Genomic DNA, 72,089 nt, shown 5'->3' with positions numbered 1-72,089 from the left:
TTTTCCTTGCCTCCTCTCAGCTTGTACTTTACAGATGGTTCCTGACTATGACTTTATAGTCAGCATGCTCTGCTTAGAAAAGTTAGAGAATTCATGGACTATACTTTCCTCAACCACCTGAAAAATAACCCATGCTTCAGCCTTTGCTTTGAATAAGAAGTCTCCAAGACTGAAGTTGCTCATACTGAAGGTAATTTGGTGAAGTAGTTTTGAATCCAGGCAGGGAACAGGATTGAGTGCTTTGCCTTTCCCTTTCTATTCTTGTATGTAGTCCTCCGTGTTTTTTCTCTTTCGCTTACATGGGTATTCTCTGCACCTTCTTAGTTGCTTAGATGTTACTTTCTCACTCAGAGCCTAAGTTTCAGTTTTCTGCTCTCCTTAGCATCAGGAAAAGTAAACATAGCTAACATTTATCAAGTATGTAGTGAATGCCAAGTACTGTGCCTGGCATGTATTAGTGCATTTAATTATAAGTCAATGAAGCTGGTATAACTATTCTGTTTAATTTTTAAAAACATTTATTTATTTTTGAGAGACAGAGACAGAGCACGAGTGGGGGAGGGGCAGAGAGAGAGGGAGACACAGAATCCGAAGCAGGCTCCAGGCTCCAACCTGTCAGCACAGAGCCCGATGTGGGGCTTGAACTCACTGACCATCAGATCATGACCTGAACCGAAGTCAGACGCTTAACCATCTGAGCCACCCAGGTGCCCCTCTTCCATTTTTTTAAGATAAGGAAATAAAACACAGAGAAATGCATTATATAATTTTTGTAAAGTTGCTTCCAAATTTTGACTTGGTACTTTGGGAAATGATTCATATAAAACTTAGAATGTGATCACTGCCTACAGAAGCTCTTCACCATAGGACTCACCCCAGTCCTATGAGATGCTCTGTGAAGTGTTAGATCATCAACAGAGCATGCTAAGTATATAGGAAATATGCACATGTGTGCACATAAAAGACTCGGAAAATAACTCCAGGAAAAAGACTTTCTTTAACTCATTATTTCCTAAACTAATAAGCCACAGAAACATTTTGCCCAACATCAGTGGACCTTATGTTCTACACTGTACATGATGGAGAAAGCTAATGTGACTGATATTTAAGCAAACACAACGAGATGTGAATCCAAATATATTCTGTCCCAGTTGGAAGAAGTCACCTTAGGAGACTGTTCATTCTGTAATGTGGTTCTAAATCTTAAAATGCTTCAGTGATTTTTGGAGACTTTTCTTTTGATGTTCCCTTAGTGCCAAAGTCACAGAGGAAAATCAATCTCATTACTTTGTAATCACACCTTGTGTCTGACCCCAAAGAGCGTCTCTGAACTTGGTCATCCAACTCATGCACCAGACATGGTACTGGATAAAATTGTTCTAAAAAATTATAAATAAAACTTCAAGGATGAAGAATTTCCAAGGGTGAAGATGCTCATATTGAAGGCAATTTAGCCTCCCGGCTACACTGAGGTGAAGGGTTTTTGAGCCAAGATGTTGCGTAGGATTGATTGCTTTGAGTCACCACCTCAAAAGTAGTCTTTATCCTTAGGTTCTCTGTCTCCTCAGCTGCCCTGGACAACTCCTTCCAGCAGTTTCCTGGTTCTTGGCTATAAATAGTTCTCAGCTTTGTCCCATGTTTGGTGTTGGTCTAGGCCATCCTCCTATGTTGGTGCAATCCCTTGGCTTCTGTCCTTTGCATGTATCTTACTTGCTTTCTTGTTCAGTTTTCTGCCTGGCAAAGTCAGAAGAAACTACTATTTCTGGGTTTCTATTCCTGAGTTGAAACTTCTCAGCTGTTTTCCCTGAGTGTCCTGACTCCTGGCTGAGTTCTGTTGTTACCTTGGTTGAACATCTCTAGTGCCTCCAATATGGCCACTCTCTATGTTCCCAAGTGGCACTAGTGTCACTTAAAAAACACTTAGCTTGGACTTGGAGATCCAGAATTTATTGATTTGGCATATCCGTGTTGAATGACTACTAGATGCCAGGTACTTTTACAGGTGTTAGGGATTAAAAAGTGATGCTAAGACAATGTTACTTTCTAGGTGCGATAAAGTAGATTAAATGAGGTAATACAAAACTATGTAAGTGGACTGGGGTTGGTGATGAAGGGTGGGATGGCTTGAATGTTTGTGTCTGCTCCAAAATACATGTATTGAAATCCTAACTCCCAATGTGATGATATTAGGAAGTGGGGCATTTGGGAGCTAACTGGTTCATGAGGGTAGGGCCCTCATGAATGGGATTAGTTCCTTATTAAAAGGGATCTCAGGGAGCTCTCTCAGCCTTGTCTTGCCATGTGAGGAGACAATAAGATAGCAGTATGCAGCCCTGAATAGGGTTCTCACCAGAACCCAAATGTGTTGGTACCCTGATCTCAGACCTCCAGCCTCTAGAACTGTGAGAAATAAATTTCTGGGGTGTGTGTGTGTGTGTGTGTGTGTGTGTACCCCATTTATGGTGTTTTATCATAGCAGCTGGAATTAAGACAAAGAGTAAAGGTATCATTGCAGAGAGACTAACATAGGCATGGAAGGAGGGCACGTTCAGGAAAAGGCAAGCTGTTCACTATAGCTGAAGTCATAGGGTATAAATGAAGGGCTTTAAGGTTTTATATATAGCAAGAGCCAGGATTGGAGAGGGAAATGAAAATAAGATTAAATCAGGTAAGGGAGTGTGCAGTTTGTGGGGAAAGGGAATTCTTCAAACCTTTAAGGCACTGAGGTGACCAATGGAACACTGCAAGTCTGACACCAGTGTGGAGGGCGGGCAGACAGCTGGCACGGAGGTGCGACATGTGACTAATGCAGATCCCAGATGATGAGCATCTGAACCAAATCAGGTCCAAATTCCAAGTGGGAATAAAAAGGAGGGTCTGGATGAGAAAGCTCAGTAATCAACAGATCAACAGTAATTAGCATTTCATGACATGACCATGGGGGAGGAGGAAGAAAATGTATATGACTTCCAAGTTTCTTTATCGGCAACCGGTTAAAAAATTTTGCTGAGACTGGGGACAAAGAAGGAGCAGAATATTCAAAGGACAGAGAAGCTTCAGTATCCATTAGGTGTAACCAGCTTAAGAATAATAATAACAATAACAATGCCAAAAAGAAATACTCCCAGTTGAGACACTATTCCAGTGAACTAGAATTTCATATATGCATATTTTATTCTTCAGTATATCTAATTTGAAATTTATATAAATGTGATCTACAGATAGATGAGCACAAGAAAGAGGGCAGGATCTAAAAGGCAGATCAAAAAAAATTTAAGTCGGGGCGCCTGGGTGGTGCAGTCGGTTAAGCGTCCGACTTCAGCCAGGTCACGATCTCGCGGTCCGTGAGTTTGAGCCCCACGTCGGGCTCTGGGCTGATGGCTCCGAGCCTGGAGCCTGTTTCCGATTCTGTGTCTCCCTCTCTCTCTGCCCCTCCCCCGTTCATGCTCTGTCTCTCTCTGTCCCAAAAATAAATAAAAAACGTTGAAAAAAAATTAAAAAAAAAATTTAAGTCAATTGCATCTGTGACCCAGTGTGTTAACATCTCTACCCAGTGACTCCCAAGACTGTGATTTGTGTTTTGCTTGGTGCATAAAGATATATAGTTGGGCAAGGCTGTAAAATTTTTTTTTGAGGAAAGTTACTACATTACAAGTCATAATAAACCTTTATTTTGGCAAGCAGAATGAACAAATTTGTCTACATGATTAGGAGAAAACTCTAGCAAATCATCAAGATATACAAGAGCTGGCAGCATGTGTATTTTTTTGGTTGTTTTTCAGAAACATACTTATTTCTCCTCAAAGGGGAAGAAAAATCTTAATGATAATATTGCTAAAAATGAGAGAAGGTTAGGTGCTTTCTCTGCCCACAGTGAAAATGACTTCCATCTGTATGTAACATGTTTCATATTCGGCTACAGAAAAACTGTTAATAAGTGGGAAAATGTGTGAAAGAAAAATTTCTTCCAAATTATGATTCACAGTTGGAAAGGATAAGCATTTAAATGTTAATGACAATAATACCATTACTGCTCTGCCTGAAAATAAATCTAGGTAGGAAGAGCTCCATCCGTGATTAATAAGAAATCAAGTTTATGTAAGAGTGTGTGTCAACTATACTCAAATAAAAAAAATAAAGAAAGAAAAATATTAAAAGAAAAATACATAAAACAACAGCAACCCAGAAGAAATTAGGTTTGCGTCAGAATTCTGCTTAGAATTCATGCTTCCTAAGACAGGTTAAGGTCACACACCAACTCTATTCTGTCATTAAAAGTGGCTTTCAACACAATCAGGTCAAGAATAGGACCATTTAACTTGGAGTGAACTGGAGGCTGACATTTCTTTTTTTCTTTGCTTTTTTTTAATGTTCATTTATTGTTGAGAGAGAGGGAGAGAGAGAGAAAATGAGCATGAGTGGGGGAGGGGCAGAGAGAGAGGGAGACACAGAATCCCAAGCAGGCTCCAGGCTCTGAGCTGTCAGCACAGAGCCTGACACGGGGCTGGGGCTCACAAACTATGACATCATGACCTGAGCTGAAGTCAGATGCTTAACTGACTGAGCCACCCAGGCACTCCTGGAGGTTGATGTTTCTATTCATATCAATTTTATGGGCTGTTTTAATTTTTTAAAAAATAGTTCAAACTTACAGAAAGATGCCCCTCGTTAAGATTCTCAACTGTTGCCATTTTTACCACTTTGCTTTATCATTCTTGCTCTACATACATACCATTACTACCCTTTTCCTTAAACCATTTGAAAGGATGCTGCCTGTTACGTCTAAATACTTCAGCGTATTTAGCGTGTATTTCCTACAAACAAAGACTGTCCATAGCACAGACATCAAAATTACCAGTTGCACTGATACATTGCTATTATCTAATTCACCAAACCCATTCAAAATTTTCCACTTGTCTTAATGATGTCCAGGATCCAATTTAGGATTACACATTCCATTTAGCTATAATGCCTCCTTAGTCTTCAGTTTGGAACAGCTCCATAGTCTTTTCTTATCTATCATGGTTTTGACTTTTTGGGTCAGTGACCTCATAGAATGTCCCTCATTTGGTTTTATCTGATATTTCCTCATGAGTGTGAGATTATGTGTTTTTGTCAGGAACAATTTAGATAGGATCTTGTATTCTGTACCATTTTAGGAGACAGGGTCTTTCAGGTTTCTCCACTGTAAAGTTCATTCATAAGCTGTACTTGTTAATAAGTGTTATTAATCCAGATTCTAATATCAGGGAGAACTATATCAATATATTTTTTATGACTTTCTATTTTATTCAACGTTTTATAATCTGTCACTATCATTATTTATTTTGATGCTTACATTATCCCGTATCTGGCTAGTGGGAGCTCCTTACAGGTGGGTTTCTGTCCTTTTGAGTGCTTCTTAAAATGCTTTCTTACTTTCTTTTACAAAAAGATGTTCCAGAAGCATCTTGTATTCTCCTAACTCAGACCTGGAGCCAGCCATTTCTTCAAGGAGCCCTGGTTCATTTTGCTGGAGAATGGTCTTTAAAACCAGGGTATCAGACACATGACATGCTTATTACTACTGGGATGTCACTCCTTGTTGTATTCTTAGAGGATGGAACTTGGAGATACATGTATATATATGCATACGCATCCTGTGTGTGTGTGTCTGTATGTGTGTGTGTATTCATTTGGTGGTTTTCAAAGTGTGGTTCCTAGACCAGCATGATCAGCATCACCTAGGAACTTGTTAGAGGTGCAAATTATCAGGCTCTACCCCAGCTCTACTGAAACAGAAACTCTGGTGGTAAGGCCGAGAAATTTGTGTTTTAACAAGCCACCTAGGTGATTTTGATGATATAGTACAGTTAAGTTTATAAACTACAGATCTACTGATAAATTATGTGTGTGTGTGTGTGTGTGTGTGTGTGTTGTGTGGATCAGTGGGTCAGTAGTTTTTAAACTAAGACATGCATCAGAATATGTCTATATATACATATATATAATATAAGAAATATATATATTTGCATCTATATTTATTTCTATATCTTTCCGTATATATATATTGAAAACCATGAGTTTGCTTTGATACTTCCAATTCTAATCCAATAACAGGGGGTTTATTCTAGACTATTCTTTTCCATATTTATAACTTCCCTATTTGACAGGGAAACACCTTACTCCCAGTTTTCTCAGCATATTCACTGTTTGGATCAATTCCCCTGCATGGAAACAAACTCTTGACCCTGGCAGGGATAATCACCTTCCCTGGCTGCCTTCCTTCCTTGGCTCCAAACCCTGCTGGCCACCTCCAACAAATATTAGAGAAAGGAAAGGAGGAAGCCATATTGATTTTTAGAAGGTGAAACACTATGAAAATAATTTTAAATCAATGTATGGGATGTCAATGTCAGTCAATTAATATTAATTAGAAGTTCACTTTTGATTAGCTGATAAATGTCAATAAGTTTTTCCATCTTTAGTTGGACACTGTTGTTTTCTCTAAACTCAGTCTCTTTTTCAGTCATTCATTTCCCCTTAATCTCACCTCATCATATTTATGATCAGCTTGTTGCTCTCATTAAATTGAGATATGTATACCTCCGTCAGTTTAGTGTACAATCCCTCTCTGCACCCAGAGATTTGCTTTAACAGTTGATTCTTGCAACTTGCTCTTTCTCCTGGGTTCATTTCTCCTGCATGGATAGAATTTTGTACAGGTATTGCCATTTTTGAGCATTCACTCAACAAACATTATTGAGAATGTATCATGTCTTCATTTTGAAAAAGTTGTCTGAGGTGCTTTTGAGACTCACGTGTGGCTGTCTGGTTGGCAGTTGGACATACAATATGGAATTCAGAGTAGTTTTCTGGGGGTGGAAAGAAAGAAAATAGTGAATCATCTGCATGCATACAGGTGGTCATTAAGGCCATGCACATGAATGAGATCACCCAGAGAGAAAATGTAGAGTGAAAGGGGAAGGCCTGGGAACTATCCTTCAAGAAATCTGTTACATATATATTTTTTGTTTATTTGTTTGTTTTGTTTTTTTGTTTTCTGTTTTTGTTTTGTGTTTTGGTCAGGGAGATAAGTCAGAATCTAAAAAGAAGATGGGGGTGAGTGGTACCTTGGTGACTCAGTCAGTTGAGTGTCAGACTCTTGATTTCTGCTCAGGTCATGATCTCATGGTTGGTGAGTTCCAGCCCTGTGTCAGGCTCTGCGCTGACATTGTGGAGCCTGCTTGAGGTTCTCTCTATCCCTCTCTTTGTGGTCCTTCCCCACTCTCTCTCTCTCTCTCAAAAGAAATAAATAAACTTAAAAAGAAGATGGAAAAGCCTGATCATAGTGTTAGGAGAAGAGCTACAAAAGAGTGTGTCATATTAGTCAAAAACGAAGTGTTTCAACCAAGAGGAAGTTCAGCCATGCTTGGAGGCCAGGGAGATAAGAACATTACATGGACTTTGTGTGGTCTTATTAAAGGATTCAATAAAAAGTTACATGTGGAACTGTTTCTGTGGTGTAATGGGAATAGAAGCTGGATGGGGTAGGTTGAGGAGTGGGTGGGAGATGATGAAATAGAGACAGATTATTTACAATTATTTTGGGAGAGTTTGGCTTTGAAGAGGAATAAAAAAATAAAATCTGGGGCTAGGGAGGAAGAATAATAGTCCAAGTGAGTTTTCTTCAATGGGAGAGAATAGAAAGTGTTTGAAAGCCATTGTGGGGGTGGAAATCTGGTTGGGGAGGAAGGAGGTTGAATATATAAAGGAGAAAACAGATTATTATGTGGAGTTCCTGAGAAAGTGGGAAGTGGGCATGGAATTAAGTTGATGCAGGGATAGGGGCTGGAAAAAGAATGATAGAATGAGGGCAGATGTAGCTGGTTTGTATATTTGCTATTGGGAGGATAGGATGAGTGAGTCCCTGCCTGGTGGCTTTTGATTTCTCTATAAAGTAAGAGAGTCAAATATTGAAAGTAGAGGGAGAGTTTGAGGAGAGAGATTCTAGAGGTTTGAGGTGAGCAAAGAAATAAAAAAGTGGATATATGAGAGCCAACTGGGTGACTCAGTCAGTTAAACGTCTGACTCTAGATTTCAGCTCAAGTTGTGATCTCACGGTTTAGGAATTAGAGCCCCACGTCTGGCTCTGTGCTGGCAGCAAGGAGCCTGCTTGGGATTCTCTCTCTCTCTCTCTCTCTCTCTCTCTCTCTCTGTCTCTCTCTCTCTCTGTCTCTCTCTCTCTGTCTCTGTCTCTCTCTTTCTCTCTCTGCCCCTCCCCTGCTTGCTCTGTCTCTCTGTCTCTCAAGCTGAATAAATAAACGTTAAAAAATTTGAAAAATAAAAATGGATATACGAAGTTTAGCATCATAGGGTTGGAGGGTAGAGCTGAGGTGGTTTTGAGTTGGGTGATTATGAATTAGTCCCCCTTGTCATAGAACTTGCCCAGCAGCATTCAGATGCTTGGGGCCAGGTGTAGGTAAAGTGGATAATTGTGTCCATCCAGGGTTGGAATTTGGTCAGATGAATGCAATGAAAAGACAGAGAACCAGAGTACTCAGGATCATCTTAAGGGTATTATCAAAGGGATGTGCAATGTAATCTAAACAAGGTAAGGAGGGAAGTGAAATAAAAAGAGGGTTTAGGGATTGGGAGAAGCAGAGGCATCAATGCCTTGGAGGTTGAAGTAGGAGCAACTACATGGGAAGAGGTGAGATCAGAGTGGTATATTCGAGTTAGTGATTTTGGAAGTGAAGCTATTATGGGGATGACCATGCAAATGGCTGAAGACCCATGAAGGAGGAGGTCCCTGGGGAACAAGAGGTTGTGTGACAATGAAGTCATGGGAGCTTCCATATGGACAATGAAATCATCCAGGATGATGGCTGGGCATGAGTTAAATACTTTAGCAAGGTATCAAAGTCTTCAATGAATGAGGAAGATGGCCATTGTTCTTTATTTGAGGATGCACACATTTTCACATTTTAATGTTTGTTAGGGACAGATGCAGCTTTTAGTTAGTTGTTGGTGAGTTTATTTATTGTGGTCATTTTTGTTGCCCTCCCCTTCTTCCTCCCGAGCATTTACTTAAAGGACTTGTGAAACTTGTAACTCTTCGCTTCTCTACATTGAGGAAGCATGATTGTATATACGTACAATAAAAATATGAATCTAGCTGTGTGCCTGACCAGGTTTACTTAAACCTTCAGAGGCTCAGTATCCTCATATGGAAAAAGAAGATAATGGTCCCTTCCTTCTTCTAGGGATGTTGTAAAGATTAAGGTAGTTAAATCCTATCAAACTCTTAGTACTTCCTTTGGCAAATAGTAAGTGCTTGATAAATAGTAGCTATTTTAATTTTTGCTTTAGAAACTTCAATGCTGCTGATAACAAGTGACATACTAATAGATATTATTGCTGTGGCTTGATAACTCCTGAAGCTGACCCTTCGCATGTTTAGTTTCTAGACACAGCTGTTTCAGCATACATTTGTCATCTTTTTTGTTTTTGTTTTTGTTTTCGAGAGAGAGTGCACACATGAGTGAGGGAAGGACAGAGGGAAATGGACAGAGAGAATCTTAAACTAGCTCCACACTCAGCATGGAGCCATATGAGGGGCTTGATCTCACAACCATGAGATTATGACCTGAGCCAAAATCAAGAGTTGGGTGCTTAATCAACTGAGCCACCCAGGCACCTGCATATGTTTGTCTTTGATAGAAAAAAAAATACAATAATTCCTGAATTGGCTGTTTGGGATTCATATTATCTCTCTGATTTTGTATTTTTGGTTAAGAAAGTTGTTAGACTACAGAGTTACTGTGTTATTGTAATACTTTAAAGTATTTAATTAATAAAGAAACTTTAAAAATAACTTCCTTTCTTTATAAAATTTTTTATGAAATACAATGGCTGAGAACTCAACCTTTGTTGTCAGGAAGTTCGGATTTACAGTCCTTGCTTTCTACCAGCCTAAGCTTCCCCTGAATTTATGCTTTACTTTGGCAATCATTCACAATTACCTGCAGAAGATCTATGGTATCTCTATGTGTACAAAGCACAGATATTTCTAAAACCACCCATAGAAGGGACAAAATATTTGAGTTCCAGGTGTTGTTGGCATTGTTGTCTAATCCTGAATTTCTTAACTCATTTACACTTTGCTTTTCACTGATAACTTCACGTTAATTTAAGGTTTTGTGCAGGATGCTTTTTAGGTCATTTTTATTAGTTGCAAACATGAATAGTGCTATAAATATTGTCGTGTTTGGAGGACAATAAGTTAGGCAGATTTGGCCTCTTCCATAAACAAATCTTACTTGCAAACTTTCTTGGCCACCACTTTGGTTCTTCTGTTTATCTCTATTTTTCTTCATAAATAAAAAGCCTTCTTAGGATTCCGAAGGTACAGAGTGCTAAACTCTAATTTAAATAGCCAACCTATTATAAATTCTGGAGTTTTATTTGCAGAGCTTTATATTTGGGTTGCAGATTGTTTGACATTTAAGATATCCCAGTTTTCAAATTTGTAATGAATGGTGTGGTATGAGAGATAGTATCAGAACTTTAAGGGTCAACCTCTTGGAATTTTGACATGGTCTCCATTTGTGCACGCAGTTGGCACTAGGCAGCTTGTGAAGCAGGTAACATTTGTCTTATTTATTCTTCCAGACTCTGCATTCTGAGTTGTTTTCCAGCTGTATTGGCTCCATCTCTCCCCTCTGTGTAGGAACACAGAGGCTCTGTACTTGCTCTCCTCTTTTCCCCCATCTATCCCCCAACTAGCAAGAATGGAACCATATTCCAATTACACCATGTTTTGTTTCTCAGAATGCAGTCCATAGCAATCTGCATTACAGTCATTTGAGAAGCTTGTTAAAAACATAGATTCCCATCCTCATTCCATCAGGATATCTTGGAAATTTCCCAGGTATATATAAAGCATGGTAAACTTTTTTTAAATGTTTGTTTATTTTTGAGACAGAATGAGAGACAGAGTGTAAGTCGGGGAGGGGCAGACAGAAGGAGACATAGAATCTGAAACAGGCTCTAGGCTCTAAGCTGTCAGCACAGAGCCCCACGAGGGGCTAGAACTCGTGAGATCATGACCTGAGCTGAAGTCGGACGCCAACCAATTGAGCCACTCAGGAATCCTAAGGCATGGTAAATTTTGAAACCACTAATTAAAAAAATTATATCTTTAAAGGCATTCACCTTTTAGGAATTAAAAAAAATTTTTTTTAAATTTATTATTTTTTTTTATTAAAAAAATTTTTTTTTCAATGTTTATTTATTTTTGGGACAGAGAGAGACAGAGCATGAACGGGGGAGGGGCAGAGAGAGAGGGAGACACAGAATCGGAAACAGGCTCCAGGCTCTGAGCCATCAGCCCAGAGCCCGACGCGGGGCTCGAACTCACGGACCGCGAGATCGTGACCTGGCTGAAGTCGGATGCTTAACCGACTGCGCCACCCAGGCGCCCCTAAATTTATTTTTTGAGATCGAGTGTGAGCGGGAGAGAAGCACAGACACACACACACACACACACACACACACAGAATCTGAAGCAGGCTCCAGGCTCAGAGCTGTCAACACAGAGCCTGATGCGGGGCTCAAACTCACGAACTGTGAGATCATGACCTGAGCCGAAGTCAGACACTTACCGACTAAACCACTCTGGCACCCCACTTTTTAGGAATTTCTTAAGCTGAAGAATACAACTGCAGTCATGCAGTTGAAGACATTTTTGTATCACTGTTTTTCTCTAGTACTCTAGAGATCAGACCATAGTAGATTGTATGGACATTTCTGCATAAAGAATTCTGGGAAAAAGTAGATATTTTTAGAATCTTGTGAAGTCAGCTTAAATTGAATATTTTACCTGTTATAAGTAACCGGAAAAGGCATCAATTGGCTACTTTCTTAGATATCTGATATTGTATAAAAAGTGATCCTTCCAGTAAAAGATGTTAGAAACAGCATTTCCTTGTTTTCCCACAGAGGGGATAAAATAGATCACAATAGGATGAATTCAAGCTGGATGTTAGGATGAACTTCTGCATTTTTTTTAAAACCAAAATGCATTTTTGAATAATCAGGATAATCTAAGCTTCAAAATCATTAACTTGAAATATCCAGAGAGTCATGTCAATAATTTCTAGGAAACTCATATTGTTCTGACAAACCACTTTGTGGCTTTATGGGGTTAAACTTAGTGACACAAGAACCTGAAATATATGTTTTAAGGAATTTATAGGATTTCTATTGCCTTCCTTGAAGTTTACCAAGAGTGCTTCTATGTATAAAATTAATGTGTCTAATTAATTTGTTAGAAGGTAGTTGAATTCAGTTGAGCGATTATTTATTTTGGGTGGCAGGTATGTCCTTTAGTATACCAAAAAATCAATTTTGTCAATTTTGCGGTTTTAGTTTTTAGTGAGTTGTTTTGGCATTGTGGTGTGCAGGCTTATGCATTCATTCAAGAAGAATAATTTTTCTGGACATCACTCAATACTCCATGATGCTGGGGCACCTGGGTGGCTCAGTCAGTTAAGCGTCCGACTTCGGCTCAGGTCATGATCTCACAGTTTGTGAGTTCGAGCCCTGCATCGGGCTTTGTGCTGACAGCTTGGAGCCTGGAGCCTACTTCAGATTCTGTGTCTCCCTCTCTCTCTACCCTTCCCCTGCTCACACTCTGTGTCTCTCTGTCTCTCAGTAATAAATAAACCTTAAGAAAAATTAAAAAAAGAATACTCCATGATACTAAATGGCTAGCTAGAGAGTCAACATGCTGATGCATCTCCTTCCTGATGAAACTTTTACTTTGGCAAGGTAAGAAATGTCACCTTGGGGAAGCCCCAGGTTTTATCTAACTCAGATTCTGCCTCAGGCAATGGAAATAAGAGATTGATTTAGAGAGAGCATGGGGAATTTTTTCTAAGTCTGTTATGTTTTAACCAGACAATTAGCCTTACATTTTTTAAATAAAGTATCAGGCCGAGGTGAAGATGTTAAATGTCTATATCAACAACAATACAAGGAGACTAGCAAGAAATTATGCTTTCAGTTGCATTTTTTTAAATGTTTATTTATTTCTGAAAGAGAGACAGAGTGGGAGAGGGGCAGAGAGACACAGAATCCGAAGCAGGCTCCAGGCTCTGAGCTGTCAGCACAGAGCCCGATGCAGGGCTTGACACAGGGCTCCAACCCACAAACCACAAGATCATGACCTGAGCTGAAGTCGGTTGCTTAACCAACTGAGACACCCAAGCGCCCCAACCACGTTACATTTTTTAAAAAGAAAATTAGAACCAAAAAGGAATCTTCTGGACTCTTTTTCTTCCTTTTGCCTCAGTTTTTATCCTCAAGTCTTCACATTCTAGTTACCATTACCTTAAAACAAATTCATGTTCTAGATCAATGTCTTTCTTCTTTCTCCTTTTTCCATTGATTTTCCCCCTAGAATTTATTTTTGTGCCAATTGTGGTCTTGGCAATTGTCCAGGTTCTGGAGGGCTACTTAAAAAAGTCTAAGACTCAGATGTTTTAAAGAAGACTATAATACAATCCTTACTTTTACTTACTCTGAAGTTGGTGAAACAGAATAAATGAAAATACTATTGGAAGACATTACTTATTGAGAATGTTCTATATGTCAGACCTTTAGCTAGACAAGTTATACACATGAACTTATGTCATCATTGGAACAACTTTGGAAGTTTGGGATTATTTTTCTTGTTTTACAATATGACAATTTGGCTTAGTAAGAATTGGGATTCAAACTCAGTCTGGCTGACTCTGCAGTTCATATTCCTGTTATTATACCAAACTGAACAAAGAGAAGGCTCAGAAAAATATCTTAATGGTCGTCGAAGGGTATATAACTATATACCTATCACCTTAAGCTTCTCAAGTAATAGGATTTTAGAATTTCCTTTGGTGTGTAATACAATATTTACATTGCATGATGTTTTCCTCTTGATTAGGCATTTAACTCCTACTGGCTTCAATCAAACACTAGTGAATTAGATCAGGTATTATCATTTTACAGATGATGCACTAAATAACTTGTCATAGTCATATAGCTGGCACATAGCCAGAGAACTGGAGTTCATTTCTTTGTGGACGTGTTTAGAATGAGCTTGACACAAAATCTTTAAAAAAGTATAATTTTGAGCGGCAAGTGTAACCATTCCCTAGATCCCCTACCCTGAATGGAAAGTGGGTGCTCTCTGTGTCCCCAGGACTCAGCCTACAGAACATTGCTTTCCTCTTCTGAGGCTGACATGTGGTAACATGAAACAAAATGTTTCTGGAAGACTTTGGGGCTCTGACGGAGAAGGAAAAGTACAAAGGAGTGCCGCAAATGGGGGAAAGAGGTTAGAAAGATGAGCTTCAAGAGTTTTGTCTTGGGCTGGTCCTTTTGCCATCTGTCACAATGCCAGCTTTAGAGAGATGAAGAAGTATTTAATGATACTGAAAAATAGAACATATGAATCAGTTTCACAACTGCAGTCTTTACTTATTTTTAATCATCTTCATGCACACGTCTGAAGGTAATTATACAAGAAGAAAAAGAATTGGTAAATTTACATGATAACTAACCTGGGGGGGGGTCTGGGTACATTAGTTTTATGTTTAAGCTATTTGCCTCTCATAATTACTTTGGTGATATTGATCGTTCTTAACAATCATATAAAATTATGACTGTTTTTAACAGTCATAAAATAAATGGGGTTGAAAGATACATTATTCCAAATTAAGAACAAGATATAATGTGTTAGTATAAAGCAGTGGTGATCGTGTGTTCAATTCTGGAAAGAAGGTAAAGAAGGGTGATTAAAAAAACGTTTTATGCTGAGTCTCCTATTCAAATAGTGATGATATTTAGGAATTGGTGAAAAATAACATAGGTTTTGTTCTAAGAAATAAAACCAGGGGTATTTTCAACCCTTTTTTTTTTTCATGATAAAGTTGTCAGAGGCTATATCTGTATGAGATCAATAGAGACTTTTTACAGAAAGGTTACTGTCTCTGTCTAAGCAATGAGTAGACTATATCCTTTGTTTCTATTTTTATGTTCTCCTCCTGTAAATGTGTAGTCTTTTACTTGTATAATAAAAAGCTATAGCAACTTTGGCATCAAAACCTCACAGAAGCTGGGAGACCTTATTAGTAAGTGTAAACAGTTAAGCTTTCAGTAGGCTTATTGTAATCACCTATGTAAAAATAGATTTGTATATTTCTTGCTTTAGTTTTATTAAATTTTGCTCTGTTATTTGATGCATATATATTTAGGAGTGATGTCTTTATTGATAAAATGGTTCTTTTATGATTATGAAATGTTCCTCCATCTCTGTTAGTACTCCTTGCCTTGAAGTCTATTTTGTTTGATCGTAATGGAGCCACAGCGGATTTCTTGTTTAGAGTTTCCGTGATGTGTTTTTCTATTATTTTGCTTTCAACCTGTCTTTACATTTAAAGTGCATATTTGTAAACAGTATATAGTTGAGTGTTACTTTAAAAAATCTGATCTCATATTATCTGCCTTTAATTGGAGTGTTTAATACATTTATATTTAATATAGTTAGTGACATATTTGAATTTGTCCTGTTTTCCATTTGGTCCATGTACTTTTTTTGTTTCTTGTTTTGGGTTACTTGAGTGTTTTTAGTGTTTGATTCTAATCATTCAATTTACGTTTTTGCTAAACCCATTAGTGTTATGTTTTACTGATTAGGAATTACAACAAGTGTCCTTAACTTATCAGAGTTTAACTTGAATAAATATGTTATACTACTTGTATAAGAAATTTATAATAGTATAATTCAAGTTACCTCCTCTAGAACTTGTATATTTTATGTGCTCATATATTATTAATCTATGATGTCATTATTTTTGCTTTTAAAACAGTCCTTTGTCTTTCAAAAAGTTAAGAAAATGTATTTAGCAAATATTACTACAATTTCCAGTTCTGAATTATTCTATTCTGGTATTTCCATATCATAATATTTCAATTTGGTCTCATGTACTTTGTTTAGCATCTCTTATAGAGTTGATCTGCTAGTAAGGAATTCTCTTTGCTTTCAACTGATCTGAAAATATTTTGTTTAATCTTCAGTTTTGAAGGATTTTTGTTGTTGTTGTTAGCTATAGTTATCAGTTAGCATTTTTTCCCCAACACTTTAAAAATACGTTACTGCCTTCTGGCTTCTATTATTTCTGATGAGAAGTTGTAATGTATGTTGTTATTTCTCTATATGTAAGCAGTGTGTCTTTTTTCTATGACTTCTTTTAGGTTTGTTTTTTTTTTTATCTTTGTTTTCAATAGTTTGACCATGATATGGCTTGTGTGAGTTTTTTTCTGTGTGTGTTTACCATATTTTGTTTAAAAAAATTTTTTTTCAACGTTTATTTATTTTTGAGACAGAGAGAGACAGAGCATGAATGGGGGAGGGGCAGAGAGAGGGAGACACAGAATCTGAAACAGGCTCCAGGCTCTGAGCTGTCAGCCCAGAGCCTGACGCAGGGCTCGAACTCACGGACCGCGAGATCATGACCTAAGCTGAAGTCAGCTGCTTAGTGTTTACCAAATTTTGGGTTTACTGAGCTTATTATATATATGAGTTGGTATTTTTATTAAAATTTGAAAAAATTAAACACACATTACTTAAATTATTTTTTGTTACATTCTCTCTCTCTCTTTCTGGAACTTCAATTACACATATATTAGTCTGCTTCATGTTGTTCCACAGATCACTGATGCTCTATTCATTATTTTTAAAATTTTTTTATCTTTTTAAAAAAAAATTTTTTTTTTCAACGTTTATTTATTTTTGGGACAGAGAGAGACAGAGCATGAACGGGGAGGGGCAGAGAGAGAGGGAGACACAGAATCGGAAACAGGCTCCAGGCTCTGAGCCATCAGCCCAGAGCCCGACGTGGGGCTCGAACTCCCGGACCGCTGCGCCACCCAGGCGCCCCTAAAATTTTTTTATCTTTATGTTTAAGTTTTGATAGTTTCTATGTCTATTTATCAGGTTCATTGACCCTTTCTCTTATAGTATGCAATCTTCTCTTAATTTCATGCAGCGAATATTTTATTTCAGATTTTTTTTTAAGTTTTAGGATTTTTTTAAAAATTTTTTTTAACGTTTACTTATTTTTGAGACAGAGAGAGACAGAGCATGAATGGGGGAGGGTCAGGGAGAGAGGGAGACACAGAATCCGAAACAGGCCCCAGGCTCTGAGCTGTCAGCACAGAGCCCGACACAGGGCTCGAATTCACAGACCGTGAGATCATGACCTGAGCTGAAGTTGGACGCTTAACCGACTGAGCCACCCAGGTGCCCCAAGTTTTAGGATTTCATTTGGCTCATATGTACTGTTTCTTTATCTATCCATCCTGGAATTACCCATATTTTTATTTATTATATGTATCTTTTTATGTAAATTTAAAAATATCTTAATAATTATATTAAAAGTCTTGTCTGCTAATTCAAATATATTGAACATATATGAACCTGCTTTTATTGGCTATTTTATATTTTATTTTATTTAAAAAAAATTTTTTTTTAACGTTTTTATTTATTTTTGAGACAGAGAGAGACAGAGCATGAATGGGGGAGGGGCAGAGAGAGAAGGAGACAGAATCGGAAGCAGGCTCCAGGCTCTGAGCCATCAGCCCAGAGCCCGACGCGGGGCTCGAACTCACGGACTGTGAGATCGTGACCTGAGCCGAAGTCGGATGCTTAACTGACCGAGCCACCCAGGCACCCTGGCTATTTTATATTTTAATTATGAGTCCATTTTTTCTGCTTTTCCACATGTCTCATAAGTTTTGGTTGTATACTAGACATCGTAAATGATATGCTATAGAGATTCTGGATTCTATTTCTCTGAAGAGTATTGATTCTTGTTTTAGCATGTAGCTAAATTATTGGCTGGATCATGCTGATCCTGTCTAGTCTTCACTTTAGGCTTTGTTGATATGAGTCTATTTTGATTTCACCTTTAGTTTTAGGATACAGCCTTTAGCCTGGGACATGATTCTTACTTTTAATAAATGGTCTTTCTGGCGTTTCAGTAAAAAGCTTTGAGTGAAAGATAACACAACAAAATATAATGAAGTCCTCAGTGAGGTCGTGGAAAGGAGGGAGGAAGTAGATATTTGGCAAGTTTTTCAGGATACTATATATGGGGAGTAAAAGCAAGGGGAGTGTATAAAATAGAAAAAAAATGGCAGCAGGTTTTTTAGAGAAAACAGGAAGTCAATTTTGCTTTCAATGTTTTTAAAATTTGAAAATAGAGTTAAAGCTCTCTTTTATTAACATTTACATTGTAAAGGCAAAGTGTTATAGGCCTGCTTACTAGAGTCATTGAATTTTAGAGCTGGTAGGAACCTTAAAGACCATTCATTTTTTTACCTTTAACAATCTTGGTAATTTACTTCACCTTTAACTTGTAATTAGTGTTTGTTTTATTCAAATAGAACTACATGTTGCTAGAATGATCTTCCATTTTCAATAATGGATATTTTGCAGGTTTTTATAATAGTTTGGTGGGAAGGGAACATTGAATTAGGGCCTAAATAAGGTTTTTTGCCTCACTGATATTCTTTTTAGTTATATAACACCATTAGTATAACAATGTTGAGAAATTATTGAGAACCAGTGACAAAAAATTCTTCCCCAAACCCTTCTCTCCTTGGTAATCCATATTAGAATCTTCAAAAAATAAAAGAATCCTAAGATAACTAAAATATTCTTCCTTAGAACATGGTAAAACCCTTAATATCTTAGGTATCTTAATATTTATATTTTATGGTCCTGGTTAAGAGAGAAAAATCTTGAGCTGGTTCCATTCAGCCTCTTTCACATCCAAGTGGAAGGACGACTTTCCCTTTTACACCTTCCATCATGTTTCCAGGATCTGCTCACTTCTTCTGGAAATTACAAATGTGCTTGATTGATGCAAGAGGTTGTTCACAAAGGGTATGTCAGATGGGGACCAAATAAAATCTTGGAGTACATACAGGTGCTGTTTCTGTTGGCTGCAGCTGTAGGAAAGCTCTGGTTGAATGCCCACAGGAAGGATAATATGCAGAGCGTGGGTGGGATGGGGGGCTGGTGAAGAATGACGCTTTTTCCATTGGAGCCTGGAGTATTCTGATTCTGCTCTACTTTTCCAGTATTATCTTTCTGGGCTCCAACTACCTCTCTCACTTGCCTCCAGTCTGGTATCTCTATGAGGATTGGTAGTGGAAGGGAGTTGGGAATGGTTGGAGATCTCTTTGTATTTTCTACTAAATGTTTTACTCCTGCCATGTGTTTTTTCTCTCCTAAGCCATAGACTTTCAAAACTCAAAAATCAATAAGAAACTCCTTTCCTCCTATGTTTTCTTTTTTAAATTCCTTTCCAGAGGCAACAAACACAGAATAGCTTAGTGGTTTAAATGGGAAGCTAGGCAAAGAGAAAAAGAAACACCAGGCAAAATTACATTGGCTAACACTGGTTAGAAAGTCAGAAAAGTCAGGTGAAAATATTCTGAAAGCATTAAAAATAAGCTGAAAAATAATTAATCTTGAAAAAAAAGCCTGGAAGTTCTCTGCATTTTTATAAATATTGTTTCATAAATATTGGTATTTTATTGACCTCAAATTGTATCTAAAATACTTACCTTGTAAAAAACAAATAAGCACATGGTTGAATGGTGAAAAACATTGAAAACAACCATCAAAGTAATTGTTTCATGTAATTCACTTTTTCTGTTTTCCCTCAAACTGCTTTTGAGATACATTTGTAGGTAAATTTTATAGCCATTGCTATAAATTTATAGCTTAGTAGTTCCTATTTATAAATTTCCTAAATCACATTTGAATAAATTTAATGAGCTAAAAGGTTTTTAATGGTTTCCAGCTGTGTGTGTGTGTGTGTGTGTGTGTGTGTGTGTGTGTGTGTGTAGACTCTTGGTGTCTGTATACTGATCCGTCACTCATGAAATCCGTAAACGAAATGAGAATGTGAAGACATTTGTTAGGATCTTATCAGAGAAGGAAACACTATACCTTACTGCACATTTTTTAGATTCTGTTATTCACTCTATTTATAAGATTTAAGATGATGCTTGTTTCTAATAACACTGGACTTGGGCTTGCTTAGGAGGCACATTCCATGGTATTTTATGAGGGTCTTATAAGACCTCATATATGACTATTATATGTGCTAAACTCTGCTCAGGTATAAAGACTCTTTTTGGAATCTAAGTGCCTTAGCATCATTTCAAAGTCTTATATTCAGTTCAGCTAGGGGTAGTTGATGGTGGAAATGGAGAAACTAGTAAGTGTCAGAAAATCTGATAATCAGGGCCATGTGTCTTTGGGAAAGTTGATTCACCTGCATGGGCCTTGGTCTCCTTAGCATAAAATGAGAAAGTTGGAATGATCATCTCTCAAGTCCCCTATAGATCTTAATGTCAACAATTTGATCTCACTTGGTATAAATATAATAGAACTAGAGAGAAGGATGGTGTCCTGAAACACCATGCATTTCACTTGTGCTTCTAGGTGGACTCCACCTAAATCACTTTGGACAGATGCTTTATTTAAGTTGCTCTAAAAGCTCTTCAGGGACCATTCTTGATAATTCCTTCTGCCATTTAACTCTATCAAGAATTTCATTGTGTCTATAGCTACACTGTGTCTTGACTGCTGTAATTGCTCAGTAACTACAGGCTGATGATGGTAATAATACTCTACCTCTACCTGTTATGCTGCAGTCAAACTCCATTTTGTCAGGTTTTGTTATCAGCAGATTCAGAAATAAAGATGGTATGACTTCAGGCCTAATTGTACACATGAACAGGAAGGAAATAGTTTATATCCCCCATCCCCAACTCTGTCAATGGTTTTGGTTGTGTCTGTACATATCAAAAACATCCAGATGAACAGGGAAATACATGATGTGTTGAGGAATGTCTTATGACAGTATTAGAAATACAGAAAATCCTGATTTTCTTATTCTACAAATGGTTTTTAATACTTGGTTATTTAATGAGCTAATGCATGTAAGAGATTTCATAATCTGTTAAGTGCTCTATAAATAGGAATAATTAATTAATTAACTTATTTATAATATTTAAGTGTAAATTTTATTTCTTTCTCCTTTTTTAAAATTTACATTTTAGTTAACATACAGTGCAATATTGATTTGAGGAATAGAATTTGTGATTTATCACTTACATATATTACCCAGTGCTCATCATAACAAGTACCCTCCTTAGTACCCCCCCATCACCCATCTATCCCAACTCTCACATCCCTCCATCAACCCATAGTTTGTTGTAAGAGACCAGTGTCTACTCATATCACTAAGAGTCTCTTGTGTTTTGTTTCCAGGTGAAATTGTCAAGGCCTCTCATGCTTCCATGACCCATAATACATTCTTCCATGATCACATTTCTTACTTTAAATGGTAATTATTTGCTTATTGTCTCTTTGGGTTGTAATTTTTTTGGGAGGGTTAATCCATGTTTGTTCATCAAGGTCTAAAACAATGGCTATTGCATATAAGAGCTCTTTTTGTATGTATTTGCTGAATTAATGAATGCAGATGTCGAAAGGTATGGTAGGAGACTCCAAAATGAGAATAAGTTCCCTTAGGAGATATGCAAGATGATCCAAAGATCATGGAAAGAAAATATTAGCCTATTCTTTTATGTATTTGATTTTTACCTGAAGATTTTCCATTTCGTGTGTGTTTTGCAATGTTCATGCTTATTAGTTCAGTAGTACATGTCTATATTATAATATGGAATAGCAAGTTAAGTTGGCCTCAAATTTTATGATACTCCTCCCATTGAAAGGTAGGGATTTATATCCCTTCTCTTGAATCTGTGCTGGCTCTTTGACTGTTCTGATCAATAGAATATCAGAAAAGTAACACTATGTCAGCTTCTGTGCCCCATCCTTAAGAGACTGGCAGCTTCTACTTCCATTGTACAGAGAACGCTTGCCCATGAAGTCCTGCGTGATCATGTAAGAAGTGGGATTACCCTGCTGGGGAGACCATGACCATGTGGAAAGACTCTGAGATCTCATGGAGAGAGTGGCACCTGGCTAAACCTAACTTTACAGCTGCCCCTTTCAAGGTACCAGGCTTATGAGCAAAGTGGTTTATATCCTTTAGAGCAGCCTGGCTGAGTCATTAATAGGCTCGCTGAAAGACCCTAGTCAAAGAAACAGAAGACTTACCCACTGAGACCCATCCTAATTCAGGACCAACAAAACCAGAAATATAATAATATGGTGATTGTTTTAAGGCACTAAGTTTGGGAGTGGTTCACTATATAACAATAGAGAGCCTGCACTATGTAGGGTATGTGGTTTTTTTTTTTTTAAACCATCGGGGTGCATGATCAAAAGTGGTACCCATTGGATTAAAGTAATGGGGGAATCAATGTGGTCAACACATGTGAGAATAATTTGTTCATTCTCAAGTGTTCTATTTGCTACTAAGTTTGGTGAAGATAGACCTACATGGATAGTATGCTATTTAGTCAATTGTAAGAATGCTATGTCTATAATTTCTGAGCTATTAATTGTTTAAAATGTTTTCAATTTTAAATGACTGTTTTATAGATATAACCAAAGAATATTAAAATTATTTCATACTTACTGACCCTAATCCACCATGCCTGATTCTGAGGGTTTTGACTTCTATCTAAGCAGGGCTGGGAAATGCAAGGAAAACAGACTTTGAAGTTAGGCAGATCTGGTTTCAGTTTAGGATCTATTGCCTCTAGGCTGTAAGAGTTGATTAAGTCATTCAATTCCTCTGAACCTCAGTTTCCTCCTGTAAAATAGGGTAAATCTGTAACATACTTACATTGAAGAATTGTTGCCAGGCTTAATAAGTGGTCAAAAAATGATATATTCTACTATTATTACCCTTTTTGTTATTTTATTGACATTGAGGTATTTATTATTTATTTATTTGTTTGTTTATTTATTTATTTATTTATTTATTTATTATTTTTTAGAAGTTTATTTTGACAGTAAGAGGGAGAGAGAGAGAGAGAGAGAGAGAGAGAGAGGGAGAGAGGATATACCACATAGGCTCTGTGCTGTCAGTGTGGAGCCCGATGTGGGGCTCGATCCCATGACTCTGTGATCCTTACCTGAGCCAAATCAAGAATCAGATGCTTAACTGATTGAGGACCTAGGTGCCCCAACATGAGGTTTTTAAAGCAAAGGTTTTAAATTTAGTGAGCAGTGGTATAAGAGCATGGGCTATTACTATATTCTTACCTCACAAATAGTTTTCGTTTAGTGCTTGACCATACTTGAAACATAGTCATGAATATTTTTCAACCAAGACATCTGCTTCAAAGGGAAATGATGTGGTTGAGAGAGTTAGTTGAGAGTGACTTCTCATTTCAGGCCAACTTAACACACTTGCCCAGAACAAGTTATAATTTTAGCCAGACAAATAGTAAAATATGACTTTTAAAGTTATGGTCTTTTAAGTGTTTATTGGGAAAATTATTATACATCAAACATTATATATCTAATGTCACTAAATATGTCACACCTGCATGGATGCTCAGTATATCTGTGGATGGATGAATTTATTTCCCTAAGTGTTTACAGTGATATAAAATCATCTATTTTTTTCAGAGTATATTATGCAGTTAAGATCAACCTGTTGGATACTGAATTGTGGTATGTGAGGAACGGCAATATCTTGTCTCTAAGTCAATCTATGTAATACTTATTTTTTTATTGTGGTGAGAGACACATAACATGAAATTTACCATCTTAACCATCTTCTTTTTAAAGTTTATTTATTTGTTTTGAGAGAGAGAGCGAGCAGGAGCAGGGGAGGGGCAGAGAGAGAAGGTGAGAGAGAAAATCCCAAGTGGATTCCACACTGTCAGCACAGAGCCCAATGTGGGGCTCAAACTCATGAACCATAAGATCATGACCTGAGCTGAAACCAAGAGTCGGATACTTAACCAACGACCCTTAACCAACTGTGCCACCCAGGCACCCCCCATCTGAACCATCTTCAAGCGTACAATACATAGTGTTAGATATATGTACGTTGTTGTGCAATAGATCTCTAGAACTTTTTCATCTTGCAAATATGAAGCTCAATACACGTTGGACAACTCGTCTTTTCTCTCTCCCCCAGCCCCTGGCAGCCATCATTCTACTTTCTGTTTCTAAATAAGCTTATTATTTTTGTACCTAAGCCCTCACCTTTTGTTCACTTCCTTGGGTCTATAGATGGTATTGCTGTCACCTAGTTCCCCCAACTCACATCTCTGCAATTTATCTTCCGTTCCTACGCTGACTTTATCATGCATGTCAAGTAACTCTATTCAGTTATATGTTTTGAATAGTCTCATCATTTTGCTTTCCAGAACAAGATTTTTCATTCTGTCTACAGCTGCACCCTCAGTGGCAGCCTGGCCCAGAGTTTCACAATATTTTCCCATGTTACTTTTGAAAGCTTTTGATTGGGAATTCTGGGATACCAGCCATCTTCAGATGTAGTCTGAGGTCATTTCCTACAGACACACATTGACAGAGATTGGTCTCCTTGGCGGTTGGAAGTAGTTAAGCCTAGTGGAAGGTTAACCATATGGAATCCTGCTTTGACTATATGCTTGACGGAGAATAATATGGTCTCAGCACTGTTTCAGGGTCTTCAATCATTTAAAGTAGATACTAGGTTTGATACAGTAGTCAATCTCCATCAAGCATATTCAGAAAACCTTGAATCATTCAATTCAGCAAACCTCTGCTTAGATCATTCAATTCGACAAACTACTGCTCATGTGGCACTCATGATAGCAATTTGAGTGATAAGTGAGCCTTTGAATGGCTTTGCTCCCACTGAGAACATTTCACTGGAATGTGTGAAAGTTGATGAACTTGACCAAAATCATGCAGAGGCATGTCAGGTACCTGTAGTCATGCTGCTGACAATTTATGTCACATTTTTATTTTATAGAGTTTACACTTCTTCCATGATTTCTCATGAACTCTTCATGAAGTAGAGAATACTTTGTGAAACTCTTCATATAGACTATGAGAATACAGGAAACTTTTATTATAAAAGATTTTTTTTTTTTAGGAAAAGGGCTTATAAAGAGTTAATATTTCTAGATGGTAGAGGTAGACTTTTTGGCTTGGGTCTTTACTAAGCCTACTGAGCCATTTGACCTTGTAAATCAGCATTAGATATAGTCTAAATGTAGATTAAATTTCCCATTAATCAATTACACAAGAAAACTATTGTTATTTATTGGCTATCTAATGTGATGCTTTTGAAGCCAGATTGCATAAGAAATACCTAAAGTGCGGGGGGTGCCTGAGTGGCTTAGTCAGTGGAATGTGCATTTCTTGATCTTAGGCTTGTAGTTTGAGCCCCACGTTGGGTGTAGAAATTACTTAAAATATTTTAAAAAAGAGGGGTGCCTAGGTGGCTCAGTTGGTAAAGCGTTTGACTCTTGATTTTGGCTCAGATCATGATCTTGCAGTTTGTGAGATTGAATCTGGTGTCGGGCTCTGTGCTGACACTGTGGAGCCTGCTTGGGATTCTCTCTCCCTTTCTCTCTACCCCTTCACCACTCATGCTCTTTCTCTCTCTCAAAATAAATAAATAAACTTAAAAAAATAGAAGGAAATACCTGGGGAAGAACTATGAAAATGTGATTTCTCAGGTATCATTCCTTCAGGTTCTTATTCATTGATCCATTGGGCCTAATAATCTGCTTTTTAAAAATGTAAATTTATGGGGCGCCTGGGTGGCGCAGTCGGTTAAGCGTCCGACTTCAGCCAGGTCACGATCTCGCGGTCCGTGAGTTCGAGCCCCACGTCAGGCTCTGGGCTGATGGCTCGGAGCCTGGAGCCTGTTTCCGATTCTGTGTCTCCCTCTCTCTCTTCCCCTCCCCCGTTCATGCTCTGTCTCTCTCTGTCCCAAAATAAATAAATAAACGTTGAAAAAAAATGTAAATTTTATTGTGGTCATATGCATAATGTAAAATTTACCATTTTAACCATTTCTAAGTGTATGGCTCTGTACTGTGCATTCACATTGTTGTGCAGCCATCACCACTCTCCATCTCTAGAACTTCATAATCTGCTTTTTAAGCAACACCCTTGGTGATTCTGAGGGAGGGAATTCACACACTGTATTTTGTGAAACATTTGGTATAATGTGAGCTTAGAGCTGTGCCAAACATGGTGGGAAAAACCACATGTGTGAAATGTGATCCCTGGATTCAAGCACTTTGCACTTTGACAGAGGACCAAAGAACATGCATGGAACAGTTAGAGAATAATCTCAGACACAATAAAATTAAGGGATACCTATAAATATATATATCATCATACATGTGTACATACCTGTTATGCAGATGGGTGGGTGCTAGAAGGAAGGAGATGAACAGATATTTATGGTTGGAAAGTAATAAATACCATGAAGGAATGGGTCTTGAGCTTGATTCAAACAATGTTGACTTTACAAATATTGCTAGGTATAAAGGCAGCAATATTAGGATTTCAGGCAAAGGAATGATGTGAGTGGGCAAGAACCATAAGCCTATTTCTCCAAAGATTAAGTATTAGTTGATGCAAGTCAGAGTTTATGCTCACATCAAAGGTACTTCCCATATAGACATAAGCAATAACTTAAATTCCCTGAACTTCATAGCAAGGAGCCAAAGACATACATAACCACAGTGATACCATCTGTGTTTTGGGTCACATGGTCATAAGCAAAAAATCATAGATCTTTTCATTTGAAGAACAGCTAGTTGAAAATTAATCATTTGCTGGGGCGCCTGGGTGGCTCAGTCGGTTAAGCGTCCGACTTCGGCTCAGGTCATGATCTCACGGTCCCTGAGTTCGAGCCCCGCGTCGGGCTCTGTGCTGACAGCTCAGAGCCTGGAGCTTGTTTCAGATTCTGTGTCCCCTTCTCTCTCTGCCCCTCCCCTGTTCATGCTCTGTCTCCCTCTGTCTCAAAAATAAATAAACGTCAAAAAAAATTAAAAAAAAAAGAAAATTACTTAAAAAATTACTTAAAAAAATTACTTAAAAAAAGAAAAAGAACTAAGTGTTCTTCCTTGCAGCTAAAATATTAAACAGAATTTCCTCTTTAATGGTCAAAAGTATCTGCACCTGATGTTCTCAAGATCCTAGACCATAATTTAGAGAGTTTAAACCTCCAGATCTCATCCAGAAAGGATTTCCCCAGCAGCATGAAGTGGAGAAGGATCTAGGGATCTGAGTGTTTTCTCAAAAACTTCTCCCCCTGGTAGTTCTCAGTTCTGCCCTCCCCCATCTCCTCCAGGATCAGGGAATGAGTATTAGGTGATCTGGCATTATAGTTAATTTGGTTGTTTGTGATGAAGGCATGGTGGTTATATAAAAGAACCCCCCTTATTACTTGGAGATACTCCATACATATGGGTAGCAAGACAAATGACTGGGATCTGCTTTAAAGTATTTTGGAAAAAGCGTGTATGAGTATTGGCAAGATATTGACAATTGTTGAGCCAAGTAATGGGTCCATGAACATTTGTTATAACAATCTCTTTTTTGTATATATTTATAAATTCTAATGAATGTTGAAAATGAATTTTATTTAATGTAACATGTTAGCTATAAAGGATTGGGAAAAAAATGTAGAAGAGCATTGTCATCAGAATACTTTTCAAGCCCTTTAAATTACGATGTCTTTTTAAAGAAACTGAAATTGAAAATTAGAGATGACTAATTATCATCTGGGTTTAGTTTATATAAGAAAACTGCAAAGTGCAATTCACTGGATCCATATTTGAAGAAATTATCTTAGCTTTATTTCTAAAAATAGGTAATGAATGCACATTTATGTATTTTAGAGGGAATAATATATTTAAGAATGTATGTGTTATCTTCTTAAGTGTTTTTTTAAAATTTATTTTGAGAGAGAGAGAGCGCAAGTGAGCGCACATGCATGAGCAAGGGAAGGGGCAGAGAGAAAGGGAGACAGGGGGAGAATCCTAAGTGATCTCACGAACCGTGAGATCATGACCTGAACTGAACTAAGGAGTTGGATCCTTAACCAACTGGGCCACCTAGGTGCCCCTGCATTATCTTTGAAGACTTTTCACTTTAACTTTTAAAAATAGCATTTTAATTTTTAGAATAATTTTAGGTAAGAGAAGTTTCAAAGATAGAACAACATTCTTGTGTACCCCTTATTCAGTTTCCCTTACTGTTACCAACTTCTATTACCATGGTACGTTTACCAAAACTAAGAAGTCAACACTGGTACATTACTATTAACTAAACTCTAGACTTTTTTCCTATTTCACCAGTTTTTCCACTAATGGTCCTATTCTGTTCCCTTATCAGTTTTCCCAAGAAAGTGGTTACACTTGCGCCTTCCTACTTGAATCCCCCCAGTGGGCTGCCCTGATGGGTAGATGCCTTAAGGAGGGCAGAAGGGGTGTCTGAGGAGGGTCTTCCAGGCTAGGAGTTGTGCACTGGAGGCCCATGTGGCACCTTGAAGACCTACAGATGTCCCTTGATAGATCTGGAACTGAAAGTTTCCTCTTTAATGGGAAGGAGGAGGAGATAGTGTCCTCCTCCCTAAAGGAGCCACACTGTGGGGCCATCGTAGGGGAAAACCTGTCTCTTGTCTTCCTTTCCCTCCGATCGTAGGCCACCTGTGGGCAAAGCACAAGGAAGAGTGAGGAGCAACTCGGTGAGGGCAGACCAGGGCCCCTCACCTTCAGCTGCTGGAATCTCAAATCCAGCCTGCAGAGCTGAGAGCTTTGGTTTTAAAGTGAGTCTACAACTGCAACATGAAAAGGACAGGGTCTGTCTTTGAGAACCAGCCTGAGACAGGTTGCTGTTAAGGAAGTTAAGAGGTAAGTCTGAGATCTTGGTAAGATTTTCTGCCATGTCATGGGTATGGGGGAGCCCAGTAGGTCCTAATGGAACCGTTGTGGCAGAAAAACCAAGCGAGCACCCTCCCCCCCCCACGAAAGAAAACAAAATGAAACAAAGCAAAACAGAACAAGCAGAGACTCTTCAAATTCTCATTACTTGTATAGAGCATCAAGCATGAAACCTGGTACATGTTGAGTATGCAACAGATGTTATATTAATGTTATTAATTTGTTGAATTTGGATCCATTGTCATGTTGCATAGGATTAGCAAATCCAGAATTCTTGCTTCCAGCTTGCTATTCAGCTGTGTGCTGTATGTGAAGGAAAATAATGCAAAGAGATTTGTTTTCCTTCAAACGCAGGGACTTGCCTAGGATGGCATGTTTGTGGCGGAGAGGGCTGAAGGCAATCCCAGATGGTGTGTGTTCTGGGAGCCCTAGCTGTGCGGCTTTGGGCTTTTTGCCTGGGGAAAGATGAGCTCTCACTGCAGTGGCAAACTCACAGCCTTACATTACAGCAAGTCTGGAAGGTGGTGAAGCTTGAAACCAAGCTTCCCATTTTATTTTATTTTTTTTAACTTTTTTTAAATTTATTTTTGAGACAGAGAGAGACAGAGCATGAACGGGGAGGGGCAGAGAGAGAGGGAGACACAGAATTGGAAGCAGGCTCCAGGCTCCGAGCCATCAGCCCAGAGCCCAACGCGGGGCTCGAACTCACGGACTGTGAGATCGTGACCTGAGCTGAAGTCGGACGTTTTAACCGACTGAGCCACCCAGGCGCCCCACCAAGCTTCCCATTTTAAGTAGAATGCTCTAATGGGAGCCCAAAGAAAGCATGAGGGAAAGAAACTACAAAAGGTCAATACATGCATTTGCTTAATATGTTGTAAGCTGCTGGTGTTCACCCGAATGGGCTGTTAGTCCTCTGTGAAACAGGGAGTGAATGTTATCACCCTACAGCTCAATGGAATAGAAACAAAGAGACTGTTAGAATCTGCTTATCCATGTCCAAGAGGAGACCATGAAAGGGCTATATTCTCCTATGATGGTATTTTGTCTTGTTGCATTTTCCAAGCTTCTTAAAATGTTAATAGTCTCTGGGAATACTGGCAAGAAACAAAACACGAAACATAACAAAACTAATTGAGACAAAATGATTCTCAGAAAGAGTATGCTACAATGTAAATCTAGATTATCTGAGACTGTGCTGAGTTTAATTCCAGGGATTGAAAACATGAGAATTGATGTGCATCCAATATTGTAAGTCTAAACCTCGGACCCCTTGGAAAAACATTTTGGTGTACCCCTTCGCTCTCTCATCTATCAGCACATACATATAAATATCAGTGGACCATAGGTCATAGATGCTGTGGGAAATACCCAAGAAAAATGCAACATAGGGTCCTACCCTCAAAAGTCTGCTTGGGAAGGAAAGAAGCTGAAGAATAAGTCAAAGTGGGATTTTTTTGGATATTAGTTATAAGAACCTATAATAATTCAGAGGTGGAGAACATCAGCATCACGGGTAAATCAAAGCAAGGTGGAAATAGATGTACACACTGAATGGGCAGCTAACAAACAGGTTTGTCTGGATATGAGGGAAGGAGCTATGCCAGTTAATTGGATATGTTCGTGCAATGGAGGTATCAGGGAAATGTGGGCTTGGGATGATAAGAAAAGGGTGCTATAGTAGATTCTCGAGCAATTGGTGTAGCTGTTGGGAATGGAGAGGAATCACTCATCCCTATCAGAATGTGTTTCTCTCTTCTGGGGCCTTCCTCTAAGCACTTCCCTTATGCTATTTGCAGTCATTAACATTTTAGCTGAAATTACTGTTAACCATCTAACAGGTTCCTCTGGGGCTCACTTAGAGCTATCCTCTAATCCTGAATCAGGAGGACCTGCTTTCATGCTTAAGCTTTCAGGCATGTGTTCAGCTTAGTGTTTTTGCAGTATTTCTTATAACTGGGGTCTCATCTGAACTGCAGCCAGGACTTCCCACTGGCTCCTCAAAGCTCTGGATCCCTATTTCCAACAAAGCCTTAAAAATTTCCCAATGAACTACCTAAAGGAGATAGAGTAGACACAGGCTGGCACAGAGTAGATGCTTAACAGATCTGAGCTTCATAACTTCGTTTTACTTTCTAGAATTTTTGCTGTTTTTTTTTTCTTTCCCTTGCTGGCTATTACAGGTTTGTTATGAGCTGTGGGCTTATGTAGTGACTGCTGGTGGTGTGGCATGAAGAGGCTACGTTCATTCCAAGGATGCCAGCCCCCATTTTGTAAGGGAGAGCCCAGCGGTAGGAACACATAAGAAATGTAAGGAGCTATGTGGACTGATGAACTGTGGGATGCAGTCATGAACTTGGCTAGACCTTGTGAGTTGCTTATATTCTCTATTAATAGTTCAATTTTCCTTTTGAGAACACTTTATTTTGGAAGCTAGTGAAATGATTACATTTGGAAGAGTGTCTTCTTAGTAATATTTTAGACACAATAGCATGGTAAAAGGGAAGTCATGTGAATGTCAGGGGTTAAAGAGACTTGGCAATGAATCTGTCTTGATCATTTGTTGGCAGCTAGAACTTGGTTAAGTTACTTAGTTCCCTTGTGCCTCACTTTTCGTGCCCATAAAATGGGGGACACTAATTATCTACATTAGAGAGCTGTTATAAGGGCTAACCAGATAATGCTTACAAAATGACTAATGTTTAGTATCAGGAATCATATGGTGTAGTTTTCATGGTATCATGATAGAATTACGGCTAGGAGTTGAGGAATCTCCTTGTCTTGCCCAGCATATAATTCTCCCTTTCAATGAGTTCTAAGGGAGATAATTACATAAAAGAGTTCCATGGAGGTGGGAATTATCTGGTTATTACGTCTTTCATAGACACTTGGCATCTATCAATGGAGGAGTCATTTTATCACTAGTGAGTTCCCAAGTCGTCCCAAGTCTCCAATAGGAGGCTTACGTTTTAATCTGGGCTACAGCTTGTGATTTGGACTCAAGACTCATGTTGGCTTCTCTTTACCATCCCTTCCCTTCCCCAGTAATTGTCAATCTCATTACCATATGCACCCAGCCTAAAGTGACAGGAAGAAATGAGAGAGCCCAGGAGGGCTGACCTGCAGGGAGGTTGTAGTTCAGTGTAACAGCCCCAAAGCATGGAGGGAAACATGAAACAGGAGAGTGTGTGGCATGTGTGGGCACGATCTTTCCCACACAGTGGGTCCTTCTGTTTAAGATATGGACCAATCAGTTTGTGCCATTTGTTCTTTGAGGAGTAATGTGAGAAGGAAGAAGGAAATAATGACCTTCAACCACAGTGCCTCCCCAGCCAATATAGTTAAGCGCTTAATAAATGATACTTCCCTTGACCTCTTTTATAGTGTTTTAAAATGAAGCATTTTATATGAATGGACCAATTTGTTCTTTTTACTGTATTCTGTCTCCTGTATTCATTTCCTCCAAAAACTGAGAAAATATCTGAGTGTTGGTGCTCCGTCCTCTGAAATGGACAGTGGACCCGTTCTAGCTGGGGATGGGGGAGGGATGTCTGTGTCTTTTTGTTACTGTTTCTGACAGGTTCGCTCCTTTCCCAGACTAGAAAAACACTGGGTTGAGAGCCAGAGGTCTCTGGTTTTAGGGATGGCCCAGTGAGGCCAGCCACTTCAGCTTTCTGGTTCTCAGCTTCCTCACATTTAATATATGGCGGTGGAGTGGGAGTGGAGTGATTTTCAAAGTTTGTTCCTTGGACTGGAGGGGTTTCACAGTGAGGCTTTCATGCCATGTGTGGGAGTCAGGAAGGATGGAAAGGCTGTAGGGCCCAAGTGGGGTGAGCTCCTAGCCACCCACTCCACCCCATCCATCTACACCCATCCTGCTTCTATCTTTCATGTGTCGGGGTCCTGCACAGAACTTTGTAAGTTTCTGTTCTTTACAAGTCTGAAAATAGGGGCACCTGTGTGCCTCAGTTGGTTAAGTGTCTGACTCTTGGTTTCAGCTCAGGTTATGATCTCACATTTTCTGAGTTCGAGCCCCACATGGGGCACTGCGCTGACAGAGTGGACCCTGCTTGGGATTCTCTCTCTCTCTCCCTTTCTCTCTGCTCCGCCTTGCTGGCGCTGTCTCTATCTCTCTCAAAACAAACAAACAAACAAATAAATAAATAAATAAATAAATAAATAAAGTCTGAAAATCTCAGACCTGGATGAACTCTAAAGCTGTGTTCTCCAATGCTTTGGCTACTGGTCACACATAGCTACTGAGCACTTGAAAGGTGGCTAAGCTCTAGGAACCACCTCTGTTTCCTCCAGGACCCTGGGGAGTCAGACTCTCTGAGGGCTACATCAAGGTAATGTTGGCCTCTGAGAGGGATGGGGCCTGAGTCTTATTTGTTAATCACCAGACTTCGTTGGATGACAAATTGCTTTGACATGGTTAGCGATACAGGCTGTTTAAAGTGGGCTAGGTTGTGAGCAAATCACAGCTTAATAAGCCTTCTCATTTTCCGTTATAACCTATAAAGTACTCTTCCGTTTCTAAATTCTTGTGTGGAAAACTGTCCTTCAAGGTTCATTTTTTTTCTTTTCTTTTCTTTTTTTTTTAGGAAAGGGTAAGGTTAATGTGAGAATAGGATAATATTCAGTCAAGGGTGAGCAGACCTGGATGTTAGTGGGTTCTGCTGATTAATAGCTGCATGACTTTGGGGGATTCTCTGTTTTCTTTGGACATTGATTTACTCATCTGTATAACAGGTGATATACCTTGCTCTGCCTACTGTTTATATGAAAAAGTATTTATTATGGACTGAATGTTTGTGTCCCCTACCCCCCCAAATTCATATATTAAAGCCCTAACCCCCAATGTGTTAGCATTTGGAGGTAGACCCTTTTGGGAGGTAATTAGGTTTATTGAAGTCATGAGGGTGGGCCCTATGATGGGATTGGTGTTCTTCTAAGAAAAGGAAGATACCAGAGCTCTCTCTGTGGCATGTGAGGATACAGCAAGAAGGCAGTGCAAAAAGGCAGCCAGATGTCCACAAATCAGAGGAAGGCCTTCACCAGAACTCAATCATAATGGGGGCACCTGGGTGGCTCAGTCGGTTGAGCATCTGACTTCGGCACAGGTCATGATCTCAAGGTTTGTGGGCTTGAGCCCCTTGTCAAGCTCTTTGCTGACAGCTCAGAGCCTGGAGCCTGCTTCGGATTCTGTGTCTCCCTCTTTCTCTCTGCCCCACTCCTGCTCATGCTCTGTCTCTCTCTGTCTAAAAATAAATGTAAACATTAAAAAAATTAGAAAAAAAACCCCTCAATCATAATGGTCCCTTGATCTCAGGCTTCCCAGCCTCCACAACTATGAGAAATAAGTGTTGTTTAAACTTCCCATCTCTGGCATTTTGTCATAGCAACTTGAACTAAGACAGTGTTTGATAAATGAATAGTGAGAAGGCACACTAGTTATGAGTTACTTTAGAACTTTGGAAGTTTAGGGGAGCCTGGGTGGCTCAGTTGGTTAAGCGTCCGACTTCAGCTCAGGTCACGATCTCGCGGTCCGTGAGTTCGAGCCCTGCGTCGGGCTCTGGGCTGATGGCTCAGAGCCTGGAGCCTGCTTCCCATTCTGTGTCTCCCTCTCTCTCTGCCCCTCCCCCGTTCATGCTCTGTCTCTCTCTCTGTCTCAAAAATAAATAAACGTTAAAAAAAAAAAGAACTTTGGAAGTTTAATGCAGCGTCTTCCTCTGCTTGTCTAAACCTGGTTCTGATACTTTCCACGTGTGATTCTGAGTGAGGCACTAATTCTGTCTGGGCGTCTTAAGATTCCTTCTCCCTCAAGGTTCTGTGAAATCACAAATATGACTTAAGCCCACTGCTTTATATTTTCTGGGTCTCAAAAAGCATACACGTGTGTTTACTTATTTTAAAGAATTGTACCTCTTAAGTTGCAAAGGTAATATCTGCTCCTCATATAAAGTTCAAAAATTATAAAAGCATAGGAAATAAAAAAAAAGTGAAGGACTTTATCTCTTCATTTTCCCTAAATCTAATAGCTTGCTGTATTTCCCAGGTATCTCTATGCTTATACAGTCTGTGTGTGTGTGTGTGTGTGTGTGTAATTTTTACTTGAGTTGAATCAGGCTACAGTTGTTTGCAACGATTTTTTTTTAATTTAATGGCATTCCAAGGTTATCTTTCTATATATATTATGCTCTTTTTTCCTTTTTAGTATTTGCATGATGTTCCATTGCATTGTTGGAGAAGGTCATCAAGAGGATACGTGCCCATCAGTTGACTCGGGAGCTAGACCTGGGCCCAGAGGCTCCTCACCCCCTCTTATGTCCTTGGAATGTGTATTATGCCCACTGTTCCTTGTCTTATGGCCACCCAAGACGAGTCTTTAAATAAATTTCTTACTTAATAAAACTGCCACTTACCAATCTCTTCAGTCTCTCTTTGCCCTCCGAGTATGGGGGCCAGCTTTAGATTGAACCTGGGAAGCTCCCATGGTTGTGAACCAACATGCATGCATATGCTTAATTTATTTAGCTAATCCCTTACTAATGAGGATGTTATTTACTCATTTTATATTTGTTTTTTTTTTACAATTATAGAAATAATATGTGCATATTGTAAGAAACATGAGCAGTAAAGAAAGGTATAAAATATAAAGCAAAGTTTTCTGACCCATTTCCATTTTTAATTTCTCAAATCAAATTCCCTAGTACTGATCACTTTGAATAGGTTTCAATTTCGGTTTTTTGCTGGCTATTCTTGTAGCTTTAAACAGTATACTTCTCTATTTGTTGATTCAACAATTTTAGACAGTATCTATTGACTGGCTGCTAGGAAAAACAAACAGGAGTCTGAAATTCAGTGTCATGGAGGAAAGGACAACCTCTTAGAATATGTGTCTCAATGTGTGTGTATCCTGATTTAATATTTATATGATGAAAGTTATTGATATAATCTATTATGAAGGTATTTTTTCTGTATTTCAAAAACTTTCCATGCTGGTGGGGTAGAAGGGTGGGATAATTTCAGTCTTCTACTATTTCAAGAAACCAATGACCTGGAGGAATTATGTAGCATCAGCTTTATATACATGGTTATAATGACCCAGCCTTGCCTTGGGATTATTGGAGCACTTATTGAAGAGAGGGGTCCAAGTTTTAATCCATGGGCTGCTGAGGGAACACTGATGAGAGCCTGGCAAGCACACGCCAGATGTGGAATCCAGTGGCAAATGGCAAATTCAAGACACTTGCAGACAGATTTCAGTGTCAAACTTCTAAAGGTTGTATCTGAGCACAAGATGTGGGTGTGGGCTTAAGTATATTGGGCTAGTCAGATATTCCTGGGTCAGACACCATAGAAACCCCTGAAGTCCAAGTGAGTTCTAGGGTGGGGATGTCATCCAACACTGGTGCTGGGAAGTTTTATAATGTAGGCACTGAGAGAAGCTAATTGGGAGTTTCCAATAGAGTTTTCTGCAGAAAAACTGTATTAGGTTACTAAAATGTTTCCTGCACTTAAAAAATGTTGTGCTCATGCTGAGTTGGAACTGGTAAACCATTAAAGTGGTCTGCTACTCTGGTTTCACTATTATTAAGGAATTTATTTAAAGACAAGTCAAAATATAAAGGCAGTGGTGGAAAAGTAATCAGGTATGTATTTTAGGGTAAGGGATTTTCTGGCGGATGCATGTGGCTCTCTAGATTATAAGGAGTGAGAGCTATCCTGTCAGGGGGAGGGGAATTAGTTCACATTGCTCTTAAGGTCATATCTCCAACCCCATATCACTTAATAAACAGTGTTATTCATTACATCTTTGTGTGTGTGTGCATGTGAAATATGCCATTGTGCCATTGTGACCTTCTCATAAATGAAAACAGCTAGGGGTACTTGACTAAGAAGGCTAGAAAATCAGGTTCTGTTAATCTACTGAATAACCCCATGCAGGTCTTCAGACACTGCAGATCCTGGAGATGGAATAAGGTATGAAGGACCCAGGCAGAAAGAAATTAGATAGGGTTCTGCGGCCTTGATTACCAGGCACATGAGGGTTCTCTATGTCTCTGGGAAGCTGTACAATAGGCATAGGATTGAGTAGGACCATTCCTAATGGACCATGGGGCCTGGCTACCCTGGACTCAGGATTCAGATATAGTGGAGTCTGAGGGTGGCTGACCTTTTTTGGATAGTTCTGTGTGGGTGATGTATCATGCTATCAACCGGCCATCAGAACAGAGTGATAGCCAGTTTTTAGAATGAATCACTCAAGTTTAGTCCTTGGGATCAGGAAGAGTGTTAGGAGTAAAGCTTTGAAAAGGAAGATGATGGTAGTCATGGAGGTAGGATAGTGTAGACCAGTGGCTCTCCAAGAGTGGTTCTCAGCCTAGCCGAGTCAGAATCACCTGGGAACTTGTTAGAAATGCAAATCCTCAGGCACACTCCAGACCTACTAAATCAGAAACTCTGGGAGTAGGGCTGAGCAATCTGTGTTTTTAACACGCTCTAGGCAATTCTGATGAATACTATAGTTTGGGAACTAGTGCTATAGATTAGCTACCTGTTCATTAACTTGAGGTTACTTTGGTGATATTTATGTAGGCAAGAACAAGTGAAATATGAGTCAAAAAACTCAGATAAGTAAGTTACACATTTCTTCCAAACCTCTGCTATTGAGGGAAAGTTTATATATTTTTTATTATGTAAAGAAAGAATATTAGTTGAGAACTTCTTGTATGCTTGGCAGTGTGCTTAGTATTTTAGCTGCATTATTACCTTGAATTTCCCCATCTTCTTTATTAATTAGGTGCTATTTTTATTTCCATTTTACAGATGAAGAGACAGAAGGATTAAGGATCTCATTAAAGTGTTTGGAGCTAATAAGTGGCAGAGCTGAAATTTGAACCCAGGGAATTTCAGAAAATGAGCCTGACTTTCTTAACTGCTAAGCTGTACTAGACGATTCTTAATTTCCCATTACACTCTCTCCCTGTGTGAAGGACTGTGGACCATGAACCATTCGGTAATGTATATTGATTAGTGCTTTTCTGCTATGGGTATGATGTAAAACTGGTATTTTTCCTGTCATTGCTAACTTATTACTCTTCAATCTCTATAGAGTTAACAATTTCAACATATTTGTTTGCAGTTAAGCTCAGAGTTTAATGCTAAGTGAACTTCATATATACTATGTTTTAATCTTGCACTTGCTGAATTTATGCTTTTCCATTACACCTGTAAATCTCTCCCAGTCACAATATGAATGATTTACCATTTTCCTCTCAAGGATTTCCTTGTGTTGTGTTGGCACCTCCTATTATACTTTAGGACAAGGGTAAAAATAATAAGACTTGGTCATTTTAAATCAGCCCCAAATATTGTTTTAGGATAAGCATCCAATTATTATTATTTTTTTCTTGTGGTTAAGTTTTCTGTAATTGGAAATGTTGAGGTAATGCTGTTTTAAATTCCGAGTGTGAAAATACTTCTATAGGCATGAGTCCTCTCCTTGTGTGTATGAGCGATTGGGTGTGGGTCAAAGAGACTTGGAACATTAATTTTAATTCAGAAGTGGTTCCAGAGAGACAAGTTAATTTTCAAAATCAGCCTGGTGAGAGTTGGGGCTTGGAAAATGCATTCAAGGAAAAATGTCTTATACTCTGCTAGAACAATTATGAGGTAATAGGCTAGGAGTAAACTGGCCACCAAGGTTTAGTAATGTTTCTAGAGTTGTGGCTGATTTGCCTGAAAACCTCAAATACCACATCTTGCTGATTCTAAGACAAATCACTTTTCACATTTTAATATTTATGAAGTCAGAATACACCTTGTAGTTGATGAATATATGGTAGGATATTAACATGGAGGTTTTAGCTGAGGCTAAAATAGGAAGTATATTTTCTTTTTTTTTAAATTTTTTTTTCCAACGTTTTTTTATTTTTATTTTTGGGACAGAGAGAGACAGAGCATGAATGGGGGAGGGGCGGAGAGAGAGGGAGACACAGAATCGGAAACAGGCTCCAGGCTCTGAGCCATCAGCCCAGAGCCTGACGCGGGGCTCGAACTCACGGACCGTGAGATCGTGACCTGGCTGAAGTCGGACGCTTAACCGACTGCGCCACCCAGGCGCCCCTGGAAGTATATTTTCAAAGTAGATGGTAGCAGAAGGAATCATGACTTTTTAGTGTTTAAATTCAAATTTTACTTTTAGTTGTGGCAAAATACACAGAGTATGAAATTGCTCATCGTAATCATGTTTAAGTGTACAATTCAGTAGCATTAAGTACATTGGCACTATTCTGCAACTGTCCACCTCCAGAAATTTCTCATCTTCTTAAACTGAAACTCTATACCCATCAAAGAGTAACCCCCCATGCTCCCCTCCCTCCAGCCTCTGACAACCACCATTCTTTCTGTCTCTATGAATCTGTCTACTTTAGGTACCTCATATATGTGGAATCATATAGTATTTATCTTTTAGTGACTCGCTTATTTCATTTCACATACTGTCCATAATATTAATTTATGTTGTAGTACGTGTCAGAATTTCCTTCTTTTTTTAGGCCAAATAATTACTCCATTAGATGTATATACCACATTTTGTTTTTCTATTCAGCCACTGAAGGACATTTAGGTTACTTCCGCTTTTTGACAATTGTGAATAATGCTGCGTTATGAATACGGGTGTATAAATATGTGTTTGGGAACTTGCTTTTGACTCCTTTGGGTTTACACCCAAAAGGTGAATTGCCAGATCATAAGGTAATTCTACTTTTAATTTTTTGAGGAACCTCTGTACTTTTCTCCATAATGGTATCACCAGTTTGCATTCCCAACACCAGTGCACAAGCTACAATTTTTTTTACTTCCGTGCCAACTTTTGTTATTTTCCGGTTTCTTTTTAAAAACATTTTTTTAATGTTTATTTATTTTTGACGGAGAGAGAGACAGAATGTGAGTGGGGAGGGGCAGAGAGAGAGGGAGACACAGAATCTGAAGCAGGCTTCAGGCTCTGAGCTGTTAGCACAGAGCCTGAGATGGGGCTTGGGGCTTGAACCCATGAACTGTAAGATCATGACCTGAGTTGAAGTCAGACACTTAACTGACTGAACCATCCAGGGACCCTTGGTTTGTTTGTTTGTTTGTTTGTTTGTTTGTTTTAACATTTATTTATTTTGAGAGAGAGAGAAAGAGAGAGAGAGTGTGCATGTGCAAGCACAGGAGGGGCAGAGAGAGAGAGGGAGAGAGAGAATCCCGAGCAGGTTCCACACTGTAAGCACAGAGCCCAACGTGAAGCTCAATCTCACAAACCAGAAGATCATGACCTGAGCCAAAATCAATAGTTGGATGCTTAACACACTGAGTCATCCAGGTGCCCCTTTCTAGTTTCTTGATGGTAGCCATCCTAATGGGTGTGAGGTGGAGGAATCATGACTCCTAAGGACCTTACTTTACACAGGAGATTTAATAAAAGGGAAGAAATTGAATATTTAAGAATGACCTTGGGAGGAGGTTGTTGATGGAGAATTGCTGATTTGACCTCCTAGGGAGAATAAGTCAAAGTAAAACCTATGGAGAGGCATAAGTTGTGCTTTCTCTGTTTTCTTAAGGAGACTTTTCCCCTCTCAAGTCTAAGGAGACCACTTGGAGATCTAAAACATGCACCTGCTATCCAGCCATGGATAGTGTTGACATCAGCTCATGACAGTATTGGTCAGGTTAGAACCTTTCTGCTCCTTTGCCTCTTCTCCCACTCCTCACTATAGCTCTTGGGGAGGGAGGGTTGGGAACTGCCATAAGCAAGTTGTAGGTGGGAGTGAAAAGACTAGACTAGAAAAAGAAGAAGCAGCTGACGACATCCCATTGTCTGCACACTTTCTATCTGCAGCAGACACAGATAAAGGAGGTAAAAAGCTTCAACTCTGTATCAAGACCATGTTTTAATTATGATGTAGGGTTGAGTATTCTTATTACCAAATTGAAACTGCCTTTTGTCACTTAAAGTAACAGTTGAACTTTTTAATGACCTAAGAGAAACAAGAGAATTCATGGAGTCAACTTTCATTTTCATCCAGGGCAATAATAGTCTTGTGGAGCACATCTTAAGGGACAGAGAAAGACAAACATAAAATTGCTTTACTATTATATCCTGTGGGTTGGACTTACTCAGTGAATGGTTAAGTGCACATGTTCTCTGGTAATGTCTTCCCCCATGAACCTCTGTCCCATGGTAATTAAGCTGATGGTGAGTTGTCCTTGGACAATTGAGAGAATGGTCGAAGATATTTATGTGAGTCCTGTTAGGACATTTAGAAAGAGAAAACATTCCCAACTGTCATGTTTAGCTGTGGTGTGTTTGGCCTCAGGAAGACTGAACTAGTTTATTTGGAGGTGCCTAAGTAGGAGAAATGGGATAATCTCTTATGGCTGAATGAGGGATTGCACAGGTTTCCATCTCACACTCCCTCCAAGACAGTAGGATTCTTTGTTTCTAAAATGTTCAACTTGGGGCTCAGTTAATTAAGGGTACGACTCGATTTTGGCTCTGGTCATGATCCCAGGGTCATGGGATCCAGCCCCGTGTCAGGCTCCATGCTGAGCGTTGAACTTGCTTAGTATTCTTTCTCTGCCTCTGCCTCTGCATCCCTCCCCCTGCTTGTACATGCTCGCTCTCTCTAAATACATACATATGTACATACGTACTTAACTGACATCACGATCACCAGATCTTCACTGTTCTTTAGCCACACGTTGACAGTTTTTTTTTTCTCTTTTTCTTTTTTGCTTGGAGTCTTAACAGTGTTACTGGATTGGGATTTTTTTAGTACTGAGAGTTTAGCACATGCACCCCAGTGTTAAAGCAGCGCTATCAACAACAGCTTTCCAAATTATGGAAAGAGCTCAAGTGTCCATTGACTGATGAGTGGATAAAGGAGATGTGGCATACATATATACAATGGAATATTACAGGGATCAAAAATAATGAAATCTTGCCATTTGCAACAGTGTGGATGGAACTAGAGTGTATTATGTTAAGTGAAATAAGTCAATTAGAGGAAGACAAATATCCTATGATTTCACTTGTATGTGGAATTTAAGAAACAAACCAGTTGCGGAAGGAAAGGAAAAATAAAATAAGATAAAAACAGGGAAGTTCTTAAAGAAATAGAACAAACTGAGGGTTAATGGAGGGAGGTGGGTGGGGTGGATGGGCTAAAAGGAGTGATGGGCATTAAGGAGGGCACTTATGGTGAGCACTGGGTGTTATATGTAAGTGATAAATCACTAAATTCTCCTGAAACCAGTACTACACTATATATTAACTAACTTGAATCTAAATTAAACCAAAAAGAAAAAAAATGCAGGGTTAACCACTTATTTAAGACTTAGGGAATATCAGATTGTATATGTTGGTCATGTTAAAATAGCTACTGACAAAAATCATTGGTTTTCTTTTTTTTTTTTTTGAAAAATATTTTTGTTTCTGTTGTATTACGTGAATGCTTCCAAATTATTTTTGGGTGAAATGTTCGTGTTAGGTATTTGGCATTGGTTAGATAGCCGTGTTCGTGGAGCAGTAGGTGCAACATTTATTTTTAGGAAGACAGAACTTTGCTGTTTAGTTATTATTGTTGTGGAGAGTCATGTGTGCATACTGGTCATTCTCAACACCACCAGAACTGCACCTAGCTCCAGATTCCACCAGAGGTCGTTTGCCTATTGTCAGTAGTTGATGGGGAATAAATCAACATGCCTACACAGTAAGATTTATTTCCTTTTAATTAGAAAAAACCAGAGGCAGGAAAGGCTTCATATGTGCTTCGGAGTCAAGTCTGCTTCTCTGTCTTCCCGTGGGTGGGCACCATTCTCAAGCTCATGGCAAGATGGCAGCAGGAGTTCTAGCAATACATTCAGTCACGACGAATGGCTAGAAAGAGAAAAGAGGCTCTTTTCTTCCTTAAACTTAAGGGAAATTTTCCTTGAAGTGCCTCTTTCCTTCCTCCACCACAGCTGACTTCTTTTATGTTTCTCATTGGCTGGGGTTTGTGACATAACCTAAATCAGTAACTGGCAAGGGGCAAGGTGCTACCAGGATTGACTTATAAAGTCCCTGGGCGTGCTGATCAGTTGGTTTCTCTGGAAGCACAGGGGCAATGCAAGAATTCTGTTAGGAAGGAGAGTGAGCGGGATCCATACTTTGTAAACAGCTGATAATGTCTACTTACAAAAAAGGTGGATTTTCAGAAAAGCCCCGTGACCACCCCTGGTTCAAAGACATTTTATTCAGATGAAAAGAATACTCTTTGTTGGATCACAAAATGTTCATTACATTAAAGCTAGAGAGAACCTTAGATATTGTCTAGCCTTAGATATAGTCTATGCTCAGAGAATGAAGGTGACTTCCCCAAATCCCAGTTAGTAAACAGCAAGCCTATGGACAGTTCTAGGGCAATAATAGACCAATGACTACTACTTCATTAGTCATGGCATCATGACTACTTCATTACATCATGGCAGAGGGTCAGACACTGAATTGAAATGGAAGGAGAGAACAAAGAGAGTTTCAGTGGCAACTGTCTGTGGTATAGTCTGTGGGAGATACAGATCTGAGCTGAAGCCAACTTTTCCTTTGAAGGATCAGATAGTAAATATTTCAGGTTTTCTCGTCTAGTGGTTTCTGTTGCAACTATCCAACTTTGCCATTGCAGTGTGAAACCAATGACTGTGCTTCTCTAGCAGTTTATTTACAAAAACAGGAAATGGGCAGAACTTGACCAGTGGTCTGTAGTTTGCTGACCCTTGGTTCCATGCTTCCGAAAGATTGATCTTCTGGTTTCAGTGTCAGTACAAAAATGGTTTTGAGATGGACCAGATGGGTTTTTAGAACAGGCTCAAGTATTTGCATTTTCCCCAAACCCAAAGTCAAAGGCCTTCCACGTTGTTTACATGTAATGGAAACTACTCTTTATCCAGTCAATTTATCATGACAACTGGTGCATTCAGTGTATTAAGCAGACTCCTCGTTTATTTCACTGAATTGATCGGTCAAGCAGTCAAAATAGTGTGCTCTTGCCAAGGCATAACCTTGATGTAAGGTTCAGACAGCTAATCCTCCAGGAACCAATGTACCTGAAAGTTGGTTTACCTGTTATCTACATATCTTATTGAGCCTCATATGAGGACATCTAATTAAATCACACTCTGAATGAGGGCACATCTTGCGTTAGAATTAATTTAGCCAAATAATTAGGAAACTTCTAAAGTTGTTGCAAAAATTGGTAACAGGAAGTCATTTGCAAATTGCTTAAACATTCATATCCTGGGAGACATAGGTCAACTATATTTGGCTGGGAAGTCTTATGATGGTTGCATGGCCTGAAGTCTTAAGGAGAGAAACAGTGATTTGTATTCAGGGAAACTGCTTTTTTAAAACTCTCAGAAGGAAGGGCGAGATCTCTGTTCCGTTTTCTGGAACAATCACTGAGGTTGTGTGTAATCATTTTGACTGAGCAGTTTCGACTTGTCCGATACAAACATATAATGACTTTATTTTTATTATTGGACTGTGTCAGTAGAGCTTCCCTTTCTTGCTGAGAAGATGACACATTTAAAGACCGTTGGGGAAGATTCCCTATTTTACAGTCACCTTTGGAATTAATATAGTCTCAGTCCAGTTCTTAAAATCTTCTTTTTTTTTAATTAAAAATTAAAAACTTTTCCTATTCTTTTGGAAAGCTTATTCACACATTAATTTTAGGACTTCTCCACTTTTCCCCACCTTCCTCAAACTGGCTTTCCGTCTGGACCCTTGGAGTGTTTATAGGAAATGTGGTCTGCTTTCTCACCGTGTTTTTCCTCTGGTGTCTGGGTGTTGAGGTGCTGGAAGGCAAAGAGCCATCTTTTTGTAGAAGTGCTGGTACAGAATTGGCTGTCCTCATCAGGTGTTTGTAATGACTGTTCCATTCTGTGAACAATTCCATACTGGAGGCAGCAAGCTTCCTTCCCTTGTCTATGGCTTGTGGTGCCATCTCAGCTACCTGCCTATCGTTTCTGTCAGAGGGTGAGAATCCACATGCTCATTCTCTCAGGGGCACATCCTTTGGTTCCTGAGGGCCCTCAAGGCAAACTTCCCTGGGGAAGTCCCCTGTGTGAGAGATCTGACTGAAGCTCACTCTTTTCCCTCCTAACTCCCAGTCCACCATGGGCACCCATCTAGCAGCTCGTTGCTGCTGAGTTCCTCCTGCCCAGCAAGACAGACCTGCTGTTGGATGTGTGCCCAGTGCAGTTGTCCAGGGCCTGTGCTCAGAATGGCCCCATACCTGGGGTCTCATGCTCTGAGGGTGCCATCTTGAAATTGTTAAAAATTTTTAAAAAAATGTGTATTTACTTTTGAGAGAGAGAAAGTGTGTGGGCAGGGGAGGATCAGAGAGAGGGGGACAGAGGATCTGAAACAGGCTCCATGCTCAAAGCAGAGAGCTCGATGTGGGGCTTTGATCTCCTGAACCGTGAGATTATGACCTGAGCCGAAGTAGGATGCTTAACCGCCTGATCCATCCAGGTGTTCCAACAATTTTATCTTTGAATTTGTGTTTTGGAAGTGGAGGGAGATGGGAGAATGGGGCCTGTGCCAGGGGCTTAGAGCCTTGGTCCCTGCACGCACAGACTTATAATTTCCTGCCTCCTTAGCAACAGGGCATGCCCTTTCTCTACCCCTTCATGCTTGGACCCCTGCCTGACCCCAGCCCCATCCTTGTTTTGCAGCTGCTGTTGCCCTCTGCCCCTGACCATGTCTGCGTGTGCAGAAAAGGCCTGTGCGAGGACCCAGGCCTGGCCTGGGTTGGTGTGTGTTGCATTGTATCTTGGGACAGAACAAGAAGGCATCTGTCCCTGCCCCAGGATGGTGTCTCATTTATCAGTGATGAAGGCTGGGAAACCATTTCAGATTTTTTGGATCCTGACGGACCCCAGGACCCGCCATGAGCTGGGGCGTTCTTTTAGCTCCACCTTGGAGAATTTTGAGATTTTATTCTTAACAGTGCCTTGACTCTGCTCAAATCCTGTTCTTTTCAGTCGCCTCTTGGGGCAGAAAATCCTCTATCTGAGTCCTTTCCCATTCTGATTACAAGTGTTCACATGGATCCTCAGCATTAAAGGAATTCATGGTGGGCCCGGGTTGACAGGCTTTTTCACTGAAATGAGAGTCTCACCCAGCAACTACATTTCAATGCTGTGTACATTCTTGTATTCAATTTCACCCTTCCTGAACAGCTAGGGAACTTCTTCCCCCTCTGTAGCGTTTGGCTTGAGTTTTCTGCACATTTTCTCTTTACATTTGGTGTGTTAGAAACAGCCATAATGATCTTCCTAAGAGTTTCTAAGGCTTCCACTAACCCCGAAACTAAGCCTTACTTTTCTTGTGGGTAGAATGGGAAAGTTAAAACCAGTCCCATTCACTTCACATGGTATTTTTGTAAGAGGTCAATAGGATGATAATTGTCAAACCTCTAACATTTTCAGAGTTCTGTGTCTGAGGTCTCTGTGATCTGAATCTAAGTAAAGGCCAGTCCTAGGCATCCACAACATTCCTTTGGGTGACAGCTGTTTGATGATGGGGTGCACAAAAGAAAACAACACAATCCACGGAGGCTCCAGATTATGAAGTGAGGTTTAATTAGAATGAGGATTTCTTGGTGAAAATGTAGTCCTCCGGATGAGAGGAGTTGGGCTGTGGCTCTCTGCCGTGTAGCTGCACATGAGGGAGGGGTAATTAATCTTGAGAGCAGGCTGATTTATGTGTCTGAGGGAAGTGTGTTTGACAAAATAGAATTGGGTACTTTTATGTCCTAAGGATCTTGGTGTGATGTGAATTTGGTACTTCTTTAAACATTTTTCTTAATGTTTTATCTTTATTTTGGGGGGTGGAAGGAGAGACAGAAAGGGGGAGACAGAGGACCTGAAGTGGCTCTGCACTGACAGCAGAGAGCCCAACATGGGGTTCGAACCCAGGAACCATGAGATTATGATCTGAGCTGAAGTCAGATGCTCAACCGACTGAGCCACCCAGGTGCTCCTGAATTTGGTACTTCTAAAGTCCAGCTGTGTTTCTCTAGGCATATTTTTTTCCTGCTTTGATCTTCTCTCAAGCTGCCTCTCAAAGGAGGTCATTTATGCTCCCCCCCCCCCCCACCTAATTATTCTTCTGTGTTACCTCTATTACCTAACCAAAGCAAACCAAACCTCCCCCTGCTGCAGATCAACTCCACTCCTAGCCTGCAACACAGGCTTGTGTTTTCGGACTCAGGATGTCCCGCAGATTGGATACCTGCCCAGACTTCAGATGTTTGTTGTCTGGGCTGGCATATGATGACAACATCGGGCCGACTTCGAGGGACCCTGCTCCTCTGCTGTTGTTTACCAGATTCCAATTCCATCTGGTCTTGCTGACAGGAACCTTGACACCATCTGCAAAAATTGGAATAAAACTGTTTTGGTCTGTAGGAAAGGAAAATCGCAAGTTGAAGCTTTTTTGGGAAATGTCATGTTCACTCCTTCAAGGAAAAATGGAAGGGGGCGTTTGTTAATATGTGTTCATGTATTTGGTGGACTTCTGGAGTGGACACGTCTATAGGTGTGACCTTTGAGGGTACTGACTGCTTTTCTCTTCAGTCGGGTAAATACAGACTGAAGGAAATCCAAGATATGGCAGTATTCCAGGATGGGTTTTGATGATGCATTGACATTAAGGTTGTGTTTATACATATTAAGGCCACCTCTTGTTATACTACAATGGGGTCAATGTGTTTGCCTGTGATTACGGCATGTAAAGATGGTAGTCACGTGCTTTTCTTATCACCCAAGGAGTTCACTTACGTATGACCTAAACCTCCACAGAAAGCTGTAATCCTACCCAGGACAAGGGGTAATAATAATATAGTAGTAATAGCTAAAATTTACACAGTGCTAAGTACCCTGCGTTGCTCTGAGTGCTTTACAAATACTGACCCAACTCCCACACACAACCGGAGAGGGTAAGTATTCTTATGATTATGCCAATTTTACAGATGAAACTGTAGCACAGAGAAGGTGAGTAACATCCAGGGCACTCAGCCACTAAGTGTAGAGCCAAGATTTGGAAGTGGGTTGTTTGGCTTCCATCAGTAGAGTTAGGACTAGCCTTTATGCTGTAGGGGATCACTATATACTTTGCTAACTATATTTTGTGTTTAGTCCTCACTTAGGACTATTTGCTGGGCATTCTCCATTTGCTGCTCAGATTTATTCTCCTCCCCTCTGTATCCTGCACTGGCTCAGAGAGGCTTTTCCTCTCTGGACTGCATCCCTTCCTTACTTCCAATTTCCATTTAACTTCAATGAATGGGAGGCACAAAAAGAGATGAGAAGCTGGGCATTTATTGGCTGTGAACCACCCCCCACCCCATGGCTGCACTCTTGGTGGGTGGCCCAGTTCTCTGCAGGTCTGGTAACACTTCTGTCTACCCCTTTATTCAAGGTGAGGGGTATAGAGTCTTCCAGCCTGTGTAAGTCCTGCTGCTTCTCCATCACTGGGGGTTCCCTGAGCCCTGTGCACACCTTTTTGAAAAGCTCTGCATTAAAATTTAACACTTTGGGTATGTCGTTTATTTGTGTAGGAATTCTGACAGATACAGGCTTCTGCCGAGAGTTCATCTATTGTCCCCACTTGAGTTGCTAGTACTCAAGTGTTTTTACACTTTAGCAAGTATTTTTACATCTGATATTTTAAGAATGATTAAGTAAAAGATAAATGAAAAAAAAAAGTTAAAATTGAGGGTAGGACCAGACAGGACATATTATTTTGGCTTAGAATAGGCATGAATAATAATCCATTACTTGTAAAAATTCTTACTCTTTTCCAGGTGCTTTTTGATGCATTTTTTAAATGTTTATTTATTTTTGAGACAGAGAGAAAGCATGAACGGGGGAGGGTTAGAGAGAGAGGGAGACACAGAATCTGAAGCAGGCTCCAGGCTCTGGCTGTCAGCACAGAGCCTGACGCGGGGCTCGAACTCACGGACTGTGAGATCATGACCTGAGCCGAAGTCGGATGCTTAACCGACTGACCCACCCAGGTGCCCCTTGATGCATTTGTTAATAACAACTCTAGCTAACAGTTACAAGTTCCATGTACCCTACTGAGGACTTTATATAACTTATATGAAATCTTTAGAACAATCCTAGGAGGTAGAACCCTATTATTCTCATGTTGTATATGAAGGCATGGAAGTTCAGAGAGATGAAACAAATTGGCCAAGACTGTGTAATTAATAAGTTGTGTGTATGGGATTTATACCCAGTCAGCTGATGCTGGAGTCCATGCTCTTAAGCTATATACTTAGGCCTCCTGCATCTGAATTTGCTCCTGAAGCATCTTGGGAAGTAGGCCAGGCAGGCATAATTTCCTTCCCTTTATTATAGTAGAGTAAACCAAAGCACAGTGAGTTGAAGTGACTTCTCTGAGATCACAGAACTAATTAGCGTATACTTATAGATGGCAGAACTGGTGATTATTGGGAAATCTTGCTGCAGAAATCGCCTTTGTGGTAGTTTTGGTTTGTGCAAAGAGCAATGGGCTTAGAGTTAAGAGATGTGGGTTTAAATCCTGAGACTTCTAGCTACTTGACCTTGAGATATTCAGCTTCTGAGGCTTTGTGATTTCATTAGAGAAATGGGAGAAGCAATTCCTCCTTCACAGGGTGTGTGAGGATGAAAAAAGTAATTACATGAAAGTGTTTATCACAGTAGTTGTTTTACTTTATCTATCTATCTATCTATCTATCTATCTATCTATCTATCAAGAGTATTCAAGGGAGAGGGGTACAGGGAAAGGGAGAGAGAGAGAATCTTAAGCAGTCTCCATGCCCAGAGCAGAGACTGACATGGGGCTCCATCTCATAAGCCATGAGATCGTGACCTGAGCCGATATCAAGAGTCAGATGTTTAACCAACTGAGCCACCCAGGTGCCCCAGTTAAATATATGTTTTTAAAAATGCCTCCATAAATGGTCAAAGGGTAGAGCCATGAATTGAGGGACAGACATGGAGGCAAAGGATGTTTGGCTCCTCACACCCTCATGGGCGTGAGGAAATGAGTCTCATGTGTGTGTAATAACTTCCAGAGAAGTCTGTAGTGGACAGGCAAAACTTCATCCACCCCTGAACGTGGACTGAACGCTGCTCTAGGTGACTGAAGAATTTGGATTTTACATCAGTGTGACGGCTTTACTTTTGTGATGTGCATTATAGTAAAAACTAACTGCAATTCTGACATGTAGCAAGGAACACCTTGAGGCAAAGCTTTCTTTGGTGGTACATTAAGTGCGTTTATGTAAGGACAATGGATTCACAAATAGAATAACTGTATCTGTAACAGTGCTGCCTTGACTGTGTGGTTTTAGGGTTCCTTCTCAAGTGAATTTGAAATGTCAGGCTTTCTTTTAATCATCACAGCAGGAAGTAATTTCTCACCTCTTTGAACGGTGCCTGAACTTAACATCCGTGCCATTTCTCTGGACGTAATATTTCTGGCTTGGAAATGATTATTTGTGTATTTTTTCTCTTCAAATTGAGAGCTAATATATTTTTTAAAAAGCACTGTATCCTTTGCTACTGAATATTGAATGTGTTATAAATGAATTAAGTGATTTTCTTTGTGATCTACGTTATGCCATGGGGCTTCTGCCATTCTTTCAAAACACTGAGCATCCTCGGTGTGCCAGGGATTCGGCAGGGCATAGGGGTACAGGTGCAGATAATTACTGTATGATCTTTGAAGTTCTATAAAAGGCTGTACTGTACAAGGTGTAATGAGTTCAGTCCTTTGGTGGTAACATTCAAAAGCAGTGTGTTCACAAAACATTGGTAGATGATCCACATAGGTTATTTTCCTTGCTAAGAACCAGAATAAACGAGTACAACAAAGCCTCCCACTCCCAGAATACTTAGGGAATGGAGTGTTTTGGTTTCTGGGGTTAATCCACAGACCATTTGTGGTTGTGAAAACGCAACGGAAGCCTTGTCACCATGGAAAGTATCTGGAAGCCCCACGAGATGGCGCTATGTCTCTAAGAAAGAGGAGCTTTTAACTGAAACTTGAGTCGAATTTGAATTCAGGATATTCTTGCCATGATGATATTTCCCTCATTTTTCAGGGAGGCGCATGTCTGGAAAATGTTAATCACTCAATTCACATTCATTGAATAAATGCCGAATGAAAAGTTTAGTTTTTAGTTTTAGTTTTAAAGGTTTAGTTGATAAGGAGGTCACCAGAAATTCACTCAGAATACATAGCTGAAATTTCCAAGAAAGGATTTAACACATTTTTACAATGTTTAACTTATTTTCAGAAAAATTAAAAAAAAAAAGAAAAACAAAGAAAAATGACAGGGGGATCAGAACTAAGCAAATAGTTTTGCGAGTGGATTTGCAGACATCAGAGGAGGCAGTGTGAATTGCAACTGACTTTACTTGATTATACTATTCGATTTAATTTTATAAATTAAAAGTAATACATGGGGCACCTGTGTGGCCCAGCTGGTTAAGCGTCTGACTTCAGCTCAGGTCATGATCTCACAGATGGTGGGTTTGATCCCCACGTGGGGCTCTGTGCTGACAGCTCGGAGCCTGGAGCCTGCTTTGGATTCTGTGTCTCCCTCTCTCTCTGCCCCTCCCCTGCTCATGCTCTGTCTCTCTCTGTCTCAAACATAAATAAACATTAAAAAAAAAGTAATACAAACTTATTGTAAAATATAGACAACACACACACACACACACACATATTATAAAATAGAACTGAGTTGCTCTTCATCCCCTACCCCCAGGTATAGCCCATTCAGTTCCTTAACTATGCATTTAAAGCACATTTCTTTTTAAAGTGAGAGACTGAATTTCCAAAAGGACAATAGCCAGACTGTACGTAAAAATAGAATTCTGACCTACAATTCACAACAACCAGCCCAGGAAAGCAATCTGCTATATATATATATATATATATATATATATATATATATATATATATCACACTTGTAGGAAGTCAGACCATTATCTTTGGCAACAGTTCCAGGAAGTGAACAATAACTTCTGCACCATCAGCCCCAAATAGCCAGGACTTGATTAATCACTGACCACTTCCTTAATTTCTGTCCGAGCTTCCAATTCGGGACTAACCAGAGAAAGCAAATATGCTCCCCTAAACGATCTCATAGGATTCCCCACTTTTAAGCCCACCTACAGCTCCCCCATGTTGATGGTCTCCAATCAGGGCAGACCTGAAACCTTCTCTTTCTTCTCCTCTAAAGCTTTCCTGCTTCTCTGCGTGGCTTGGAGTCTGCTAAACGCCTCTGATGGTGCCTGACTCTCTTGCTGTGGGAAGCTCTATGTAAATAGCTTTTGCTTGCTCTCATTTGGTTGGTCTTCATTTATTTTCACAGTAGAATTAGATTTATTTTCTGAACAATATGTATTTGAGTCCTGCTGTTCCAGAAGCTGGGATACAGACACAGTTCCTGCCCATGTGACGCTTACATTTTAGTGGAGGAGAAGAAGGAAGTGAATAGTGTGTATAAACCATGTTAGGGAATGCCATGTGTTCTGAAGGGAAACAGCAGTGTCGAAGGGTTGAGAGAGACAGATGGTGTTATTGAACTAAGACAGACAGGAGAGCGTCTGGCTGGCTCAGTCTGTAGAGCATGTGACTCTTGATCTTGGGGTTGTAAGTTCAAGCCCCACATTGAATATAGAGATTACTTAAGAATAAGGTCTTTTTTTTTTTTTTTTAAATAAGGCAGACAGGAAATGCCCCTCTGTGGAGCTGAGAGTCCTGGGTAAATAATGAAAAGGGCCACATGGCTGTGTGGGGAGAGGGCTGCAGACTGAGAGAGCAGGCCTGCAAAGACTCTGCATGGGGACCATGCTTTATTGTTGTGGGGAAACCAGAGGGCCAGGGTTGCTGAAGCAGCGTGAGCTGAAGCTGAGTTTCCAAACTGCTTTGACTGTGACACCGTCGATGTGTGATGTACGTTTTACCTCCTGACTCCACATACAATGTGTACACTGTTGTGGGCTGAAACACGTATGTTGAAGACTTAACCCCAGTAACTGGGAATGTAAATTTTTTTGGAAAAGGGTTGTTGCCAGTGTAATCAGTAAGATGAAATCACATTTGTAGGGCAGGCCCTTAAAGTGATGGGTGTTCTTATAACAAGAGAAGAGACACAGAGACAGACGCACTTGAGGAGAATGTCATGTCGTGATGGAGGCAGAAGTTGAAGGGCTGCCGCCACAAGCCAGGGAATGCTAGTGATTTCCAGCAACTGTGAGAAGCTAGAAGAGGCAAGGAAGGATTCTCCTACGTGCTTCAGAGGTAGCGTGGCCCTCATGACACCTTGATACTTTACTTCTGGCCCCCAGAACGGTGAGATGATAAATTTCTATTACTTTAGGCCACCCAATTTGTGGTATTTTGTTATGGTAACCCTAGGAAACTTCTGGCACACCTCGTTTTATTTTGCTTCATGTTAATGCACCTTGTAGTTACTGTGGTTTATACAAACTGAAGGTTTGTGGTAACCCTGCATTGAGCATGTCTTTTGACATCATTTGCCCACAGCATTTGCTCACTTATGTCTCTGTCACATTTTGGTAATTATTGAAATAGTTCAAATTTTTTCATCATAATTATATTTGTTTTGGTGATCTGTGATCAGTTAAGATTTGCTGAAAGCTCAGATAATGGTTAGCATTTTTTTTCAAAAATTTATTCTTTTTTTTTTTTTTCAACGTTTTATTTTTACTTTTGGGACAGAGAGAGACAGAGCATGAACGGGGGAGGGGCAGAGAGAGAGGGAGACACAGAATCAGAAACAGGCTCCAGGCTCTGAGCCATCAGCCCAGAGCCTGACGCGGGGCTCGAACTCACGGACCGCGAGATCGTGACCTGGCTGAAGTCGGATGCTTAACCGACTGCGCCACCCAGTCGCCCCTCAAAAATTTATTCTTGAGAGAGAGAGTGTGTGAGCAAGTGAGCAGGGGAGGGGCAGAGAGAGAGGGAGAAAGAGAGAGAGAGAAAGAGAGAGAGAATCCCAAGTAGGCTCCACAGTGTCAGCACAGAGCCCTATATGGGGCTTGAACCCACGAATCGTGAAATCATGACCTGAGCCAAAATCAAGAGTTGGATGCTTAACTGACTGAGCCACCCAGTGCCCCTGCATTTTTTTTTTTTTAGCAATAAAGTATTTTTAATTAAGGTATATACTTTTTTTTAAAAAGAAATAATGCTATTGCACACTTGATAGGGTTCAGTATAGAGCAAACATAACTTTTATACGCACTGGGAAACAAAAAATTCATTTGACTCCCTTTATTGTGATATCTGCTTTATCGTGCTGGTCTGGAATTGCACCTGCGACATCTTCCAGGTGTGTCTGGAATGTGTGAACATGCACACACATACACCCAGAGGAACACAGGCTACCAATCCACACTTACCCTTATTACCTACAGTTCACTGACAGTTCCATTCCATTCCATGCCACGACATTGCATGTTGGTCAGGACCCTAGAATGATTTCCTGACCCCATCTCCCAACACCCTGTCCTCTGCGATTGAAGAACATTGATCAGATGGAAGAGTAGTGAGACAAGAGGCCAGGGAAAGAGCCAGCGCCAGATAATATAGGCCGTGGCGGGGTGGGGGTGGACTGCAGCTCTTCCTACATGTGCTGGGAAAACCGTTGGCAGGGATTTTTTTTTCCTTTTCTAAGGATGTGCATGTGAGACACGATCCAATTGATCTGTTAAGGGGCAGTAAGAGCTGCCATCTAGAGAATAACACTTAGGAGACAAGGGTGGAAACAGGGAGAGCAGTAGGGGCACAATGTAGCAAGCCAGTCACGAGATAGTGCTGGCCTGAACTATGACTAAAAAACACGTAAGGCATATGGGAATGCATCACTCTATATGAAAGCTGGGTGTTGTTTTTTTTCCCTTAAAAGTTGGCTTTCTTGGGGTGCCTGGGTGGCGCAGTCGGTTAAGCGTCCGACTTCAGCCAGGTCACGATCTCGCGGTCCGTGAGTTCGAGCCCCGCGTCAGGCTCTGGGCTGATGGCTCAGAGCCTGGAGCCTGTTTCCGATTCTGTGTCTCCCTCTCTCTGACCCTCCCCCGTTCATGCTCTGTCTCTCTGTGTCCCCAAAATAAATAAACGTTGAAAAAAAAATTAAAAAAAAAAGTTGGCTTTCTTTACCTCTGGGGACAATTAAGAAGTTTGGTTTTACTATCTATTCTATTGCGCACCAATGACAGGCTCTAGGAACTCCCTTTGAGGAGTTAATATTGTCTTCATATTCCTTTCTCCAACTTTGTTGAATTCCAGAAGAAAATGGAGTAGAACACACCCTCATTTTTCTTGACCATCTTGTCTTGTTTTAGGCGTCACTACACCAATGCTCTTGTGTGTTCTCTGGACTGTAATGTGCACTGATATACTTCTTTACTAGAGGATCAAGCACTCTTGTAAGAATATTGTGGCATGAAAGGCTGAACCAATACTGGGCTAGGTTTCTCTTTGAGCCACACAGGGATAGCACTGCAGTACTTTGTACTGGAAAATGCCGTTCATACATGTTCTTTCCAGTTCTGATCTTTTCTCCCTCCTTAGGTCATCCCATCTTCATTTGCAAAGTGCTCTTTAAGCCCTTGTCTCCAGCAATCGACTCTCTTCTCAGGGCTACTCTTTCACATGAGAATCGATTCTGATGTTCTGTTACTTTTCTCTTCCAAGAAATAAATAGGTTTCATCGGTGAGCAGCTGTCCTGGGCTCAGTCTCAAAGCCTGTGGATGGGGGAGATTCCAGTCCTATAAATGAGGAGGAAACCATTAATTCTCTAATTATATATGTTAGTCTTTCCACCAGGGAGAACCATGAGTCTGTTGTTCTCTTACTAGTGAGAAAGAGAAAAACAGACCCTGACATGTGAGACCTGGCCTTGATGTTCTCTTGTTAACATAATTTCATGGACCATTAAGATCAGATAAGTCCACTCTGTGAGTGGGATGAATCAAGATGAAAATGAGACCACACGAGAATATAGACAAAACATATCCCTGTCCAAGTCACAAGATGACCAAACTTCCCTCATCCTGGATAATATGAATGATGGCTGCTTCTTTATTAATTACAGTTTTAATCTTTCTCTATTCCTTTCTTCTAAGTAAGATTTATTAAATCACTCAAACACAAACACAGTATTACCTCCACTTTCTGACAGCATGCAGTTTGGAACTAAGCCAGCTTCTTGGAACTCTCCTTAAAATCACCAAAAATATTGTGGTCCTGCTCTGATCAAGATGGAATAATGGGGGAGAATTGGATAGAATTGGATCCACCCTCCCACCTTATAGGTTAGTCTTTACAAGACTGAAAAACTGGACAAAATATATAAAACAATGACATTCAAGACACTGGATGTTAGGCAAAAAAAAAAAAAAAAAAAAAAGAAACAACCCCCCCACCCCCCCAAACCATGGTTACCTCTGAGAGATGGAAAACAAATGAGGTGAAACTTAAGAATACAGAAGCTTATGGCCTAAGGAAAGTTTCCAGAACTCAGTGCAGGAATGGGGAAAGCCGAGCAAAAGTTCTCTTCCTAAGTCTAGGGAGACCAATGTGCCTAGTTTGCAGGACAGAATAAAGGAGAGGAGATAGCTGCACAAAGGGAAAACTCTAGAGTGTCTCCTTTGAGTATTCAGTTGACTCTGACTCAGCATATGCTTTTCAGGAAATATACTGAGGCAGGAGTAGAAACCTCTACAAAGTGTTAGAGGGCATCATGCCAGAATTCACATTGGATCAGGAACTGTGCTTATTTCCAACAGTCAGTGTGGAAAGGTGATATTTCATGGGGTGTTGGATAGACTTCTTGTGGTCTTGCCTCAATACTGGGAAAAACAGCGTCAGACTAAATGCAGATCTTGTTCTCACAAATAAAGCTCAAGTAAGACTCAACAGCTTCAAAGTCTTCCCGAGTAACCTAATCATGTCTGAGGTCAAATTTCTAGAATATGTATAGGACTAGAAAAATATCCAGCATCAACTAAAGTAACATTTACTATATCTGGCATTCTGTCAAAAATTCTCAAACATGCAAAGTAGGAAGATACAACCCATAATGAGGAGAAAAATCAGTCTAATGAAACTAACACAGAAATGACACATGATAGAATTAGTGGGTAAGGACATTAAAGCTTATTATGATAGTGTTCCAAAGGTTCAATAAACCAGAGGAAAGATTGACTATATTAAGTAGATACATGGAAGATACAAAAAAAGATCAAAATAAAACTTCTGAAGATGGAAACTACAATGTTTGAGATAAAAAATTCATGCACAGCTGTGAAGAACCTATAGCTATTGTCATATTTAATGGTGAAAAATGGAATGCTTCCTCCCTGCCCGAGAAACAACATCAGAAACAAGGCAAGAATGGCCACTCTCATCACTTTTATTTGTCATTTTTCTGGAGGCTGTGGCTAGTGCAATAATACAAGAAAAAGAAATGAAAGCGATTCATTTTGGAAAGAAAGAACTTCTTATTTGCAGATGACATAATTATCTAAGTAGAAAGGTTTATGGAGCCATCAAAAAAGCTTCCAGAACAAGTGACTTCTAAGCTCTTTACATGGATATATTTGATCTCTCTCAAGACTTGTGGGATATACAGTAAAACCTTGGGTTGTGAGTAACTTGTTCTGTGAGTGTTCCGCAAGACAAACACACATTTCTAATAAATTTTAACTTGATAAACAAGTGATGTCTTGCAATTTGAGTAGTGTGTGATGCTGTATGTCACGAGATGACAACTGAGCCAATGGTTCTTCTCTCTCTGCGGATTGTGGGTGATTGTCTCCCATGCAGATACTCGGTCTAAGGCCACGGTGTTTGGCAGAAATCTGTGATTTTTCAGAACATTGGAAGGTGCCCACAGCTGGTACTAGTGTATTTTTTGTCACTTAAAGCACTTGTGGACAGTCCTTTGCTTTTCCCCACAAGGGGAAGCTTAGGAATGTTTTGCTTCATTCTAGGTCAGGCTGCCTGCTGATATAGACCCTTTCCTCTGCTGCTTATTGCTAGTTATAGTAAATACAGTATATGACAGGAGTTTATTCCTATCGTACTGTAGTTGACATCTGTTAGTGATAGTGAAAGGGATGACTTTCATCCTACACAATAACCCTCCTCTCTCTTGTCTCCCTCATACCAGCCATGAAGGTTTTTCAAAGTGCAGGTTAATTTGTTTGTTTTTCTTTATATTTTATACTTTATTATTTTATATTATATTGGTGTATTGTAATCATTTTCATATGAATATTTTTGGGTTGTGGAACGAATCATCTGAATTTGTGTTATTTCGTGTGGGGAAATTCGCTTTGATATACAAGTGTTTTGGATTATAAGCATGTTTCTGGAATGAATTATTCTAACAAACCAAGGTTTTACTGTACGATTATTATTCTATTTCCAGTTGGTTAAACTGAAGCACCTAGAATTTAACGAATTTGCCCAAAGTTATGCAGCTAGGAAAAGTCTAAGCTGGAATGCATACCCAGGGAATCTGGCTCCAGAGTCCATGGTCTTTAATCACTGTGTTTCACTCTCTCACTACTTATTCTCAATGAATAAAACCAAGGATATAAAGCTTTTGAGTTTCCTCTTGATGCTCTGCTTCTGTGTATATATAGTGTATTTTCCCCAGGTAAACAATTTTTCATGAGTTTTGACACACAACTAATACAATTAAGGAAAGAATTTTACTTTTCTGTTGTTTTATGATGATCCTTGCCAATGAAATGAAACAGTACTCACTTTGGATCCAGATTATTGTTTAGACATTGGGGTTTATCAGGCAAGGTCTTTTTTTTTAATGTTTATTTATTTATTTTGAGAGAGAGGAGAGAGTGAGAGAGTGAACGCTTGCATATGAGTGAGGGAGGGGCCAAGAGAGAGGGAAAGAGAGAGTCCTAAGCAGATTCCTTGCTGTCAGCAAAGAGTCTGATGCAGAGCTTGAACTCATGAACTATGAGATCATGACCTAAGCTGAGACCAAGAGTCAGACCCTTAACCAACTGAGCCACCCAGGTGCCGGGCAATGTCTTTTTATGAACTAGGAACAGATGAATTAGGGAAAGGCACTATCTTGGGGAGGAGGAAACATCCTGATGGGCTGAATGGCTTGCAGTCTTTGTGAGGTTTCTGACCTGGGGAGGGTGGCTGGGACACATCCCTTGGACAGGACAACTCACTGGCCAGGAGATCTCTGGTGGGATTTCAATTTCCACTTTTCCTCCTGGCTGGGTTTTTTTTTTTTTTTTTGTTCAATGAAGGAAATGTGCACCCATTAGACTTGTCTGAGGATCTTATCACAAGCTTTGTAGTTAAACAACAACTTTAATTAACTTCAATATTGTTTACTACTTTTTTTCCCACAAAATAGGAATATCAATTTTAAATATGTACACTCAAAACATATATATATATGTCAGATGTCAATTGCATAAGGAAGAGACATACTCAATGGTAGCTGTAACCTAGTCAACATTTCTTCCTGGTGTTTATTCTAAAGCATTCATCTGCAGTAGAACCTGGGTGGAAGGGGGCGGATAAACTTGAAATGACAAATTTCCAGAATCTTTCTATTGAGAAATAACCCCACTGATGTAGGTTCTCATCTTTCTTAATGCACATCCTTGCCGGGTTTTTCTTTCTGGCCACAGCTTGGGAAATGCAGGCAGACTTTTTTTTTTTTCTTTTTCAGACTTTTTATTTGTCTATACTCAGCTGGGAAACCAGCTCCCTAGCATCTCTCTCCCTCTGTTGCTCCAGGCTGGAGAATTTCTGGAGGTAAATACCTCTGTCTACTATTAATTGTACTTTGGAAGTTTGAAGGGGAATTTCATACTTCTTGCTTATGGGTACAAGAAGGGCAATATATTCCAAATAAAACCTGAAATGCAAAACTATACTTCAGAATAAAACCCTTTTTAAATAACATTTTACAATCCATTATTTTGGGGTTGTACTCAATGGGCTTGAGATGCACTGAACCGATATATGACCACGGAGTTAAAAGAAAAAAAAATCCATCAATCTACATTATTCTAGAAAGTTTCCATTGAGTTAGCATAGGGTTAGGATTGTTGGTTAGGCAGTTGAAAATACCAGTTTAAATTTTTAATTGACTCAAAATATAAATTTACAATTTACTTTTTAGTTATTTTCTCTTTTACCTGAATTTTCTAGTCAGAAAATTCAGACGTTAAGTAGTGTAGTGTTTCTTCTACTTCTCTCTCTCTCTCTCTCTCTCTCTCTCTCTCTCTCTTTCTCCAGGTTTCAAAGAGCTAGTTCACAATTGACCTTTTAGACTTGGTGTCCTCCTTTTTAAAAAAAAAATTAACATTTATTTATTTTTGAGAGACAGGGTGAGACAAAGTGAGAGTAGGGGAGGGAGGAAGGGAGGGAGGGAGAGAGAGAGAGAGAGAAAGAGAGAGAGAGAGAGACAGAATCTGAAGCAGGCTCTAGGCTCTGAGCTATCAGTACAGAGCCCGACGCAGGGCTCAAACCCACAAACCGCGAGATCATGACCTGAGCCAGAGTCAGATGCTCAACTAACTGAGCCACCCAGGCACCCCTAGAATTGGTGTCCTCCTTGTAAGGTGATATCTGTCAGTGTGCCTAATTTCCCCTACCATGTTGCAAAATCCTTAAAGGCTTATTTTATATATAAAACTTCTTTATACATCCTCATGGCACCCAGCATAGTGACTTACATGTAACATTCAGATATGTGTCAAATTACATTAAACTCTTCTCTTTCTCAGAATTTGGAAATTCTTTGTCAAGTGGGAGAGTAAGTGACTCGTTTGCCCTTTTCTAGAAAAAGGACGTACTCAGTTAACAGTTCTAATTGGTTGCCTTTTTTTTTTTTGGCTTTTTTCACTGTTTCTTTTCTCTCAAGTGTTTATTTATAGGTATTGAGCTATCTTCATATTTCCTATTGGGCTCCAAATATATACTATTTATTCCCCAGTTTCTATTTACAAGGTTTCCTGTTCAGCAGTCTAATGTTGATCCTGGCACCGGTCAGTCACTGATACTGCCATTTTATCAGAATATTGTCTGCCCAGGGGGAAGCCCACGGGCCGGATGACAGCTCCCTCCAGCTGTTTGACGTTGGTGGATTAATTTGATATAATACAGGGTGACTTAGGGAAAGTCACCAAAGGTGAATGAAGTTATTTCTTATTCTTACTTTTAGGAAACAGTTTTGTCATTTTGCTATTACTTTATTTTTCACTGCAAGATTTAGTTTAAGCACTTATAGCTAGGTCGCAATAAGCTGCCCAAGTCTGAGGTTTTCCAAATCCATTATACAAAGAGGTTTTCCAAATACATTCTACTGTATTCCAGATACAGTAGATAAGGATCTCCTGAGGCTTCTGAGCCCCCTCCTCCGTCATTTTCCCCTTCTGCAAGTGGCCATTGTTCCTTTCTGCATCGTGCTTCTGTTTGTTAATGCAGCTTCTTACTCGCTAGGACAGCTCTTAGAGTCAGACTTTTCTAAATGATTTTATTTTTCCTCCTCCTTTTTGCCTTCTCCCAAATGCATAAGTATGTTGACTTGCATGCACACAATAGCACCGACATACTCACCTACCCCTCCCTGATGATTTTATCCCTTTGAGGCAATGTCTTTTTATGTTTTCTTGTTGAGAATTTAACAGAACTCCATGTGGCAGGCAGTTAACTGGAGACTGTATAAAGGAATGTGTACAGTTGAAAGGAAACAGAGGTTTGCACAGATTTATTGCATTTGGAGGGAGTGGGCAGACAGAGCGCTACCAGTGAAGTGGTGATTCTCATCCTCACAAGTGCGTAACTTACGTTTAATTCTCCGTGGAGCTCCGCACCTCTGATATACGTGTAAAAAATACCTAATTTTCCTTTCAGAGATAATTTGTGAAGTTTAGGGCTGGTGTTTGAACAGACCTAATGTGGGTGTGATCAACTTAACTCCTTAAATTGGTACACACTTAAAACATTTTATCTTGGCTCGTTAAGTCAGGTTAAAGGCGACTCCCTGAAAGCTATTGCTGCTGAGATTGTTTTCTGTTTTTATTCTAGAACGATTCGTTGCTTTCAGAATTTGCCACCTGGGCTTTTCACCCAATTTAAAGATATCCATTGTGAATAATTTTATCCCTGCACCTGAAATTATAAATGAATGCCAGCTAATAGACTGTGATTTATTGGATAGAGCTCAGTAACGTCACTCCTTTCGTTTTATTGAAGTCAATTTTGTTAAGCTCCACTAAGACTCCTGGAGTCCCTCTGGGGCATAACATTAGCCTAATTGTAAATTCACAAGTAAACCCATTGAGCCACAGTGCATTGGTTCATCATTTAGGTATAGGAATAATGGCAAAACTAAGCATTTGCTCAACTAGCTGACATTTAACAGAGATTTTTACTGGGCTAAAGAGCAAAATACCATGTCTAAGTCCTGGGTAAGCTCTGTGTTCTCCTGAGCCCTCTGTACAATTATACTACATGATTTCCTCATATAAGGTTAGGGAAGTGGGTATTTATTCATCACCTACTCTGTGTCTATCCGAGTTAAACAGTGGGGGAATGTTCTTATCCTAAGCAACCTGATGTCTCCTAAGAAGAACGTAAGCTCCACCAAGATGAGGATTGTTGTCTTTTGTTCTCTAGTATCCAGAACATGCTAGGTACACAGTAAGCTCTCAATAATTATGCCATTCAATGAATGAATAGAGAATATTATTTTGGTGCAACGAATTTATGGAGTACCTCCAAACCTAAAATTGTAAAGGTATTTTCGTGCTGTTCTGTGGATCTGAGATTAGAGCATGTGGTCGAGTAGGAGTGAGAAAGCTGGGTGGCCTTATTTCTGTTAATCACTGGCAGATAGATTTGTAGACATGGGTGCTTGTATGTCCTGGGGGTTGGGAGTAGAATGAGAGTGAGGTCAAGAGCTTGGATGATGTTGGGGCACCTGGGTGACTCAGGCAGTTAAGCATCTGACTCTTTTTAAATTTTTTTTTCAACGTTTTTATTTATTTTGGGGACAGAGAGAGACAGAGCATGAACGTGGGAGGGGCAGAGAGAGAGGGAGACACAGAATGGGAAACAGGCTCTAGGCTCTGAGCCATCAGCCCAGAGCCGACGCGGGGCTCGAACTCACAGAGGGCGAGATTGTGACCTGGCTGAAGTCGGACGCTCAACCGACTGCGCCACCCAGGCGCCCCAAGCATCTGACTCTTGATTTTGGCCCAGGTCATGATCTCATGGTGGTGAGATTGAGCCTGCACTGGGCTCCATGTGCAGTGTGGAGCTTGCTTAAGATTCTCTCTTTCCCTTTTCCTCTGCCTCTCCCCAGCCTGTGCTTGTTCTCTCCCTCCACTAGCACCCCCACCCCCACTCTCCCTCAAAAAAAAAAAAAGAGCTTGGATGATATGTAGGATGTGAGATTCATCCATGCAGTTCAAAGTGTGCTTCAGAAGACAGGTGCATGGGATCTGGGAACTGGAGAGTGCTGCTTTAGGTACTGAGCACCTTCCACAAACACTTTGACAGGGGATGGTCAAGCCCCACCCGGCACCTTGTGCAGTGGGGAATTTATTACTCATAGGCAGATAATTCCACTTTGGGACTGCTCCAGTTACAGAAAGTCTTTTCTTATATTAAGGTTAAATTGCTACTTACTAGTTCTAATTATATTCCCTAAAAAAGTGCTTAGGACTATTTCTCTGTTAGGGAATGGTATCATTTCTAACATGAATATCATGTCTCATTCTATCTCCCTTTTTCTGGACTTCTTGCTAATAAAATAAACGTTAGCAAATAATATATCCTGGATCATGTTTCACATAGGCCATAGTTTCCTGATCCTTCATTATTTTCTCACCCGTGCTTGTCAGTTTGTAGACATTATTTTTTCTTTGAATTGAGGTATACTTTCCATGCTATAAAAAGTAGATCTTCAGTGAACATTTGATGAGTTTTGACAATAGTATAAACACCTCGGTGACTGCCCTCCCAATCAAGATATAAAACATTTTTGTCATTCCAGAAAATTTTCTTAGGCTTCTTTTCAGAGCAACTGATTTTCTGATTTCTATCATCAGAGACCTTTTCTTGAACTTCAGATTAGTGGAATGAAACAGCCTGCGTTCTTTTTCATTAGGTTTCTTTTGCTCAACATGATGTTTTTTGAGGTTCAACTGTGTTGTTTCATGTTTGTTCCTTACTAATGCTGAGTAGTATTTCATTGTGTGAGTAGACCCTGTTTGTTTTTCTCTTCTCGTTCTGATGAATACTGGGTGTGTGCATTATTCTGCCTTAGATTTCCATCAATGATCTGGTCAATGATCTGACCAGTGCCTACTGGAAATGGACCACTACCTCCTTTTTCTGGAATTGTACTTTTCTTACCTAACGTAAGATTGCATTAGTTGTTGCAGTATCTTTATTGCACTATTTACATGATGATGGATTGAAAAAAGCCAGGCTTTTTGCAGTGAACTCGCTACAGGTTCAAATCCCAGATCTACTTCTTGTAATATGTAGGTCATAGGAGAAATTATTTTATGTCTCTGCATCTTTTAAGTGGGAATAATAATAATACCCCTGTCTTTTTGATGCTCATGGTTAGGAGCTTAAGGCAATAAATGTTAGTTCCTACCCACCTCTGCCTACCGGATTTCATATTGGAATTGCAATCTGTGAGAGCACACTATAGTTTTGTCACACCATCTCTCTTCCATACTCATGAATTTTCATAAACCCATGTGCCAGACTTTCACATTTATCCTATTTATTTTCATGTAAATCCAATCCATCATTCTACTCCATTGAGACCAACTGACTCTTTACTTGATCAACCAGCAGAGCTGCTATCTGCCTCAGCTCTATGTCATCTATGAATTTGATAAGCACATCAACCATGCCTCCATTCAAGTCACTTTTAATATTTGGACAGAACAGAAACAAGGACAGATTCTCCTAGCATAAAATTAACAACCACCCTTTAGTCTGAAATTGATCTACTGATCAATACCCTTTGGGTAGTGTTGTACAGGCAATTTTAAATCCTCTGAATTATATTATTTTTCAGTTATCTTTTCATAAGATATCAAGAGATATAGTTCTGTGAATCTATAGGATTCAAAAGTCTTGGAAGCTTTACAAATTATAGAGTACATTATATCCACTCTTTAAAAATATGCCTTCAATTCATTAAGATCTCCTATAACAATTTTTTAATAGTTAACTCTATAATTTCCAATTTTAAAAGCTTATCCCTGATCTACTATACCAGGAATGTTACATTTCTTGTTCAAAATGATTCTCCAGGGGAAAAAAAACCCCAAAATAATATTTCTATAATTTAACCATATTTGTCATTTCTGTGTGCTTTTGTTGGTTTTACACTTGTAAAATTAATAGCTTTCCTGAGTGTCTTCTAATGAATAAAATTACATCATTCTTTCTTTGCATTATCACCTCTACAATAATTTCAAAAGAGTCTTAAGATTCAACCAAGAGTAAAGATCAAGCAAGATTATGATCTTTTCTAAATATATTATTTTATCTTGATTTTTAAACATATAAATTTGGTTGATTTAGACAACCTAACACAGGTATACACTTACCTCAGACTATATGGTTGGTTTTTAGTGGCCATGATTTTCTCATTCTTGAACGTGAGAACTAATCATGTGATTAGCCAAGGCTTTGATATATGAACTGGTGTTCAAAGTTTCTTTCTACTTTGAAAATTGAAGACCCCTTAGTTCACATAAAAGGAAGAAAGGCAAGCTGGTTTGGAAGATCCCTGAGGGCAGGGAACATGCCAGATATTCCTAACTCTTTATTACCTAGCATTGTGCTTTGCACATCACACAAGAAAGCATTTCTAAATTATGTTGAAGGGGGATTAATTGTTTTTTTCACACATTTCTCCTGTGAACGTCACATGTAGAAGTATATTTTCAGTAGTTTCTAATCATCCTTACTAAACATCATCTAAGTATTTTAGTATTTTGAAAATGTCAAAGAAAGAAAGTGTTTCTTGCCTTCTGTAATTTTGTAGTTGGCTATACTCTGGTATATATAAGATCATTAAAAGGAAAACAGCTGTGAGGATGACATCTTAAAAAACTCTGGAATAACACTCATGTAGTCATATTCTCTCAAAAGATACTGAATGGCTTTTTTTTTCTGTGCAGATTCTCACCAGGACAATTTTAGGTAGCAGTTAGAAAAAAATTATAATGTAAACTCATATAGAGGTTTCTTTATACTTGTACTTCTTGCAAAAGTGAGAACTGATAAGAAGGCATGCCCTTGGGCCGAGTCTTTGATTTGCATTCATTAGATGATCATTATTTATTACCTTGTTTATTGGACTTCATGTTGATTGATTTCAGTCCTTCATTTAAAGATTACTGTATTCATATAGATAGCCTACACTTGTCTATGAAAGACTTCCAAAATCACACTTTTTTGGTCTCTATTTTATTTTTGGGCAAAGGAAAGTCAACAGAAGGAAGAAAGAATTAACTAAAAACATTCTTTCTCCTCCTCCTCCTCCTCCTCCTCCTCCTCCTCCTCCTCCTCCTCCTTACCATTGTCAATAATGTAATCTCAATGAGCTCCAAGGCTAGAGCTTGAGCGTGAATTACTTTTTTAGCTCTTGAATTTGAAGTAGATAGTTTTAAGAGAGGTGTCTGTTTACATGTGAGTTAGCCTGGCAGATAAATCAGAGATCCTAACACCAAATTTAATATCCAGGAGTATAATAAGGATTTGTGATGCTTCCTAGAGGGCCAGAGGTCTATAAACCAATGAATAGTTTACAATGAGATATAAATATAGCACATAAAACATGCAGCCTTTTCATAGAGGGAAATCTTGATGTTTTTGAGGCTTGGCAGTGATGAAAGGGAAATACTCATTCTTACAGATTTTATATGTAGATGGTTTTATTTTTCAATTGTTAAAAAGAGAAAACTTTACAGCCTTAATTGGGCTGCAGGTATTCTTGGCCTGGAAAGGGGGCAGAAACTGAAGACCAGAGAGACTCTCATTAAGGGGAAACCCCATGGATTCCCCTGCTTAAGATCTGACTCCTTCACTGAATATTGTCTGCATTTGGAAATGATGGGACCAAGGGAGAAATTCACTTAAGAAGTGACCAGGAGAATGTTCTGAAACAAAATGAAAAAGTCCCCAAATGAATAATTTATAACTGAACCTTGCCCTGAATTCTCATTTTAAGGAACACATGAGCAATCTGCTAGAGAAGAGCCACTCTTCTTGAGATGCCAGTCTCAGCTTGTGTTGTCTTGACAGAAGCATTTGTAAGTGGAGTGCTTTTTCCCAAGTTCAGCTTTATTCCTTCATTTTCCTGCAGATCTGCATAGCAAGTCATGGCCGATTTACTCAGCAATAGGAACGCTTTAGACTTACCCTTTTCTCCCAAGAGCCCTGACTTCAGCAGAGTTGCCTAAGTAATAGTCTCTTTAACATGGCCTTGGAATCTTGTTATGTGCCTGTGATCTCCACAGGCTGCGATCGACATCTGCCAGCTTCCTCCCCCTTTGGCCCCCAGTTTGCCACTGGAGTTTAGATTAGTTGAAATGCCCATCCCTTCGTGAGGTTCTAAAGTTTCATCTGGTTAATTGAGAATGGGTGTAGGGTAAGAGAGGACTTGCCATAGTTTTTGCTAGAATCACCAGCTAGCCACTACCGGTCTTTTTGGCCTTTTGCACTGATATTTCTGGGTTGCCTTAAAAACTGTATAAAGAAGTGAGGGGACAATCCTGGGGGACACCAGTGGATTCTATGGGATATGTCCTTTCAAAAGAAGGAAAAAGGGATATGTGAATATTGAGAATGAAGTGATTCTGATTTCTGTTTTTCTGATCTAACAGAATGCAACAAAGACCTCCATCTAAAGATCTAGTAAGAGTCTTTGTGAATATAGCTGCTCTCCAAATAGCTTTTTGTTCCTAACATTGGGATATTTGTGCAGTGGTCAGCTAAATATTTTGTGGTAAGTTGGATGAAAAACATGAAAAAATAGGAAATATACATACTCTTTGAGAAATTCTAACCTAAGGAATCTATGCTTTAAAATTGAAAACACGAAAGTATATATGTTCAAGGATATTTACTGCAGCATTGTTTATAGTAGTATATAACCCAAAATAACCTGATTGTTAACTGGTAGGACAATGATACAAAATAAGGTTGAATATTATGTAGTGATTAAAGGGCATGTGTGAGAACTATGTATATTGATCTGGAGGTGACACTCATGATTTCTATCTATGCCTATCTATATCTATATCTATATCTATATCATCTATATCTATATCATCTATATCTATATATCTATAGCCAGTTTAAATAAAAAGGTGTGTTGCAGAGTACTGTCTCATATAATTCCATTACAAATGAATGAATAAAAAGTGTGTGTGTGTGTGTGTGTGTGTGTGTGTGTATGCACAGGCATGAAAAGATACACCCCAAGATGCTGGCAGGTGTGAGATGCAGATGCAAGAGAGGGAGAGTGTTGACTTTTTCTCTAAACATCTGTAGGGGTTGCAGGTGTATGACTTTGCTAGGGCTTCTGTGACAAAGTACCACACCTGGGTGGCTTAAACGCTAGCCGTGCATTCTCTGACGGTGCGGGAGACCAGAAGTCTGAAACCAATGTGGCAGTTGGTAGGGTTGGATTCCTCTCAAAGCTGTGAGAGAACAATCTGCTCCAGGTTTCTTTCCTTAGCTTGTAGCCGGTGATCTAGCTCCCTGTATTTCCCTGCATTATCTTCTCTCTGTGCATGTCTGTCTCCATGTCCAAATTTCCCCTTTTTATAAGAACACCAGTCCTATTGGGTAAGGGGTTGTACTCCTGTATGACCTCATCTTAACTAATTACATCTATAACCCTATTTCCAAACAAGATCATCTTCTGAGGTATTGGGAGTTAGGACATCAACATATGAATTTTGGAGAAGGGATACAATTCAACCCATATAGCAGGTATTAATTTTGTGATTTATTTTATTATTATTTTTAAATGTTTATTTTTGAGAGAGTGAGCACAAGCAGGGCAGGGGTAGAGAGAGGGGGACAGAGGATCTGGAGCAGGCTCCACACTGACAGCAGTGAGCCCAATGTGGGGCTTGAACTCATGAACTGTGAGATCATGACCTGAGCTGAAGTTAGACACTCAACTGACTGAGCCACCCAGCTTTCCCTTGTAATTTTTTTTAAAGGAAAAAATAAAGTAACTACCAAGTAAACACATGGGGTTGGCATTAGGGAGGCATGGATATTCTAGACTTGCTTCCGTTGCTCTCTAGCTATTCTTGGGTAAGTCATCTGTCACTGCCAAGTGCATTTTCATCTGTACGATGAAAATTGGACTTAGCTGATCTTGGAAGCCTATCATATCTGTAGGCAGTCTGCATCTCTGTACAACCAGACTGTTCTGGGCCTGGGGAATCCTCATTCTTTGCTGCTGGTAAATCCCATGGGTTCTAAGGCAATGCATCTTCTCCCCATCATTGTGTCCTGTGGTTAGGAAAGCTCAGATCTTATATATATATTTTTCCACAGTGAGTCAAAACCACTTGTCCCCAACCAGTGAAATGGCCCTGATGTTCCTAAGTTGGCTCAATTGCAACTAACACAGGATGACAATTGCTGTGAATAATTCCATGTGTCTGTTAGCACCCAAAATCCCCCATTTCCATATAGGACCTACTTTTCATGTCCTTAGATCTTGGGGCAACTATTTAGCACCAGGGTTTCTGTAGCACAGGATTTCCTGTCCCCAGCCAAGGACCTCATGTGGCCTCTCAAATCCCACTGTGTGATCCTACTTCTTTGTGTAACTAGCCTGATTTGTGATGTAGTTTTTCTAGAAAAGCTATGGCCCCTATCCAACTGACTTTGGAGGATAATGACTACCTTTTCCAGAGAATAACTGCTGGACCAGATTAATCTTAGGAGAAGAGCTAAGTCAACCATGGGCTTCCTCTGGCTCATCTGGCTTCACTGCTCCTTTCTTGTGAAATGTCTCATGTCACATTTCACTGTACTCTCTTGGCTGCGGTCTAATAAAGTGGCTCAGAGGTCATTGAAACTGATGGACCAATATATCCCTTTTAGGCCATGAAAGTCACTTCTGCTGATGCCTGGTGACAGCAGTGTCTGTGCAGTTGACAGGGATGTTTTCTTTACCCAACAACTCAAGCACCACAAGTCTTTGGATGAAGAGGGTTATTTTCCAACAAGACAAAGGAACAGAGTCTTCAGATGAAACATGAGCTTTTTCTTATCTGTTCACTCTAATGGTGCTTATCACAATATTTCTGATGTGCAGGTGATCCAAGATCTAATTCATGGTAGGGAGGCCCAGGATTACAAATAGTTTCAACAGACTGCTCCTGAGGTAGTCTGGAGTACATTTGAGTGACTTTACTTTTTTTTTTTAATGTTTATTTATTTTGAGGGAGAGAGAGAGAGAGAGAGAGAGAGAGAGAGAGAGAGAATGAGTGGGGGAGGGGCAGAGAGAGAGAGGGAGAGAAAGAATCCCAAGCAGGTTCTTTGCTGTCAGCACGGAACTCAATGCTGGGCTCAGTCTCAGAAACTGCAAAATCATGCCCTGAGCCGAAATCGAGAGTCAGATGCTTAACTTACTGAGCCACCCAGGCACCCTGAGAGACTTTACTTTTTATATTATACTTCAGGCAGGGAACAGTGAACTGGATGCTGTAGTTTCAAAGGTCTGTTAAAATGCCTAGGTGGGTCTATTGTCAAAATGAGTGTAACTACAATATATTTTGCACATGTAATGATATTAAATGTTTATGATGTTCTTCCAGTACAACTTTTATTTGGCTTCATTATTTTTACATCAGCCATTTCTAAGCTATCTGAATTGAGTGGGAATCCAAAACACCAAGTTACATTTTCTTTTCCTTCCTGGAGTGAGAGCACTGTTTACTCCCATTGATCAATCTGCAACTTTTGTTTCGTCGGTGATTAGCTCCAAATGGATGAAGGACCAGAGACAAGACGGACACCTGGGGTGGATTTGGGCACCTGTTAAGGATCCTCACTGCAGGAAAGTAAACACAAAGGCCACTTACTTAGTATTCTAATTGATTTATCTAGTAGAATAGCTAAGTTGAAGTTGAGACCAGTGTCTTGCTCGTTACCATATTACTGTGAAGAGTCAAGCACCTATGACTGAGTTTAAATATTTGGTTACAGTGCTCTTGTGTCTCACGTGAAACGGTGTAGCTGGGTAAACAATTTCTTTATGGCTGCAATGTGGAAATAGAAGAAGTTTAAGTGTTTCTTCTGTTTATGGCCTCTCTATACAAAGTGATAATATCTGTGAAGTCTCCAGTTGGTATTTGAATGGTAATGGAGCATACATTCATATTGTTCTTATCTAGGACATGCATAAACCACATGTAAATATATGCCATAAAGAGGCCTCTGTTTTAGAGCCATGTGGAAGTTTCACTGTTGCTCGATATCTGTGATTTCTCTGACTTTCATATTTTTTGATCTTTCATATTTTCCAATGGCTTTATGTCATGGGGCTATACTGATGCCATGACTGGCACCATTTAGAAGACGGAATCAGACTTTGTATGGGAGGACAGTTCCATTTGGTTCCATATGAGTCATCTTTTCATGTTCTATGCACACAGACTCTCTGCTCCAAGTTAGTTAACTTCATTAAGACTATTTACTTGTTGAAGAATCAGACTTTGTATGGGAGGACAGTTCCATTTGGTTCCATATGAGTCATCTTTTCATGTTCTATGCACACAGACTCTCTGCTCCAAGTTAGTTAACTTCATTAAGACTATTTACTTGTTGAAGAAAGGGTCCTTGACAGAATCATCTTTGTATTCTTCATGTACTGGCAGTAGGCGTTTGATGAGTATTTGTGCAATGAATGAATTCAGTCAAGCAGGTGGTTATTTTAAAGATGTACTTGGTTGTTTTAGA

This window comes from Prionailurus bengalensis, chromosome D3, assembly GCF_016509475.1.
Source record: "Prionailurus bengalensis isolate Pbe53 chromosome D3, Fcat_Pben_1.1_paternal_pri, whole genome shotgun sequence".
NCBI lineage: Eukaryota > Metazoa > Chordata > Mammalia > Carnivora > Felidae > Prionailurus > Prionailurus bengalensis.
This window is presented reverse-complemented; position numbering follows the sequence as displayed.